Source organism: Dromiciops gliroides, chromosome 4 (genome assembly GCF_019393635.1).
Source record: "Dromiciops gliroides isolate mDroGli1 chromosome 4, mDroGli1.pri, whole genome shotgun sequence".
In the NCBI taxonomy this organism is placed as follows: domain Eukaryota; kingdom Metazoa; phylum Chordata; class Mammalia; order Microbiotheria; family Microbiotheriidae; genus Dromiciops; species Dromiciops gliroides.
This window is the reverse complement of record NC_057864.1, coordinates 256,519,835-256,591,923: the sequence shown is the minus strand read 5'-3', so window position 1 is coordinate 256,591,923 and position 72,089 is coordinate 256,519,835. Positions and strand designations below refer to the sequence as shown.

The following is a 72,089-nucleotide window of genomic DNA, read 5'->3' as shown; positions in this document are numbered from 1 at the left end:
CACTGTAGATAAAACACTAGCCCTGGATTCACAAGGACCTGAGTTCAAAACCGGATTCAGACACTTGAAACCAACTAGCTGTGTGACCCTGGCAAGTCACTTAATCCTCAATGCCCTGCCAAAAAAAAGAAAAGGAAAAGTGGTGCCTGAGCTGGGCCTTGGAGGGAGAGAGGATCCATGAGGCAGAGGGAAGGAAGGAGTGGAATCCAGGCATGGGGGGTGGCAGGGGCAAAGTCCAAGAGGTGGGAAATAGGGTGCAGGGTGTGAAGAAAGGGTCAGTTTGGGCAGATCCCAGAGTGCAAGAAGAGGAGGATTATCATACAATGAGATAGGGATGGAGCCAGGCTGTGAAGGAATAAACATAGGAAGTTATAATGTATCCCAGAAGCACTAGGGAGCCACTGCTGTTTCTTGAGGAGAGCAGTGACTCAGTCAGATTTGCCCTTAAGGAAAAGCACATGTTTATGGTATAAAAGATGGTCTGGAGGGAAGAGAGATGATCCGGGTCCATCATAGTAATCTGGGTGAGAGGGGAGAGGGTCTGCTCCTATGGAGGCCACATGAGCACAGAGAAGGGGGGGTGTGTGGAGGAGGAAATTGTGGGGATTAGTTCAGCAAGTGTTTAATTGTGGGGATTGAGGGAACCACACTGACTCCCTCTTGTGACTCAGTTCTGGAGCTGCCTCAGTTCCCTCTATTCAGTTATGGGTCTGGTCCAACTTCTGTCTTGTGAGAAAACTTTATTCAATTGTGGGAATTGGGAGCAAACCTTATTTCCTTTTTGGAACCTGGTCCTGCATGGCTGGGATGCTGGACAACCTCTCCCTGGGGCTGAGAGACCCTTAATTAGGGTCTGAGGTTCTGCTGGTCAGAAACCTGGGCTGATCCCAGGACTGAGGCAAGGAGTTTTCTCACACTTGTACATCCCCAGCAGCTCCCAGAGCCATTGAGGTTGGATCCTTGGTGACTTTGGGGAGAGCAGTCTCCATTGGCTAATGATGGGGGAAGCAGGACTGTCCAGGACTAAGGGTGAGGGAGAGAAGGAGAGGAAACTGTGTGTGTGCAGACACTGTTTGTGGGAGTCTGGCTGAGAAAGGGAGGAAAAGTGTGCAGGGCAATGGCTTGGGTGTAACGCCATCTGAGGTCTAGTGAAGTATCTTACAAAGCAGAGTCTGCTCATGTCTGGCTTTCTCTGTAGGAATTCTGCAAATGCCTCTTTTTATTGAGCATCCAAACTGTTACTAATGACAGCATCATCATCACCTAGTCCCCCAAGCTGGGGTTTGTCTTTTGTCTCTTTTTGCATCTTTTTTTTTTTTTGCATCATTTTTGTCTCTTTTGTACTTAGCACAGTGCCTGGCACACAGTAGGTGCTTAATAAATGTTTACTGACTGACTGACAGTCTGAATTGATGCAGGATGAAGTGAATGGAACCAGGAAAACACTTTATATGATAACAACAATATGGTAAAGATAAACAACTTTGAAAGACTTGGGAACTCTGATTACCACATGTGGTAAAAAATAAGTTTTTAACTAAAATTTAACAGTTGAACTCTTACTACTTACTACTGAAACGGTTTTTGAAGGACCACCCTTTCAGGGAGGAGACCGTGACAAACAGCCACGCGCCTGCTGCTGCCCGGGAGAGTGTGGCCAAGCATGCCACTTCCGGGGCACCAGCTTAAAAATGAGGAGAGAATGGAAGTGCGCTCTCTCTCTCGGCACACACACACTGGCTCAGGTTTGACAGCGTGTTCAGGTGATCGGCTCTGGTCCTCAGTGGCAGCCCGTGCTTGACTCTGGTTCTCAGCCCAAGAGGAAGTTTTGGGATTTGGTGAGTTTTATAAAAGAATATAGACTAAGTTTAGATCTAAGACCATTCATACTTTCCTATTTCCCTAATCAGTATCACCTATTTGTTGGCTAATTCATTTGCAAACAATAAAAGCTAATTTATCCCTCTCTAATCAAAGCTCAGAGGCTTCTTTCTCTTACTGGTCTGGGAGATATATAAGGGAAAGGTTAAAGGGGAGTTTAAGGCTCTTATATCCTATTTTAAATCTCACACACAATAACCAACCATGATTCCAGAGGACCAAGGGTGAGACAGGCTGCCCACTTCCTGACCAAGAGGACTCACAATACAGCACAGGAATTTGTTTTTCAAAATGGCCAATGTAGAGATTTGTTTTGCTTCCCTACAAGTGTTTGTAATGTGGGGTGGGGATTTTCTCTCAGTTTGTGAGGGAGAAGTATAGGTTTGGGAGGGAGAAAAGGTGAATGTTTGCAGATTGGAAATATATTTTTTAAAAGATAGGAAAAAATTGTAATTCAACCCAACAATGTCAGTGAACAATCCTTCATTGACCCAGAAATAGGAGTACGAGGCATATACTGCAAAGGAAGTCTAAGAGAGAAGACACACAGGTGAGATGCACAGACATCCATATTTGCACATATACACACACACATATATTAGATATAACATGTACACATAGGTGAGATATGTGTGTGTACACACCAGCAGCACTTTTTGCTATAGCAGTGTGTGCCTCCACCTGAGAAATGACTGAGCAAATTCTGTGCTAAGAGAGTGAAAGTGTGTCCTTGGGCTGTAAGCAGTGAAGAAAGGGATAGATCCAATGAATCCCAGAGAACATCGTCTGAACTAATGCAGAGGGAAGGGAGCAGAGCAAGGAGACTCCCACACTCCCACACTGACAACAATAACCTCAAGGAAAACACTCCTGAGAGACGTCAGACCTCAGCTCAGTGCAATGACCCGTCCAGGCTTCAGGACACACAGGCTGAAGTGCTTCCCATTTCTTGGCAAAGAGCTGATGGACCCGAGGTGGAGGATGATACAGACATTTCAGTCTCAGGCCAAAGACAGAGGGCTCCTAATTGAGGGGGTGGGGAAGGTGAGGTTTGCAGCTAGGAGATTGATGGGTAGTGATAGTGATGCAAAATGAGAAAGAAAAGAGCATCAGCGAAACATTTTTAAAATACAGAGAAAAGAGCAAAATTAATTTCAAAAAGGGCCAGAGAGAAGCAAGGCAATTTGGTCCTCTCACATTAAATTTAACACAAACTTTACAGAACCAAAAGCATGTAAGAGGAACTCATGAGGCAGCTAGGTGGCAAAGTGGATAAAACGCCAACTCTAGATTCAGGAGGACCTGGGTTCAAATTTGGTCTCAAAAAACTTGACACTTACCAGCTGTGTGACCCTGGGCAAGTCACTTAACCCTCCTTGCCCCACAAAAAAAAGGAGGAACTCAAAGTGCTATGTAGAGTTGATTTTTCCTGGGTTTGAAAGGTCTCTTGCAGGAAGTTATCACAGGCTGAGCCTTGAAGGGAAAATGAACTACTCAGAGAGAGAGAGAGAGAGAGAGAGAGAGAGAGAGAGAGAGAGAGAGAGAGAGAGAGAGAGAGAGAGAGCTGAGGCATTGGGGGGAGGTGTGTTTCTTGGTGGGAGACTGGGAAAACGCCCCAATTTTACAATACTCAGATTCTAGATGCAGAGCTGTTTTACAGATGAGGATGTTGAGTCCCAGAAGAGTGATGTGACTTGCCCAAGGTCACTGAACTAGTAAAGAAGGGATCAAGCCTTGAACCCAAGATTCCTGACCTCTTTTCCACTGGACCACACTGTCTCTGTAGGCAGAACCCAGGGCTTCCAATCCCAGCTATGCTGCTAACTCTCTCTGAGGCCTTGTACTAGTCACTTCTCTCTGAACCAATTTCTTCATCTGTAAAATGGAGTCAATAACAGGGGCAGCACCTGCTTCATAGACATGTGGTGAGGATCAGAGAGGACTGTATGGGAAGCACTTTGTAACAACAGAGCCTGTATCAGCATAAGTGGTTTGGATTCTCTCATGCATCTCTGACCTCCTCCCAGTGGGTCTTCCCTCTGTGAGCACAGAGCATAGCCTGTCCACACTGGCTCCTCTTGGGTGATTTTTCCATAGATCTTCTATAGAAGGCCCAGCCCCACATTTGGACATTCTGAGGTTACCAAGAGGACCCATTCATCTTTCTTTCCAATTAGGCATTTCCTCCATGATCTTTCTTACTATCACTTGTTAGAATGGGTTATAACAAGAATAAGGTTACAATTGATGAGTGCATAAAAAGCCTTGATGCTCCAGGGGCTGTATCTTCCAAGATCCTGAAGCAGAGAAAATATTTGAGCTAAAAAAGTATCTGAACTGGGATTTCCCAAAGGCAATCTAACCATTTCCATGGCTCCTTTTCAATTCTGGGCCCAATTAATTATCCACCTGCAGAGGATCCTCCAAATATGCACAGGGATGCATTAATTAGAATGTCATCATTTCAATAATGAGCATTTTTCATTCCTTTCAGACTTTCTTGTATTGATTGTAAGGCTGGTTTCTTTTCCATATAAGTGTAAATGATTAATATGACTATTAAACTTCTTCTGTGTCCCTGGATATTTATGATCAGCGCACCATTAAATAAGATTATTTCTGTTTTTTCTTTCTTTCAGAGAATTTTGAATGATTGTGGAATCAAAGATTTTCTTGTCATTAACAATCAATAAGAATGATGGGACTTTATATTCTGTAAATCTTTTATTTAATTTTGAAATAGTAAAGATATGGTCAGTCCATTGGTAAATTCCTCTTGTGAAAGCCTGCTTGTTCCCTACCAATACTCTGATCAAAGGAACTCAGTTCATACATGGATGACTCTCATAAAGATTTTTAATCAGTGAAAGAATGGGCAATAATTCAGTGGTTAGTGATATTCTCTCAGTCACTCTGCCTTTTGCTCTCAGTAAGGTCCAAGCATTTCCAGTCTCTTTCCCTCCTTCAGATCCCTTGAATACTGGTCCCTTCATACCCTCACACATGTCATTTCCAGCATAAATCTCTTCTACAAACACTCAGGAATCCGGCTGCTTTTCCTGTCTTTGTTCTCTTTGCAGTCATTTTTACCTCGATGTTGAGCACATCCAGGACTGCGTTATTAGGGTCCAAGTGCTGTGTGGTTGTTCTATCCTTGAGGGAGAAATCCCTGAACTGCCTAATTGCCATTGTGATGGAGGAGATCCAGCATAGAGTCCAGGCCAAAGAAGAATTCCCAATTGACAGGGAGGTTCCCTAGAAATTTTTCTTTGTGGATGACACTGTGTTGACTACAAGAAGACCTAGAACATTGGAGAACCTTCTAGAAGAGACCTGTAAGCACTCAGAGGAGTTTGGCCTATTCATGCACCTGGGAAAGACCAAGTGAATGAAGAGTCTTTGTTTCACAGATTTCAGCATCCACTTGGATGAACATTCATTCTATGGAGCTTGTCCATCAGTATGTCTGTCTGGGGTATTGGTGATGAGTTGGGCACAAAAGTGATCAGAAGGAGGAAAATGGTTTGGATTTCAGCCAGGAGGCTTTTCATGCAAGCAAAGACTCATCTTTTCAATACTAACATTCTCCTGATATTGTGATATGGCAGTATGTTGTGGATAACAACTGCCTCTGAAGAATTAAGCATCACACAAAAGGCACTGTCAAGGCATATAGTTGGTATAAGCAAGTTGGAATATATAAACATTCCAAATAGGGAAAGGGGGTCAAAGATATCATTGAGGAAATGTATGATAGGAAGACAAAGGGGCTGTAGGAATGGCAAGAAAAATGGATGATGGATGGACAAAGAGTGGGAGCCACAGACACCCTCCCAATGTTAGGAGAGAGTAAGGATGACTGCTATGAAATTGGGTGGACTCCATATGGAAATTTGTGGGAGAGTGTGGAAAAGAGTCACATAGAATGGGCAGGCATGGATGGGTTGAGATCTGCACCCGGAAAGGAACTTTGGAATCAATAAGGTCATAGATCCAGTTGAGTGGGACTGCTGAAATATACACAAGTATTCAATACATGGAACTGTCCTTCACTTGATTCTCCATCCCTCACTAGATTATATCCTATTACTCTATTTCCTTTTACAAACAAATCTCTCTAAGTAGTCATCTGGATCTAAAGTCCTCTTACTTAAAGCTCAGTAATGTAAGTTTATAATAATACTTTGGAATGAATGAATGAATGAATGAAAAAATGTTGACTAATTGTAAACTATGTGCTAAGCATTGGAAATACAAATACAAAAATAAAGAGAGACCCCTCATTAAAGGAGCAGGCATTCTAATGGGGGAAAGAATATTCATAGGGCAGTGGTATCCAGGGAGGGACAATTTGGGCTGAAGTTGGTGAGTGGGGCCACAGGGGAGTAGATGGACACAGCTCATCCAGGAACAATGGAAAAGTAGATTTTGTCACAGTTCTTGGATACAGATTGTTCTTTTGGGTGGGGGAAGAAGGAGCTGTGAGGAGAGGGGAGGTGCATCTCTGTGAAAAGGCTGGCAATGGGGTTGAGGAGTTGCTACAGAGAAGGGAATGAAGTGAAGTATGACAGGACTTTTCTGAAATAGTACTCGGGGTTGGGGGGCAGCCAGATGGTGCAGTGGAGAGAGCACGGGGCTTGGTTGGAATCAAGAAGACCTGAGTCCCAGGCAGCTAGGTGGTGCAGTGGATAAAGCACTGGCCCTGGATTCAGGATGACCTGAGTTCAAATCTGGCCTCAGACACTTGACACTTACTAGCTGTGTGAACCTGGGCAAGTCACTTAACCCTCATTGCCCTGTAAAAAAAGAAGACCTGAGTCCCAATCTGGCCTCACTCACTAGCTGTGTGACCCTGGTCAAGTCACTCACCTTGTTTGCCTCAACTTCATCACGTGTAAAATGAGCTACAGAAAAATAAACCAAACCATGCCAGTACCTTTCGTGAGAAAACCCCAAATAGAGTCATGAAGAATCTGACACAACTGAAATGTCTGAACAATAACATCACTGAGGGTTCAGTCACCAATTGAAAAAAGCAGGCCCTAGAGCAGAAGATCCTCCAGGGCATTATTTTTGGTGTGGGAAGCAAGATGACATTAAAGCTTCAGAGTGCCTCCATTTACCTCCCTCCACAAATTATAACAATTTTGCCTCCAAACTCATCCTTCTGTGCCTGTAGCCTTTGGCACTGATGATCACCTCCTTGAGATTCTCCCCTCCTTAGGCTTCTGTGACACCTCCCCATCCTCCCTTTTTTCTCACCTCCCCAAATACTGCTCCCTGCCTCCTGAGCTGATTCTTCTTCCTCTTCTCAATCACTAAAGAGATTCATGACCCAAGTCACCTCCCTCTGTCTCCTCTCTCTCTGCTCTCTCCCTCAGATGTCTCTGTCCCTGTCCCTTCATTTCTCCCTCTCTACAGACACCTCCTGAATCTGGACCTTGGCCCACCTTCCCTCATAGTCTCCCTTCCTACATCAGCTCCTGCCAAACATCACCCCTCCAAGCACCTCAAACTAAGCATGTAAAAGTCATCATCTTGTCCCTGAAACCAAATCCTCCTCCTGACTCCCTGACTTCTATTAATGGCACGTCCACTACCTCACACCAGCTCTGGGAAACCTGGAGCAACTGGGGACTCAGGTTTCTCTCTTTCCCTCACCTCCCACAGACAAGTCAGAAAACCTTCCTGATTCTTCCTCTCCAGTGTCTCCTCTCTGTCCAAGTTTTTACAGTTACACCATGAGCACCCAACTTAAAACCTTTTACTCCTCAAATATCCTCCCCTACACTAATATAAACCATTTTCCATACTAGTGTTTAGGGCTAAAATTCTAGCTAAACTGTCTAAAATATCTAATGAGTGGTCGCCAATAAATTATAAGCTTTAGCAAGAGTTAGACTTTTAAGCATTTATTAAAGAGAAAAAGAATTTGGTAAAGAGAGAGAAAGGCCTAGATTCCTATCTATTAAAGGGAGAGCATATTTCTAGCTCCACTCTCCACCAGAGTCCAAAGGAAAGAACGCGAGACTGAGTGCCAGTCTCTTTCTTCCTCCTCCCACTCGCCTGCATCACTTCCTTACGCCAAAGAAAAGACTCCTGGTCTTGCCCTCAAAGACCTTCGCTTCATGGGCGGAACTCTTCTACAGTAAGTCTCCAGCAGGTGGCGTCATTCCAATCGTTACACTAGCTACATTACCCTACTGATTACTGATGTCACCTTGGTTGAGTCACTAATTGGGGGGCCTCAGTTTCCTCATCTGTAAAATGAGAGAGTTGGTATGGGTGCTCTCTAAGGTGCAAATCCTGGGATTCTGTGCAGATAAGGAGATAGTTTGAGGGAATCACACAGGAAAAGCTCCTTCAGAAGAAAAAGGGATTGGGAGCAAGGGATAACCTTGACTTCTGACATTGGGGCTCAGAATGACACCAATGTGGCCACCAATCCAAGGGAGTGAGACTGGACTTGGACCCTTTGGAAGGACATCAAACACCTTCAGCATCCTGGTTTCTTAGACATTTCTTTTTGCTTTTGGCAACATCAGGATCTAAAGGTGGGAAAATGTGTTCTAACATTTCCCCCTTTTGGCTCCTGATGTTACCAAATTCCTGACATTGTGCTTCTGAATCCTGGACACATCTGGAGCCTCTGCACCCACCTTTGCTCCCCTGACACCCTGAGCTCTGCTGATAACCCCTGAGTCCATCCCCATACGTCTGACTGTTCTGCTCAGCTCAGTCCTCCCTACCAGGATCACAGCCTACAACATGGATTTCTGCCAAGCCCCAGAGGCCAGGCATGAGGGTTCAAGCTTCAGCATCTGCACTGGCCTCCTCACTGGTCTCTGTGCTTTACCATTTTCTCTTCCTCAAAGCCCCCAGCTTACCCCATGATGCTCCATTGCCATTAGATAAAGAACAACTCTGTTAGTCCAGAAACCAAGGCCTTCCCCACCTCTGCTCCATTGCCCTTTCTAGCCTTCTTTCCACTGTTGCCCCCATGACACCTCAGCCCAAGCCAAAGTCTACTGACAATACCTTAGTGCCTCCTTGTGCTTACCCTTTTCTGTGGTCATTCTCCCACAGATGTGGATTCTCTCCTATTACTGGTGAGGCACCACCACCCTCCCAGTCACCCAGGCTCACAGCCCCAGGGACATCCACACTCTCATCACCCACAATGAATCTGTTGCTGAAATTGGCAATTTTACCTCTGTAGCATCTTGAATAATCCCCCTTTTTTGCCCTGATGCTGCCATGGCCCTGATGTAGGCCCTCACCACCTTCTATGTGCACTATTGTAATAGCCTCCTGATGGGTCTGCCTGCCTCCAGTCTCTCCCCACTCAAGTGCATCCTCCATTCAGCTGTCAAATGCCTCTTCCTAAATACCATGTCACCCACCTGCTCAATAACCTCCTGTGGCTCCCTATCACCTCCAGTTTCAAATACAAAAATCCCTTTTGGCCTTCAAAGCTCCTCACAACCAGCCCCTCCTGCCTTTCCAGCCTTCTTACTCCTGACTGCCCCCTCCCACACCCGTGTACTCTGTGATGCAGAGACACTGACTCCCTGCTGTCCCTCCTACTAGACGCTCCATCTCCCAGCTCTGAGCAGTTTCCCTTGTTGTCCCCCATGTCTGGAACACTCTCCCTCCCCCTCCCTGCCTCCTGATTTCCTTTAGTTAAAATCTCTTCTTCTATAGGAAGACTTTCCCAGTCTCCCTTAACCCTAGTGCCTTCCCTCTGTGGGGTATTTCCAAATTGTCCTCAACATCACTTGTTTGTACACAGGTGTTTTCATGTTGTCCTCCCCAGGGGCTTTTACCTCCCTTTGTATCCCCCTCAGTTAACACAGTGCCTGGCCCATAGTAAGTGGTTTGATTATCTACTAGGTGGGAGGATACTTAAATATTAAGTAGTTTGCATTATTGTCCACAAGGGGGCATCCCCTGCTCAATGCTGCCATGGCTGATACCAGGTTGTTCCTGGAGTTGGCAGCTGGGTTAAGCAGCCAAAACCAGGCTAGGACTGGGAGATTCCACTGCCCTTGGGTTTCCCTTGCTCAGGCCCTGACAGACTGTCTCTAGAAGGCACTTCCTCCTCTCTTGCCCTACCCTGAAGAATGTGTGTGACACATGTCAGATTCTCCCCCCCCAGAGGCAGTGCTGGTGACAAAGCTCAAAAGTGGGTGAGATTCCTGGAGGATGGCTCCAGATCAGGTGAGGAGCCCAAAGAGGCTGTGACTGGCCATGCCAGGTGCCAGGCCAGGCTGCAGGAGAAATAACACAGACTGTGGCAGGGGGGACTTTTCTCTGCTCCCCGACAATACTCACACTCGCTGGAAGAGGCCTGTGGCCCATCCCAGGGGGCTCCCTCCCTGCCCAGGACAAAGGGTCTCCCACTCCTGCTGTGTCGTGGCAGAGGCCCCTTGATCCAGCCCGGGCTTCAGGGAGAGCAGCAGCAGTGTGGAGACCAGAGATGACACTGACAGATTAGGGGTGTAGGGTACAAGCCCAGAGTGCTCCAGGGCAGTGGGGATTGGGGAACATTGGGCTCCCACCTCTGTTTTCAGCCCATTAACAAGGATCAGGAAGATAGGAGAAGAGCCAGCCTGGCTCAATGCCCTTGGTCCCTCCAGCCCAGCATCTGCCTCTGACCTGCCTCCAAGGGATGGAGGGGGAGACCTTCCCCTACTCCACTGTGATGCTATCAGTGAAAACCATGGGGTCCCACATACTGCACTTCACTGATGGCCATGAAATCCTACCTGGGAAATTAATCCAGGAACGTCCACTCCTCCCTCCCCCAACAACAGCCAAACTGAAACCTCTCTAGCAGTTTGGGCAGACTCTGTGAAGATGCTTAATGGTACAGAAAAGTTTAGATGGGGGTGGGAGACCTTGGCAGCTCTGACACTGTCACCCCCTCCCCAATCAACTCCAGTGACTCCCCATCTCCTCCAGGCTCAAATATCAAAAACTGTGCTTGGCTTTCAAGGCCCTCCACAACCGACTCCCTTCCATCTCTCCAGCCTTCTTATACTTTACGTTCCCAGGCCCCCAGTCCCCTTCCATCCAGAGACACTGACCTTCCTGTTCTTCCTCACACAAATTTCTCCATCTCCCCACTCTGGGCACTCCCTGGCTGTTTCCCAGCCTTATAACACTCTCCCTCCTCACCTCTGCCTCCTGACTTCCCTGGCTGACTTCAAACATCAGCTCCAATCCCTCCTTCCACAGGAAGCCTTTCCTGATCCTCTTCATGCCAGTACCTTCCCTCTCCCGATTATGTCCAATTTACCCTGGATATGTCTTGGTTGTACAGAGGTGTCCACGTATTGTCTCTCCCTTTAGACTGTGAGCTCCTTGAGAGCAGGAAATGTCCTTTGCCTTTCTTTCTGTCCTTAGCAGTAATTAACACAGGGCCCAGTAGACATTAGGTACTTAATAATTGCTTATTGAAAAACTACCTGGAGCCCTCATCTCTCCAGGAGGCCTGCACAAAGTCCATGAACCCTGGGGAAAAGGAAACAAGGACCAAAGGAAGGGATAGGTGGAGGGAAGCCTGAAATCCAGTTTCACCTGCTGCCCATCTCTCTGAGGACCATCCTGTCCCATGACCCTCCTTTGGTCTGGGCCTAGAGAGGAGAGTGCTCCCCTTGGGCCCCCACCTGGGCTCTCTGCGGAGCTGCTGCTCTGTACTTACCTGGGACCTGTCTGCCTGCAGCCAACTGGGAATTCAGCATCAACAGGGTCACAGCCAGAACTTCTATCCAGATGCCCTTGGGGAAACAGACACACACCATCCTGGAGACAAGAGGAGGTTAAAGGAAAGAGGGAGATAACAGCCAGGATAGCCCTCACTTCATGGGAACTCCCCCCTGCATCTCCCAGACTAACAATTTGGAGACTCCGTTTTCTGCCCCATGGTTGGTCAGCTGAGAGATGAGAGAACCAATTAGCATTAGGGATGAAGTGCATCATTAGTTCCCAGGCAGAGGTTCCCTTTGTGGGGTCTGTTCTAATACCTAAACATATTTCTGGTGAAAAAAAAATTATCCCAGAAATACCAGAATGTCAGGGAAGCAAGGGGCCCCAGAGGTCATCTCTTGCCTGGACCATTCCAACAGCCTCCTGCCTGGTCTTCCTCCTCCCAGCCTCTTTCCTCTCATTCCCCACATCTGCCAAAGGAATCAGCCTAAATCACGGGGCTGATCATGTCACTGGAGGCTCCATTTTGGCTCTAGGACCAAAAACAAGCTCCCCTGTTTGGCATTTCAAGCCTTTCACAATTTGTCTTCAGTCTCTCTCTCCAGGTTCATTCTATATTAGGCCCTTCACATGCTACAAACCAATACAAGGTGTCTACTTTCTGTGTGTGACACACAGTATGACACTTCCTGTCTCCAGACCTTTGCAAAGGATATTCTCCAGGCCCAGAAGGTGCTTCCTTGTTCCCCCCAATTCCTAGAAACCCTGTCCTACTTCCAAACTCCCCCAGAGCACCAGCTCTTCCAGGAATCCCTTGCTGATCCCACCTGCTGCTATGGCTTCTCCTCTCCTCTTGTGACCTGGCATTCCCAATAGATTTTTGGCTCAAAACAAAAATGAATTTTGAATTTTCAGCAAAAGCAATTGTAAGATTCTCCTACATGTAGTTTTCCATTGAATATTTATATGAATAAGCATTTTGACTTTTCTTCTATTTTAAATCAAAATCCAGAAATAAACTTGATTTAAGACTGTATTTGTTTTGTGTTAAGCAAACTATTACAAAACTTTTGTCCAAATGAAAACCTTTATCATTGAACTTAAATTTATATATGACTATTATGTTCCAAAAACATCTTACATCTTGTAACTTGCTTAATTAAAATATTATTTGTATTCAACAAAATTTGAAAAATAAAAGAATTTACAATGAAATCTTGCAGATAACAGTAAGCATATGAGGTCTTAATGAATTATTCTGCTAATTCTTACAGAATGTGCCAAATGCAATAGGCATAATTATACTATAATTAGAAGTTGTTAATTTTATATCTAGTGTTCTTAGAATCATAGGCTATCAAAATTTTATATAAGTATATCATATAAATTTTAATATGGAGCTTTGGGGACAACAATTATCAATGTAGCTATCTTAGTCACTTAATGAATCTGAAAGAATTTTATTAGTATTGTGTAAAAGAAGCCCAGAAACACGCAACCCATTTTTCTGGTTTTTTTATTTGTTTGTTTTTTTGCAGGGCAATGAGGGTTAAGTGACTTGCCCAGGGTCACACAACTAGTGTCAAGTGTCTGAGACCAGATTTGAACTCAGGTCTTCCGAGTCCAGGGTGAGTGTTTTATCCACTGTGCCACCTAGCTGTCCCCCATTTTTCTACTGAAAGGGATTTGTGGACCAAAAAACACTGAAAATCGCTGCTGAATGTGTAAGAGTGTGTAAGGGCATAAAAGGGTAGAGAGGAGGTAGAGTTTGGAGGGTGATATTTGATGTTCTCTGATCAAATTAATGGTAAACAACAAAGTCAAAATGAGGTGTCATCTCTCAGGAAAAAGAAAACATATGAGAAGAACTTAGGAGGGAAAGGGAGGGATTGAAAAAGATGGAAAGAGAGGGGGAGATCATAACTCTGTGGAGAGGAGTAGAATTTCAGTGAAGAGTTCTGCATGGGGGAGAGATACATTCCATAACAAGTGATGTATCTAATCTACAGTGGGCTGGTTCATGGGAAAACTATTTCTCTGAGAGAATGGTCCACACCCTTCTTCAGGAGAATGGGCATCAGAGTTGTTGGGAGCTCCTGGAATCCAGAAGGGTGAAAAGCCAAGGACTCAAAGAGGACTGGCCATGGGAGATGGAGAAGAACATGATCGCAAGGAGGATGAGGAGTAAAATTGGACTGAATAATTGGGACATGAGTAAGTTTTACCTTGAGATAATGTTTCTGTAATCATCAGCTCTCCAGTGAATTGATACTTTAAGACACAATAGAAAAGAGGAATGAGGAGGCAAGACCTATATTGGAAATTAAAAAAATGTTTTGAGGAAGAAAAGGAAATTTGGCCTATTTGAAACTTTAATTTAATGAGGAACACAAAGACATTAACGAAGGAACAAATAGTTATACAGACCAAGAGTCAAGGGATAAAAGTGAAAAATGCTTTTTAAAGGAAGAAAATTAAAGTATAGAAAGAATAAGAAATTTTTTTACAGAAGGGAATACATATATATATATATATGTATATATATATATATATATATATAATTTTTTTTGGTAGGGCAATGTGTTAAGTGGTCACATAGCTAGTAAGTGTGAAGTGTCTGAGGCTGGATTTGAACTCAGGATCTCCTGAATCCAGGGCCAGTGCTTTATCCACTGTGCCCCCATGGAATATATTTTTTAAAGAATTTGGGAGGCTTATGGAAGGAGGATTTTTGAATTAACTGAATGAGAGGAGATAAATGAGAGAAGAAATGGATAATTAAATATAAGCATGAAAGACAATAAAATAAACAAGTTAAGTAAAGGGGAAGCTAGGTGGCACAGCAGATAAAGCACCAGCCATGGATTCAGGAGGACCTGAGTTCAAATCACACACACATCACTTCACATCCATAATCCCCTGCTTCTTCAAGAGAAGGGTGTTTACTCCTCACCTCTTCTCAGAGGCCCAATTTTGGTCATAAATAAATAGTATTCAGTTTTGGTGATTTATTCTTTCCATTAATATTTTTTACTTTTTTTTTCTTTTTTTTCAGGGCAATGAGGGTTAAGTGACTTGCCCAGGGTCACACAGCTAGTAAGTGTCAAGTGTCTGAGGCTGCATTTGAACTCAGGTCCTCCTGAATCCAGGGCCTGTCCTGTATCCACTGCATCACCTTGCTGCCCCTCTTTCCATTAATATTGTCATAATTACTATATATAATGTGTTCCTGCTTTTATTTCATTTCATAAGAGTTAACATCTTCCAATTCTTCTCAGAATTCTTCCTCTTCATGATATTTACATAAGACAATTTTTTGAGCCATTAAGGAATCAGTGAGCACTCATCTTGTTTCAACTTATTTGGTGACACCAAAGGTTTTGCCATAAATACTTTGACCTATATGTATGTACAACCTCTTTGTTGTATTTCCATATAAAAGTATATATCTAAAGCTGACAGGTAGCATTATTTACAAAGGGGTAATACAAGACATTTTTTCCAATAAATAAAGCCAGGGGGGCTTCCTTTCTCCACTGTTCTAGGCATGGTGCTACCCAGCATGAAGCAGTGTTGCACTGGAAACACTGCTGGCTCTGGAATCACAGAAGTTCAAGTCTAGCCTCTGACACCCACTACCAATATGACCTTGGGCTCTGTCCTAGACCCTCTTTTCTTCCATGTTATGTAGCCTGATGATCTCAGCAGCTCCCATGGAATCATATATCATCTCTAGACAGATGAGTCTCGTATCTATTTGTCTAAACTGTGAGAATCAGAGTGCCACTACCCTGCTGAGAAAGACTTTGTGAGAACCGGGAAGCTCCACCCTGAGGAGAAAGCATGTGACTGCCTGACACCCAGAAGTTACATCTATTCACAGACCACCTGTAAGTCATGTCAATCAATGGACCAGCCAACTAGCTTGGAACCGTGTTTTGAAACTGTCCTGCTTCCTGTTCCACAGAAAGAATGGCCCGAACTTGGGCAATTTAATCCCCAAACACTGAGGCATTTGCAAAGAATCCTATGCCATTGGCCACCTGAACATTCACTTTATTGGAAAATCTGGTTCAGAGCAAGCAGAGATTATGATACTGGGGACATAGGACAAGGAGGATCCAGGTCACAGCTTGAATCTCAGACTGTTTCTCAGACTGAAACACCAAATGACCCAACTCAATCCAAGCCTGAGTTTGAATGCAAGGCCTCTCAGACTGAAATGCCAAATGACTCAGCTCCTATTCCGTCTCCCTCTATTTCCTCCATGCCAACCAAACAAATAAAAAAGAAAGAATTCATCTGTAGAGGAGAGAGAGAAGATCAAAATTCTTCCCCCTCACAAGATCCTCACACATGGTCAAAAAGGTGCTGTACTAAAGCTCAGACAATACAAACCTTTTGGGCCCAAAGATTTGATTTCATGGAAACAAAATATTCCTAAATTTGATGAGGATCCCACAGCAGTTATCAGCCAGTTTAGGAAAATGTTTAGAGGATGTCACCCCACTTGGAATGATGTTACTGGTCTCATAGAAACAATATTATCCCCAGGGAAAAAAGCTTACATAATAGCCACAGCAAGCTCCTTAGAAACATCAGGAAAAGTTGCTATTGGATGGCCTTTAGAAGACCCTGTCTGGTCCCCCAATATTCCTGAGCATTTTGATATGTTGAAGGAAGCAAGAGAAACAGTGTTGAAGGCAACGGAATCCTGTGCTCAAAAGACTGATTAAGTAGCAAAAATTTATACATATGGGGCAGGTAGGTGGCACAGTGGATAGAGCATCGGCCCTGGAGTCAGGAGGACCTGAGTTCAAATCTGGGACGCCAACTTAAAACTGAGAGTGGAAAGGAAGTTCTCTTTCACTTTGGCTTCTCAGCTTAGTGGTGGCAGTGCACTGGTGGTCGGCTCTGGTTCTCGGCCTGGCAGGCAGTTTTGGGGTTCAGTGAGTTTTATAATGGAATATAGACTAAGCTTAGATTATTCATTTGTATTTCTACTTTCCTATTTCCCTAATTGGTATCACCCTTTTGTTATCTAATTAACTCCCAAACAATAAAAGCTAATCCCTCACTGATTAAAGCTCAGAGCCTTCTTTTTCTTGGTGGTCTGGGAGATATATAAGGAAAAAGTTAAAGGGGGGGTTTAATGCTCATATATCCAATTTTAAATCTCACATTCCCGCTTCAATTCTGTTGCAGCTGAGAGATGCTGGGAATCCAGATGTAAAGGTTCTGGAACAGAATTTTTGGTTAGAGCTATATGAGGCTTAGTAATTTCACCAAAAGAGGTCATCCATTGTCTGCAATACCCAGCTGCTCCCAGAATGGCCCTTAACTGTGTAAGGGGCTAAAATGCTAGCTAGTCTGTCTAAAATCTAGTGAGTGCTCACCAATAAATTATAAGCTCTAGCAAGAGTTTAGACTTTTAAGCATTTATTAAGGAGAATAAGAATTTGGTGAAAAGAGAAAGAGGCCTAGATTCGGCTGTCTATCTCAGGGAGCCAATGTCTCTTGCTCTGCTCTCCACAAGAGTCCTGATGAAAGAGAGAGCAAGCCTCGCCTCTTCTTCGTCCCACAAACCTCCTGTGAAAGTGGGAACATCCCATCCACAAGCACACACAGCTCCAAGCTAATTGGCTGATAGCTTTGATAGACAGTACCCACGAGCAAACGTCACTTCCTGATGCCAAGGAAAAGCTGCATGGCTTGCCCTCAGATGCCTTCTACTCATGGCGGAGCTTTCCTACAGTACCTCTCCAGCAGGTGGTGCCACTCCAATCATTACAGTCCCCCTTTGTTTCTTCAAGGAACATGCAGTGTTTCCTTGATGAAACAGTAAAAAATAACAATATATACTAGCTGTGTGACCCTGGGCAAGTCACTTAACCCCAATTGCCTCACTAAAAAAAAAAATAACAACATAATACCCTATGCTAACAAACAATATGTAAATAACAATATAGGAAAAGGAGAAAGGGGAAATTTTGTCCAGAGGGGCGGTCCCTCACGAACTGGTGCTTTGACATTGCCTGCAGAGAGAGGGCCTCTGCAGACAATACATATTAGAAATGGTGTACATAACAACAGAATGGAAAAAAATCAACAAAATAAAACTTTTCATTTAAATTCTTGGAAGTCTTTTCTCAGATGATTCTTGGGATGTCCTCTGGGTGTGGTCATGGAATGGAAGTCTTTTCAGGGGTTGAGGTGTGGATGTTGTTAATCAGCCAGGAAAATTTCCTACAAAATTGAGCTTAACAACTTTAAAATAGCTTTGTCAATAATCAAATCAAACAATGAGAGTTCTTAAAAACATGTCTAAGGAAATTCAGAATCTTAGTTGTCACACATGAAAGATATAATAAAACAAAAACTGAAACATTCTCTAAAAATTAATATTACTACAGTCCCCCCCCCCCCGTTGAGGGCAAATTGAGAAGACAACTGTGATATTAATTTAAAAACATAATTTTTATCTATTTTTCATCACTTTTTGCATTATCTGCCTAATTATCCTCATGCCATTATTAGAAATTTTAAAATCTAATATAATTGGTAACAGATGTCAAGGCAAAATCCAACACTGTATTTATCATGACACCTGAGATAATTTTGGGGGTTATTTTAAAAGAACAGAGAAATGATGGGATATGAGCATTCCCACAGTTGAGCAATATATACTGCCCATGCAGTATGTCAGGTTTAAAATAGGTGGATGGGATATACGTCCATGCCACAGAACATACTGGAGGAAACTGAGTCAAACTTAATCAGATGCATGGAATTGAGACATCCATGGCATCAGGCATATAGGAGGGGGGCATAGAAGCCAGGTGTAGAGATGGGTGGGATGAAAACTTTCAGCCATCTGTACAATATAGTGGGGAAAAATTAAACCAAGAGAAACCAACCGTAACATTTGTCAAAGCTGTTCCCTCAGCCGTACCTTGACTTCATGTATGTCTCCCCTCATATGACAGGTCAATGTCTGTTCTTGCATGTGTAAAGAATTAATTGTTATTTGAGGTTTTTATGCCTAGGTGTGCACTGGCCTGGGGTTCTGCAAACCGAATGGTGCTCCACCCACTGGTTGTAGCCATTGCCATGGTGCTGGCACCTCACGTCATCACCACTCGCCAATGCTTACATGGGCCTGGCAAAATTATAATGATTGGAAGCCTAGTGAGGGCAGTCATGTGACTGTCAGAGTGGCCAGACAATTGGTTGGGGGCTGTGTGGGGCTTCTGGGAATGGGGAGAAGTCACCATTCTAGCTGGGAGCTGGAAGTCGACAGGAGCTCTGCTGTGTATTCTCAGCTGATTCCTGGGTGGTGGTATTTTTCAGGTTGTATAATTTCCCTTTCCCCATTTTATTTCCTTTCCCTTGATCCTACTGATCCTGTTTGTGGTTTTTTTTTTAAGGTCGTTCTTGTTAAAATAAATCCTGTTCTGTTTTGAGGGAGGCTGCCCGTCTCCTTCCTTGCCCCAATATTGAGGCGAGCAACTTAGCTAACACTCCCCAATTAAAAATTGGTCCCCACACATGTATTCCTCTGATGATCAGATATCATCCTGGCCAAATGGCATCTGATAACTCAGAATGAAGGCAATTAATGTCTTAAATGACAAGTTCCCATAATCCAAGTCTCATATGGATTTAAAAAATGAGGATAATAATGATCGCAAAAAATGTGAATGTACCTTGACTCAGAATTATGCAATAATTTCAAATAATACCTTTTTTCTTACTAAGTATACAATTGCTTTTGTGAAAAATTGGAACATAATTAAATACTAGTTAAAACACAAGTTTTACAAATGGTCCCCTCTTTTTAAAAAAATATGCTTATCAAAAATAATACTTCTAGAATCAATTTACACTTGCCATGGCAACCAATTTGCCAGGGAAATTCTTTATAGAGTCTGCTCAAATAATCAGTTGGAAAACAAACAAACAATTTAGACTATGGGAGCAAAATACTCCTAGAATTAACATTGTATTATGAAACCAAAACCATCTTGCATAGTTTCAAAAATAGAGAAAAACGAATACAAGAAAATAAACATGGAAGAATGAAAGACAATGAGATTCTAACTGGGGAAACCTAAATGAATATGAGCTTAATATTAATAAGAGTAGTACAAAATAGAAATTTGATCACATGAATATAATTAGCTGTTACAAATATTCTCTTTTTTTAAAACTAAGTATAAAACACAATTTTAAAAGCATGAAAATCTCTTTGAAAATAAACCCATATCATTAATTTCAAAATGTAGATGTAATAGCATAGAAATCCTAGGTAACCTCTGAACTGACATTATTTCTCTGAGTGAATTTAGAATATTTTTGATTCCAATATCTAAAATCCCCAATACTCATTTTAATACCTTGCTGTTTGCTTCTACAATTCTGCAAAGTATGTACCCCTCTATGGCAAAAGAAGCAGAGTCTTGAACCATGATGATGAGGCTTGCCTTGTACATCTGTATTCAGCTCAAGTGTCTCTTGTTTATTTTCTCTATTGGTCTTTTCATAATACAAATGCTTTATAAGGTTACTAATTAAAAACAAAAGCAGATTAACAAAATTATGAACAAAATGAGCATATCTGGAATTTAAAGGCTTTTCTAAGGTTGGTTTGAGAGAACCATAGCAGGTCGAGTCAGAATCACAGCCTGGTTGGGAAAGGGCTGAGGCTGACTGCTTCAGCAACTGAGTAGAAGCTGCAAATGTAGGTAGAAAAAGCTGTGCATGCTCAAGCTCAGGACCCGAGGAGGGTGGATTAGATCTCTGGAATTCCCTGGCAGGAGGATCAAGGGGCTTGGTTATGGGAGGAGTAGGAGGTGGCGCCAGAGGAGGGGGAGGAGGTGGGGTCCCAAGAGTAGGGGAGGGACTAGGGCAATAGAATCAGGTTTGGTTTCAAACTCAGGCCTGATTTCCCCTTCTAGAGGCTGGGTGTTGCTTGTAGGCATGCAAAAGGAGAAAAAAGTGTTACAATTTGAAAAAAATTCAGGAGTCAGATGTTTCTCTGAAAAGTCATGGTTTGTAGAGGGGGGGATATTTATATTCCCTTAGGTGAGCACCTTGCTCGCTCTTCTAGCAAAAATAAAAAGAAAAATAGAAAATCCACAAAAACAAAGCATTAACAAGATCTTATCTCACATTTATCTGGTTAAACAGACTAAAATCAGAAACCAGGTACTTAGGGAGTTGAAAAAACCCATTAGAAAATTTAAATAGAAAACAGCCAGTACTTAGCAGTACTTTGGAGTTTAAAGGGACAGGGTAGGGGAGATTTCTTACCCAACTGAAAGATCAGAAGATAAGAGGTTCGGCTTTCTGCTTCATGGTCAGCCATCTGTAAGGAGCTAAAATCCTACCTAGTCTGTCTAAAATCTAATGAGTGGTCCCCCCAAAATTATAAGCTTTAGCAAGAGTTTAGACTTTTAAGCATTTGTTAAGGAGAATAAGAATTTGGTGAAGGGAGAGAGAAAGAGGCCTAGTCTCAGCTATCTCAGGAAGCCAATGTCTCCTGCTCCACTCTCCACAAGAGTCCTGACAAAAGAGAGAGAGAGAGAAAGCCTCGCTTCTTCTTCATTCCACAAGCCTCCTGTGAAACTGGGAACATCCACAAGCACACACAGCTCCAAGCTAATTAGCTGGTAGCTTTCATAGACAGTACCCACGAGCAAACATCACTTCCTGATGCCAAGGAGAAGCCACATGGCTTGTCCTCAGATGCCTTCTCCTCATGGCAGAGCTTTTCTACAGTAACTCTCCAGCAGGTGGCCTCCCTCCAATTGTTACAACTGCTTCTTAGGAGAGGTAGCAGAGAGTTGTTGAATAGCCTGGACTCCCTTAGGAGAGACAGAGCAAGTTCCAGCAGCCAGAATGAAGCCCAACTATTCTGCCTGAGGTAAGCACCATTGCACCTTCAATTTAGAGACCTTGTGGCCTCTCTTGTATAGTTCTAATAATAAATGGTGGCTGTCTTCCTGACAGGTGTCAGCATCAGGGGATGCTAAAAGTAAATCATCAACATAGTGCACTAAAGTAGCTCCTTTAAAAGTAATAAAGGCCAGGTCCTTTTGCCCCTCTCTCTTTATCCCCTTCCCCTCCTATTTTCCTGCAGGGTTAGAGAGATTACTCCACCCAATTGAGTGTGTACATTATTCCCTCCTGGAGCCAATTCTAATGAGATTGAGGTCTTTGAGTCTGATGAGTGTTAGGCTCATTTACTGCCCAGATTAAATAGATTACTCCACCACCCAATTGGGTGTTTATGTTAGTCCCTCCTTGAGGCAGCTCTGATGAGTTTAAGGTCTTTGAGCCTTTTCTGAAGAGTGTAAAATTCATTACTGCCCTGCTCCTCTCCCATCTCTTCCCCCACTCCATAAGCCTTTTCCTGTTTCTTTCATGTAGGATTTCACCTCTGCCTTTCCCCCTCCCCCACTGAATTCCCTTCTCCCCTTAATTTAACCCTAAAGATGTCATCACCTAGCTAAGTGACACAGTGGACAAAGCATCACCCCTGGACCCAGGGGGATCCCAGCCAAAACCCGGCCTCAGATACAAGACAGTTGCCCACTGTATGACCCCAGGTATGTTCCCCAGCTCCAATTTTATTATGTTTCTCTAGGGTCTTGTATTTGAAAGTCAAATTTGCCATTCAGTTCAGGTCTTTTCATCACAAATATCTGAAAGTCTTCTTTTTCATTAAAGTCCCATTTTTTCCACTGAAAGATTATGCTGAGTTTTGCTGGGTAGGTGAGTCTTGGTTGTAATCCCATTTCCTTTGCCCTTTGGAATATCATATTGCATACCCTCCGGTCCTTTAATGTAGAAGCTGCTAGATCTTGTGCTATCCTGACTGGGGCTCCACAGTCCTTGAATTCTTTCTTTTTGGCAGCTTGCAATATTTTCTCCTTGACCTGAGAGCTCTGGAATTTGGCTATAATATTCCTAGGAATTTTCCTTTTGGGATCTCTTTCTGGAGGTGATTGGTGGACTCTTTCAATTTCTATTTTAGCTTCTTCATCTAGAATTTCAGGGCAATTTTCCCTGAGAATATCTTGGAAGATGATGTCTAAGCTCTTTCCTTGATCATGGTTTTCAGGTAGACCAATCATTTTCAAATTATCTATCCTGGACCTATTTTCCAGGTCAGCAGTTTTTCCCAGAAGATATTTCACATTGCCCTCTATTTTTTTTTATTCATTTGGATTTGCTTTATTGTGTCTTGGTTTCTCCTAAAGTCACTGGCTTCCATTTATTCAATCCTCATTCCTAGGCAATTATTTTCATCAGAGAGCTTTTGTACCTCCTTTTCCATTTGACTTTTCAAGCTGTTGACTCTTTTCTCATGTCTTTCCTGGATCACCCTAATTTCTCTTTCCATTTTTTCCTCTACCTCTCTAATTTTATCTTCAAAGTCCTTTTTGAGCACCTCTGTGGCCTGAGACCAATTCATATTTTTCTTTGAAGCTTTAGATATAGGGGCCCTGATGTTGACATCTTCCTCTGAGGATGCACCTCGGTCTTCCTTGTTACTGAAGAAACTTTCTATGGTTCTCACCTTTCTCTATCTGCTCATCTTGCCTTTCTTTTACTTGACTTTTAGCTCCTTAAAGTGGAAGGGCAGAGTGGGGGAGGGGACAGACAGAAGCAAATCCCTTTTGAAGAGTGATAGGATGAAAGAAGATGGATAATAGAATAATTATCATAGGGAAGGGAATAGGATGGAAGGGAAACAGTTAACAATAGTAATAATGAAAAAGAGAAAAGGGGGGAAAGTTGTACAAAAAATATTTATAGCAACTCTTGATGAAGGCTAATAATTGAGAATCAAGGAAATGTCTATCAAGTGAGGAATGATGGGAAAAGCTGTGCTATATGATTGTAGTGGAATGGTCTTGTGCTACAGGAAATGACAAACAGGATGATCCCCGAAAACCTAGAAAGACTAATGAACATTGATGTATAGTGAAGTGAGCAGAGCTGGGAGGACATTGTGCATAGTGACAGCAGTATTGTTCAATGAGCAATTGTGAATGACTTAACTACTCTCAGCAGTGCAATGATCCAAGACAATCCCAAGGAACTAATGAGGAAGCTTACTATGCACCTCTATAGAAAGAACTGATAAAAAGAACACTTGTGGATTGTACATATATAACCTGGTTGTGATCTTGTGGAGGGGGGAGGAAAGGGAGGGAGGGAGGGAGGGAGAAAAATTTGGAACTCTAAATCTTATGAAAATGAATTTTGAAAACTACCCTTACATGTAACTAGAAAATAAATGTTTGTTGCTGAAAAAAAAAGTAATAGAGGCCAGGTCCTGTTTTAAAATTTGAGAAAATAATGTAGGACTGTCCATAAATCCCTGTGGGAGTCTAGTCCAAGTCCACTGTGTATTCTTCCAGGTAAAGGCAAATAAATACTGGAAGTCCTCATACACTGGTATAGAGAAAAAGGCAGAGCAGAAAAAGGCAGAGGTCTACCACTGTGAAGCATGTAGCCTCACATGGCATGAAAGAAACTATGGTGGTAGGACTGGGGACTATAGCATGTCAAGGTATAACATAATTGTTAATCGCTCTAAGATCCTGTACAAAATGATAAACAGGTTTGCCATCTGGCCCAGGCTTGGGTTTTTTAACTAGCAAAATGGGAGTATCACATGGAGATTGATGGCATGGAACAATAATATCCTGACTTTTCAGTGCCTCAATTATAGGGGTGATCCCTTCTATGGCTTCATTAGACAATGGATACTATAGAATGGATGGAGATGGTCCCCCTTTAACTTTAATAGTAACAGGCATAGCAGATTTAAGGAGCCCCACTTCAGTAGAGGATAAGGCCCATAAGGAATCGGGAATGTCAGAGGGGATTTTGGATGTATCCCCTACTCTTCCTTGAGCATCTGCAATCAAAATTGGTAATAAATGAACAGTATCCTCTGGCAACTGCAGAGAGACAGCCCCATCTGGAGAACAAGATATGGTTGCTCTAAGTTTACAAATGAGATCACAACCTAATCAATTTACAGGGGCATCAGGCATAAGTAAAAATGAATGTTCTACTGTTAAAGGCCCCATAGATACCATGCAAGGGGTTAATTCTGCCACTCTTTGGGCCTTACCTGAGACCCCTATCACATTTTTTTTTTGGTGAGGCAACTGGGGTTAAGTGACTTGCCTAGGGTCACACAGCTTGTAAGTGTTAAGTGTCTGAGGCGGGATTTGAACTCAGGTACTCCTGACTCCAGGGCCGGTGCTCTATCCACTGTGCCACTTAGCTGCCCCTTGCCACTTAGCTGCCCCTACCCCTATCACATTTAAAGATCAAATAGCATTGCATCCAGGGTCTGGTTTACTCACTAAGACTGATTTAGAGGTTCCTGTATCTAACAGACAATCATAAAACGTGTCCCCAACTTTGAGGGTCACATAGGGTTCGTTACTCTGGGGAGGTGAATGGATTAGTATAAGGGGGTTGATATATTCAGGCTGTGGAAAAATGAAATATTCGGTGTCTATTGTCCATTCCTCCCCTGTACACCGTCAGTCCTGTGTCTCCCTCTGAGAGATTCTAGAGTTACCCTGATTCTGATTCTGTTCTTCTGTACCTCCCTGATAGGGTCTACGATTATACTGATTATGGTTGTAATAAGGCCTGTAATTATATTGGTTGTTTCCTTTCTGGTAAAAGTTTCCATAATTATTCTGGTTTCTCCTGAAAAAATATTCAAGACCCTGAGTTATTGCCTGCTTCAGTTCTTGCTTTCTCTCAATGAGTGTCCTTGTTTTTCACAGTGCTGACACACCTTGGGGGTTTTGTACTGACCTTTAAATGCCTGACCTGAAAGTACTGGTGCCAGAATGCTTTGCTTAGCCGTATTTTCTTCATTTGTCTCAAAGATATAGGTGGCGATTTCTTTAAGCCTTTCTATAGCCATACCTTTCCAGCCTGGACACTGTGTTATAAAAAATTTATGGATTTCTGGCAAGGATTGGTAGACAAATGTATTACGTACAATTTAGGAGTCTTTTGAATCTAGTGGGTCCAGTCTTGTAAATTGGCTAGCAGCTTCACAAAGTCTACCATAAAATCTATTAGGTTGTTTAATAGGATCCTGAGTGAGTTTTAAAATTTTTTGCCGGTTTTCAGATTTCTTAGAACAGGATTCCATTCCTTTTAGTAGCATTTCTACCAATAGAGAGAATAAAAATTATAGCCATTTGAGCTATGATTATGCTAGTATAGTAAGATTCAAATTTAGTTATAATGCTTCCAGTAATATTAAACATATGCTCAGTGGGAAAGATAAGCTCTCTCATCCCATTGTTCCAAAGATTTTTTTACTGTGTTTGTGAGGAGGAAACCAGAAATGCTATGAATAAATATTTACTAGCTTAATAGTTTAAATAGGGACAATATGCTATTCTAAAAAATGCCAATTAGAATATACAAGGGGGTAACAAAATATTCAATCGTGGTGCAGGTTAAAATGGACCGGTTTTTCTCTGACCAGAAAGATAAAAGCTAAGGTTTTTTTAAGAGCAAGGGAGATTGCCTAAGGGAGGCTGTGGAGGAGGCTTAAAAAGGTCCCCCTGGTTAGTTGGCTCATGGCCAAATAAGGGTGGGGGTGGGGTGGGCTAAAGAAATTCACTGGGTTAGTAAACTGGCTGGATCCTCAACCTGTAGAGGCAAAATTTTAATTGGGGAGTGTTAGTGAGGCAGCACGCCACAATATTGGGACAAGGAGATTAACAGCCTCTTTCAAAAACAGAACAGGGTTTATTAACAAGAATGAACTTAAAAACACAAGTAAGGTTACTAGAATTAAGGGAAAGGAAAAATAAAGGAATGGGGGAAGGAAAACATTACGACCTGAATCACACCACAACCTAGGGCTCAGCAGAACACACAGTTGCATCCTGTCTCTTTCCAGCTCAACACCAGAATGACAAATCCCCTCCCTTCTCCTTACCAGCAACTTGCTCTCTCACAGGAAACAGGGCAGTCACACACACACACACACACACACACACACACACACACACACAGCCCCAAGCTAATTGGCTGGCAGCCCTGATTGACAGAATTAACAAGCCACTCTACCACTACCAGCTCCCCTTCAGTTTCCAGACATTTCTTCTGCTGGTCAAGAATGGTCACCCATAAACTTCATTAGGAAATGGGAAGTGCTGGGCAGGCCCACCCCTTGCATGGCAATGGACTGACCACAAGTATCACTCATTCAAAAAGCATTTCCTGCTAAGCAGTATGGGTAAATGGTATGGTAATTAAAAAAAATTAATTTCCTTCTATTTACCCCCAAAAAGCACCAATTCAGGGGGGATCTTAGATAAGGCTCAGTTACTGTCACTAATAAAAATCTAACAAACTGTTACCAAAGGCCCAGGAAATGGCTGGAAGTAGATTTCATAAATGTGGCCAAGGGGAGAAGTGTTACCTAATAATAATGGAGGGGCCTGGACAAGAGGCCATGTGGATGCAAAGGTGTGGATGGATCACAATCTTCAGGCCTTTCACATACAGAGAGGTTACACAAATCCCTCTGTTCCCCAACCTTGTCTCCATGTCACTAAGCACCAGGTGATTCTCACTCTTCTAATTATTAGGGTGAAGGCTCAGGAGACAAAAATGGATAAAACATGGGTACAGGAACATAGGAAGAGGAGGGGGGTCACTGAAGGCTCTATTGGGAAATGCCAAAGAGTCCAGACAGCCCAAGGCACAGGCAAGGAGCCACTCCAGGGAAGGGGGGTCAGCAGGGCTAAGATCCTGGGAGAGCTGGCACAAGCAGGGGCCTCCAAAACGTGGGGGGGGAGGCTGAAGGGGAGGCAGCAGCTCCAGGGGACACAGCCTCAGCGATCACCTCAGGAGCCCTACAGAGGACACAGAACAGCCATATGAAAGTCTACACCTGGGTCTGAAGCCAAAAGTAGAGCCACCTCTTCCCACTAAGGGCCCCAAGTCCCTGCTTAGCTTCAGGCCCCACTGGGCAGAGACTGTAGCTATGAGAACCCTGATCCCACCTGGGCAGAAGGATCTTACCTGCTGGCTGTGAAACCTGATTTCCTGGGAAAGGACGAGAAAGAAAGACATACAAGTACTTATAAATCCCAGAGTCACAGAAGCAAAGGACACCAAGGCTCTGAGCACTGAGGGACAGGGGGCTCCTAACAGTGCTTAGCCCAGTACCTGACCCCACAGAGGAAGCACTTCATCAATGCTCTATCCATCCACCTACAGCTGTGGGAGTGGGGGGGGGCAGGGCAGGGGAATGGGCAGGGGGAGGGGCTGAAGGGCTGGAGTCTGACACCCCTCCCAAGTGTGGAAATTTATTTTGATTTGGGGGACCCTACCTTTAGGCTGGGGATTAGAAAGCCTCAGGCTCTCAGGGTCTCTTCTGGTGGGAGGCGCTGGTGCCCCGCCCCCGCTGCTTCAGCTGAGCCCAAAAGCCCCATGGCTGTACCAGAAGCCAGGTCAGACAGTTGTGGGGGCGGGGGAAAGCCCCCAGCTCCCTCTGACCTGAGCAGAGGTATCGGAGAGATCCTGGGCTTGTCCAGGCTAGGCTCTTGCGTAGCACGGAGGCTTGCACACACCCCCACCCCCCACCAGCCGCAACCCTGGCTGGCAGATTAGCTTGGTGTATGTGTGTGCGAGAAGCCCCAAGAATTGAGTGGAGAGTAAGAAAAGGTATATATAGACCTGGGAGTTAGACTCAGAGGTTCAGACAACGAGACGGGGGGCTGAGAAGAGGACTGGAGGCTGGCTGGACAAGGTTGGAGGGACGAGAGGAGGCAGAGAAGAGGTCAAGAGGCGGCTGACAAGATTAGAAAGGTTGGAGCGCAGCAGATTAGAGATGGGGCTACAAGGACGCAGGAGAAGACGAGAAGGACTAGGAGGAGGGAAAAGAGATACTGAAGAGAAGACTGATGGAGCTGACAGATAGAAGGTTCGGTGAGAGAGAAACACAGGGGTTCAGCGGTGGCAGTAAGGAGAGGAAAGTTAGAAGCAAGGGGATTTAAAAAGTGAAAGGGGCTCAGATTAGAATAAAGGACCTGAGTGCCCTAAGGCCTCTTTCGGCTAAGCCCGTATTTATTAAAAAAGTTCAAAGCGCAGCAGGTGGGGAAAGAGACCGCAGGAAAGCAGTCAGGTTGTACATTTTATTTCCTTGTATTCTTAATTTTAAATAGTATCTCATAAATAAACTCTGCTTTGATTATTTAGTTAAGAGCCTTCTTAATATGTTGCTTATCAATTTGGGAGTGGAGCAGTGGTGGTGGAACTTTATAAATGGCCCATATTAAATTAAACGCAGTCAGATAGCCAAATAGTCAACAGTCCCCAGATTAAGTACCCCAGTCAGCACTAGCCCCCCAAATTAGCCCTAGTTAACAAAGATTTTCACATTTGAATGCGACCGCAGCAGGACTTATGGCCCAATTATAATTTTTCTAACTTATTGTTTTCATATAAAGTGATAATTATCATAAGTCCAAAATGATATAATTTTCCAGATTAGATATAGTTATTATCATTAATTTTTTTCAACAAGGCTGGTCTCTACTATGAATATGGGATTCCCTCAGACCCCTGAGCCCTGGATCTGGCCCCTTCACCACCTTGTGTAAGTTTCCAGGGTAGAAAGAGCTGAAGCCCAGAGCCAGCCCAGCCCTTCCTCCCTGACCTGGGGCCCAGATTTCTGGCACCATCCAACACCCTCTCCTCCCCTGGAAAATCATGGAGGGGGGAGGGGCCTCAGGGCCTCCCCAGAATATCTCACCTTCTGGCTCCTTCTGTGGACAACAAGGCCACCCCCAAAGAAGATCAGTCCCAGCACGAGGCCCCCGACTCCACTCAGCATCTTGCTCTGGGCAGATCCAGACTGTGCTTCTGGGGACAAGAGACACCAAGGATCAAAACTTTCCCTCCAGGAGCCAGCCCTGGGTGGCAGACGGGTCTGAGGGGAGCTGAGAAGGGGCTAAATCCTATCTAAGAAGGGAAGGGACAGACTGCAAAGGGCCTTCAGGACTCAGCCAGTGAAGGCTCATCAGGGGACACTGACATCAATGTGTCTCACAGCCAGCTCCCCCACCCCAGGGGAAGGGCCTATAGGCTGGTCCAGGGCAGGGGCCAGTGAGGAGCCTGACAAGGTTCTAGGTCTCCATAGCTCTTAGCTCAGCACAGCCATTGGGGGCCATGCTGGGGAAGGGGGGTAGCACCACATGGGGTTTGTATTAGTCTGGGGCAGAAGAAAAGAGGACACAGGACACACTCTGGGGGTCTCAGAGCTGGCTCCTTGTCCTGAGCAAGGAGAGAACTGGAGGCTGAGGGAGCTCTGGCTCACTCCAGTCCAAGGTGACAGGTCTCTGCAGGCTGGAGTGCTCCACGTGGCAGGTGTAGACATCCCCATGCCTGGGGGTCATCTCCAGCATCACCAGGACCTGGTAGGTCCAGTCTCCATTGCTGATCAGGCCTGTGGACACAACCCCAGCTGTCTCCTCCTGCCCATTCAGGAGCCACCTGACCTCAACGTCCCCAGGGTAGAAACCAGTGACAGAGCAGAGAAGCAGGTTGTGGTGTCCCAGGGGAGCCATCTTGGATGGATACACAGTCACCTCAGGCTCAACTGGAAGAAAGAAGAAGGATCCTGAGTGAGGGGGCCAGGGCAGGTCTTCCTAGTCCAGCCCCCACCTCTGTCACCTGATCCCTCACCAGGCTCAGGCCTCCTCTTCTCCCCAGGGCCTGAAATGGGCATCTTGGGGACATTTAAGCTCCCCCAAAACTAGAAATCTTAACTAGCAGGAAGCAGCCCCAGGAGCCCATGGGCAGAATGACCCCAGCCCCAGCTCAGCAGGATTCAGGGATGGGGGAAGAAATGAGCAGACAAGTTTTCTCATTAAAAGTGGATTCTTTTTTTTTTTTTTAGTGAGGCAATTGGGGTTAAGTGACTTGCCCAGGGTCACACAGGCAGTAAGTGTTAAGTGCCTGAGGCCGGACTTGAACTCAGGTACTCCTGACTCCAGGGCTGGTGCTCTATCCACTGCGCCACCTAGCTGCCCCACAAGTGGATTCTTTATAATGGATTCTTTCCAAAAGCAGGTCACAGGTGTAGATAAGAAACTGTTTTCAGAAAGACTTTTAGCCCAAACATTAAGGGATGCCATCCATCCACTGAAGGAATTTTGACTCAGGGGCTTGTGGGGAATTTCTAGGCCCAGGAGAAACCTGGGCAGCAGGACCCAGAGTCCAGGGGCCCTGGGAGAAGCAGAAAGATGTCTGGGTGCTTGGAGAAAGACAAGTTCAGTGATGAGGCCTCAATTGTAGGAGTTTGTGTCACCAGAGAAGACTGGGAGGGGGAGGGAGGGAGAAAATGGAGGAGATGGGAAGGAGCAGGGCATGGGAAGCCTCTGCTGAGCTTGGTTTCAGGGATAAAAAAGGGAAAGTTTTATTTAAGATTTTAAAAGGTTCATTGGGCAGTCAGGACCTGGGGGACTGAATTCTATGTTAACCATTTTGTTGTTGTTCAGTGCTTTTTCTGTCATGTCTGACTTTTTGTTTCTTGGCAAAGATACTGGAGAGGTTTGCCATTTCCTTCTCCATTCCATTTTACAGATGAGGAACTCAGGCAAACAGGGTCAAGTAACTTGCCCAGGGTCACACAGCTTGTATGTGTCAAATGTCTGAGGTCTCATTTGAACTCAGGAAGATGAGTCTTTTTTGTTGTTGTTGGGCAGGGCAATGAGGGTTAAGTGACTTGCCCAGGGTCACACAGCTAGTAAGTGTCAAGTGTCTGAGGTGGGATTTGAATTCAGGTCCTCCTGAATTCAGGGTTGGGACTTTATCCACCTAGCTGCCCCCAAGAAGATGAGTCTTGCTGACTTTAGGCCTGGCACTCTAACCTCTGTCCTACCTAGCTGCCCATTAACCATTGTAGCCCTGTATAAATGTGAGTTATTTGTTGGTGATGGGTTTTTGGCTTGTTCCCAGTGCAGTTTTTCCCCATTAGAATTGGAGGGGGTAAAAACATCCGAATTTGACTGAGGGAAAAGGACTCCAGGCCCCCAAATCCCAGCTAGTAGAAGAGCTTCCTCCCCCTCCCTCTCCAGCCCCCCTCCCCCCTCCCTCTGTCCCCACCCTCTTTCTCCCCCTTCATTTCCCCCTTTCTTCTCCTCTCTTCCCTCCCATGTCTCCATCCCTCATCTCCAGTGTTTCTGCCCCTAATTCCTCCCCATCATCTCTGCCTCCCTCCCTCTTCTCCTCCCTCTTCTCCTCATCCCTCCTTCTTCCTCCCTGCATCCCCATCCCCTTCCCCATTCTTCCTCTTTCCCCTTCATCCCCCTCTGGCCCCAATCTCTCCCCCTCCCCCATCTCTCTTCCCTCCACGTCCCCTCTTAGTCCCCTCCCTCCCTCCCTCCCCTCTCCCATCCATAATCTCCCCCTCCTTCCATTCCCCTCCCCCTTTGTCTCTCCCCTGCTCTGGGGGCCCCTGTCCCTGTCCCCCTCCCTCCTCTCCACCTGCCCCCTCCCATCACAGCCCTCTCCCCTCTGTCCCCTCTCTCTGCGCTCCCTTCCAGCCCTTTCTCTTCCCTCCCTGCTCAGCCGCCTCTGCCGCTCGCTCCTCTCTCTCCCTGGGTCCCTGCTGGGCTCCCCTAGTCCCTCCCTCCGCTGCAGGGGGCGCTCACTCACCGCGCCGGGGCACTAGGAAGCTCTCAGACAACTTGTAGTTGTGCCTGCAGAAAGTGTCCACAGCGGCCCGTCTCTGCTCCATGGAATCCTTCTGGCTGTTCCAAAGCTCAGCATCAGGCCGCCCCAGCTCCGTCACCGCCACGTACTCCCCGATGTCGCTGTCGAAGCGCACAGTCTCTACCCCGTTGCTGATGTGTCTCTCCACAAACCGCACGCGCTCAGTCCCGTTCTCAAAGTAACACTCAGATGTAGAATACTCTGTGAAGTGCCCTGAGGAAACAACCAGGGTCGTGTGGGTCCCGAGGAGCACCCCCAGCTTCCAATCACTGACCACAGGCTGGGCCTGACTGAGGAGAACATGGCCAACATCCGGCCTCCCTTCCTGCGCATGCTCATTCCCGCCCCTGTAAAGCCCAGAAAGAGCAAGCGACTTTTCCGAGGTCACACGGCAGATATGGGATGGAGGCAGGAGTAGAGCCCATTACTCAGACTTGTACTCTGCCGTGTCACAGGTGCAAACACTCCAGGAAATGTTACCCAACAACTACCCCAAGTCCTGCTCACCCAAATTCAACCCACTCTCTGATCATCATCCCTCCAGTGCATTTTTTATCCCCCTCCCCAGCCCCTCTGCTGAGACCCTGGTGGGGACAGACCACACCACATTCCCATGACCCTAGAGGCCACAACCCCCTTGGATCAGGGACAATGATCCAATCAGTGTCACCTTTGGGATCTGCTGGGCTCTGTCTGGCTCTGCTCAGGATCCCTGTGACTGCTGGTCCAGGGCTCCCTCCCCGGGTCACCCTCCTGGGCATGTCCTACATCCTCCTCCTCCTCCTCCTGGAATGGAAGCTCTTCCAGGGAAGGAAATTACTGATTTTATATGTAACCCAGTGCCCAGCACAGGGCCTGGCACAGAGTAAGCACTTAGGAGGCTTCCTGACTGATTGATATCATTCATCTCTCCAGTCCACAAATGACAAAAGAAAAGTCTAAGTCTGACCACTTAACTCACCTCCTCAAGAACCTGTAGTGGCTCCCTATGGACCCTTGGAGAATTTCCAAACCCTAACCTTGGCATTCAGAGCCTTCCCCAGTCTGACTCCTGCCTTCCTTTCCAAAATCTACTGTTATTCCCTCTTACACACAATTTATGTGACAGCCAAACTGGCCTCCTTGTGGCTCCCCAAACTCAGCCTTTCATCTCCCACCTCCACAGCTATGAACAGCCTCCAGACCTGGCCTGCCCTCTGCCCCATCCCCCACCCCCAGTTCTTAGATTCCTTGCTTTCTTTCTACTTAACTCTCTTTCCTTCTCTGTGCACTGCTGTGCTTCCCCAAAGGGTCAGTCAATCAACAAGCACTTAATGAGTGCTTACTGTGTACCAGGCCCCATGTCAGATGCTGGGAATACAAACATAAAGACTGCAACAGTCCCAGCCATACATTCAAATGGGAATGACAAGTACACACAAAAGTATAGGAAGCAAGAATATAAATGAGTAGAAGGGGGAGCATTGGCATGTGGGGGATCAGGAAAGGCTTCACCTAGAAAGTGGTGCTTGAGGGCAACAAGGTGGCGCAGTGGATAAAACACTAGCCCTGGATTCACAAGGACCTGAGTTCAAATCCGGATTCAGACACTTGAAACCAACTAGCTGTGTGACCCTGGCAAATCACTTAATCCTCAATGCCCTGCCAAAAAAAAGAAAAGTAAAAGTGGTGCTTGAGCTGGGCCTTGGAGGGAGAGAGGATCCATGAGGCAGAGGGAAGGAAGGAGTGGAATCCAGGCATGGGGGATGGCAGGGGCAAAGGCCAAGAGGTGGGAAATAGGGTGCAGGGTGTGAAGAAAGGGTCAGTTTGGGCAGATTCCAGAGTACAAGAAGAGGAGGGTTATCATACAATAAGATAGGGATGGAGCCAGGCTGTGAAGGAACAAACATAGGAAGTTATAATGTATCCCAGAAGCACCAGGGAGCCACTGCTGTTTTCTGAGGAGAGCAGTAACTCAGTCAGATTTGCCCTTAAGGAAAAGCACATGTTTAGGGTATAAAAGCTGGTCTGCAGGTAAGAGAGATGGTCAGGGTCCATGCTAGTAATCTGGGTGAGAGGGAAGAGGGTCTGCTCCTATGGAGGCCACATGAGCACAGAGAAGGGGTGTGTGTAGGAGGAAATTGTGGGGATTAGCTGAGCAAGTGTTTAATTGTGGGATTGAGGGAACCACACTGACTCCTTCTTGTGACTCAGTTCTGGAGCTGCCTCAGTTCCCTCTATTCAGTTATGGGTCTGGTCCAACTTCTGTCTTATGAGAAAACTTTAATCACTTATGGGAGTTGGGAGCAAACTTTATTTCTTTGTTTGAACCTGGCCCTGCATGGCTGGGGAGCTGGACCACCTCTCCCTGGGTTTAGAGACCCTTAATTAGGGTCTGAGGTTCTGCTGGTCAGAAACCTGGGCTGATCCCAGGACTGACACAAGGAGTTTTCTCACACATGTACATCCACAGCAGCCCCCAGGGCTTATCTGAAAACTGGCCCTGGACTGAGAAATGGGTTATGGTTTCCATATTCTTTTGGGGTCGATGGGGTTGGGGGGGAGACACCTCTTCTGATTTCAGGGAATTGCATCTGTTTGCTCTTCCCTCCCAACTTGGAAAGTCCCTAATCTTCCCTCCAATTAGAAATCAGATTACCTCATATTGGACAGTCTCCTTTTCATTCACTGGCCTTATTTGATTGTTTTTAAAGTATAAATGTCTGTCTCCTCCTGTATTCAGGGTCCAGCACTAAGCTGAGGAGGTCTGGTCCTGGATTGTGGGGTATTGGGCAGACATTGCTTCATAAATCGATGGGGTCAGAAGCGCCAACCTTTGTTTCCTGGGTCATTGCAACTTTTACTTGTCACATGGAAGGGATGTGATGGCTATGACCAGGGGATGGGGGGGCGGGGAGCAGAGGGAGGAGGTGGAGATAAATCCAAGGTCACGAACCATGAGACTGGAAGAATTGTATTAGGTTCATTAGGAATAGGAAAGTCTGAAACAGGCCTGGGTTTGGGGCAAAGCAGTGAGTCCAGTTTGGGACATGTTGTGTTTAAGGGAGCTTAGAGACTCAGGCCTGAAACATCCAGGAGGCAGCAGGGGATGCTGGACAGAGGCTGGGGCAGGAGTCACATGAACAGAGATGGGAATTCACTCTATGGGAGATGATGAGGTCACAGAGAGGAGACAAGAGGGCCCAGGGCAGAGCCTTAGCAAAAACCCCCGTTATGGGACAGGATGTGGATAATAAGCCTGACCAGGGGACTGAGAAAGAGGGATCAGACAGGGAAGGGGAGAACCAGAGAGAGCAGAGGCACAAACACCCAGAGGGGAGAGAATACCCAGGAGGAGGGAGGCTGGCAGTGTCCAGTTCAGCAGGAAGTTCAGGAAGGATGAAGCCTGGGAAAAGGCCATCAGCTTTGGCCATTGAGGCTGGATCCTTGGTGACTTTGGGGAGAGCAGTCTCCATTGGCTAATGATGGGGGAAGCAGGACTGTCCAGACTGAGGAGTGAGGGAGAGGAGGAGAGGAGACTGTGTGTACAGACACTGTTTGTGGGAGTCTGGCTGAGAAAGGAATGCAAAGTGTGGCTTGGGTGTAACACCATCTAGCTAAGGCCTAGTGAAGTATCTTACAAAGCAGAGTCTGCTCACGTCTGGCTTTCTCTGCAGGAATTCTGCAAATGCCTCTTTTTACTGAACATCCAAACTGTTCCTAATGACAGCATCACCATCACCCAGTCCCCCAGGTTGGGGTTTGTCTCCTGTCTCTTTTTATACTTAGCACAGTGCCTGGTACAGAGTAGGTGCCTAATAAATATTTACTGACTGATAGTGTGAACTGATGTAGAATGAAATGAATGGCATCAGGAAAACAATTTATATGATAACAACAATATGGTAAAGATAAACAACTTTGAAAGCCTTGGGAACTCTGATCACCACAATAACCAGGATTCCAGAGGACCAAGGGTGAGACAGGCTGCCCACTTCCTGACCAAGAGGACTCAGAATGCAGCATCAGAATTTGTTTTTCAAAATGGCCAATGTAGAGATTTGTTTTGTTTGACTACAAGTGTTTGTAATATGGGGTGGGGATTTACTCTCAGTTTGAGAGGGAGAAGTATAGGTTTTGGAGGTAGAAAAGGCAAATGCTTGCTGATATTTTTTTAAAAGATAGAAAAAACCCAACCCAACCCAACAATGTAAGTAAACAATCCTTCATTGACCCAGAAATAGGAGTACGAGGCATACACTGCAAAGGAAGTCTAAGAGAGAAGACACACAGGTGAGATGCACAGACATCCATATTTGCACATATACACACACATATATTAGATATAACATGTACACATAGGTGAGATATGTGTGTACACACCCAGCAGCACTTTTTGCTGTAGCAGAGACCTGGAGACAAAGTGTGTGCCTCCACTTGAGAAATGACTGAGCAAATTCTGTGCTAAGAGAGTAAAAGTGTGTCCTTGGGCTGTAAGCAGTGAAGAAAGGCATAGATCCATTGAATCCCAGAGAACATCATCTGAACTAAGGCAGAGGGAAGGGAGCAGAGCAAGGAGACTCCCACACTCCCACACTGACAACAATAACCTCAAGGAAAACACCCTTGACAGACTTCAGACCTCAGCTCAGTGCATTGACCCATCCAGGCTTCAGGACACACAGGCTAAAGTGCTTCCCATCTATGGACAAATTGCTGAATGACCCAAGGTGGGGGATGAAACAGACATTTCAGTCTCAGGCCAAAGACAGAGGGCTCCTAATTGAGGGGCTGGGGAAGGTTGGGTTTGGGGCTGGGTGACTGATGGGTGGTGATAGTGATGCAAAATGAGAAAGAAAAGAGCATCAGTGAAGCATTTTTAAAATACAGAGAAAAGAACAAAATAAATTGCAAAAAGGGCCAGAGACAAGCAAGGCAATTTGGGTCCTCTCATGTTAAATTTAACATGAACTTTAAAGAAACATAAGCTTGTAAGAGGAACTCACAGCACAGTCGATAAAGCGCTGCCCCTGAATTCAGGAGGACCTGAGTTCAAATCCAGCCTAGACACTTGACACCAGCTGTGTGACCCTGGGCAAGTCACTTAAAACTCCTTGCTCTACAAAAAAGGAGGAACTCACAGTGTTATCTCGAGTGGATTTTTGCTGGTTTTGAAAGGTCTTTTGCAGGAAGTGATCACAGGTTGAGCCTTGAAGGGAGAATGAGAACCTCAGAGAGAAAGAATTGAGGAGTTGGGGGAGGGGTTCGTTTCTTTGTGGGAAAGTGGGGAAAATCCATCAATTTTATAATACTCAGATTCTAGATGCAGAGCTGGAAGGGAAGGAAGCAGCCATCTAGCTCCACCTCCTTGTTTTACAGATGAGGATGCTGAGGCCCAGAAGAGTGATGTGACTTGCCCAAGGTCACTTAACTAGTAAAGAAGGGATCAAGCCTTGAACCCAAGACCCCTGACCTCTTTTCCACTGGACCACACTGTCTCTATAGGCAGAACCCAGGGCTTCCAATCCCAGCTGTGCTGCTGACTCTCTCTGAGGCCTTGTACTAGTCACTTCTCTCTGAACCAATTTCTTCATCTGTAAAATGGAGTCAATAACAGGGGCAGCACCTGCTTCATAGACTTGTGGTGAGGATCAGAGAGGACTGTGTATGGGAAGCACTTTGTAACAACAGAGCCTGTATCAGCATAAGTGACTTGGATTCTCTGATGCATCTCTGACCTCCTCCCAGTGGGTCTTCCCTCTGTCAGCACAGAGCATAGCCTGTCCACACTGGCTCCTCTTGGGTGATTTTTCCATAGATCCTGTATAGAAGGCCCAGCCCCCCATTTGGACATTCTGAGGTTACCAAGAGGATCCATCCATCTTTCTTTCCAATCAGGCATTTCCTCCATGATCTTTCTTACTATCACTCATAAGAATGGGTTATAACAGTGTAATGATTGGAATGATGCCACCTACTGGAGACTTGCTGTGGGAAAGCTCCACCATGAGGAAATGCCTCAGAGACATTGTGGCTTTTCCTTGGCGTCAGGAAATGACATTTGCTCATGGGTGCTGTCTATCAAGGCTACCAGCCAATCAACTTGAGGAGCCTCCTATGGTCTGGGAGGAGACAGGAAGGAGGAAAGGGAGCCTCAGCGGAGAGCTCTGGGGCTTTTTGGGTTCCTGACTTGATGGTGGTGGCGGCAGAGGACTTCACAGGAAATTTAAGGAAAGATAGGAATGCCAGGCTGTTGGAATTCTGTTCTCAATCTTTTTCTTTCTATTTTCCAATAAACCCTTAAAAACCTAAACTCGTTTTATCAGTGATTTTAGTCAGTTTCCCCCAAAACTGGGGGAACAGATTAGAATCCACATTTAGAATCTTAAATTACACAGTTTGGCTGACCACGAAGAGGAAAACCGAACGTTCATCTTCTGATCTTCTGACTGGGTAAGAATTCCCCTCCCCTGTCCCCTTAAATTGGAAAGAACTACCAAGTATAGGCTGTTTTAAATTTCAAATGGATCTTTGAAACATCCTAAGTACCCCTTTTCTAGCTTTACCTTCACTAATCAGAGATGTTGGCCAGTTTGAATTTGAATATATATTTTATTACTCTTTTTGGTTTTGTGGGGCTTTGTGGTGTGGTATGGAGAATTTGGCATGCCCTAGATAATATTAGAATAAAGATGATTCCCCGGGATTCCCCATTAGGAAAGCTACTTATGGATTGGAATGAGGGAGAACTTAGACCAAATAGAACCATGACCAGAGGAGAGCTTATCACACTGTGTTTTATGTGGCATGAGGAATTACAGGAAGAATGGCCCAAATATGGGTCATTTGATCCCCAAACATTGAGGCATTTGCAAAGAACCCTAAGTAGATGTCCACCTGAACATTTACGTTATTGGAAAATCTGGGCCAGAGCAAGCGAAAATTATCATACTGAAAATATAAAACGAAGAAAATCTAGGCCCCAGTTTACATCTGAGTCTGCCACCCAAACTGAAACGATAGACTGGCAGACAGACATGGCCTCCTAAACCGAAACGCCCAATAATACAACTCAATCCAAGGCCGTTCAGACTGAAATTCCAAATGACCCAACTCTTATTCCCTTGCCCTCTACTTCCTCCATGCCAAAGAAAGAAAGAAAGAAAGAAAGAAAGAAAGAAAGAAAGAAAGAAAGAAAGAAAGAAAGAAAGAAAGAAAGAAAGGAAGGAAGGAAGGAAGGAAGGAAGGAAGAAAGAAAGAAAGAAAGAAAGAAAGAAAGAAAGAAAGAAAGAAAGAAAGAAAGAAAGAAAGAAAGAAAGAAAGAAAGAAAGAAAGAAAGAAAGAAAGAAAGAAAGAAAGAAAGAAAGAAATGATTCCCCTGTAGAGGAGACAGAGAAAGTAAAAATTTTTCCTCTTCAAGAGATCCTCGCCCTTACTATACGTAAGCTCAGACAATACACACCTTTTACACCCAAGGATTTGGCTTTATGGGGACAAAGCACTCCTAAATTTGATGAAGATCCCACAGCAGTTATCAGGCAGTTTAGAGCAATTTTTAGAGCATATCAGCCCACTTGGAATGATGTTACTGACCTTATGGAAACAATATTGTCCCCAGGAGAAAGAGCAGATATAGTAGCTGCAGCAAACAGCCTGGAAGCCACGGTAAGGTTGATATTGGGTGGCCTATTCAAGACCCTGACTGGGACCCCAATAACCCTAAGCATTTTGATATGTTGAAAGATGCAAGGGAAACATTGCTGAAGGCTATAGAATCCTGTATTAGAAAGACTGATAACTGGCAAAAATTTATAGATACAGTTCAGGGACCTGATGAGAGACCTAATAGATTTTATGAAAGGCTATGTAAGTATGCCAGGCAATATGCTAGACTAGACCCATTAGACAGTAGAGACGCCCATATTATCTGCTCTCATTTTGTAAACAAGTCCTTACCAGAAATTCGGAAATATTTTAAAAAGCAATGTCCTGGGTGGAATAGTTTGAGTCCTGACAGACTTAAAGAAATAGCAACATATATTTACGAAGGAAATGAGAGAGAAGAAAGGAACAGACAGGACATTTTAGCTCCAGTACAGGAAACAACAGGGCAGAGAAACTGGAAAATTGAAAATCGTTATCAACCCCCTAAATTTTGTGAGTACTGCAAAAAACAAGGACACTTCTTGAGGGAATGTAGAACTAGAAAATAAGACCTTAAGAGGACAATGACCTAGAGCCTTGAGGAATTCTTTGGGGGAAATTGAAATAATTTTGGAAACTTTTATCAGAAAGGAAACAACCAGAGTAATTATAGGCCTTATTACAGGCAGAATCAAAATTGATATAAATCTTTTCAGGGGGACACAAAGAGACAGTATCAGAATAACCGTAGACCCTATCAGGGAGGAACAGAAGGACAGAACCAGAATCAGGGTAACCGTGGACTCCCTCAAAGGGGGGCACAGGATTGACAAGAGGAAGGGGAGGAATGGAACATAGATAATGAAAGCAACATATTCCCAGATCCGGATTTTTTGAATGCACTTGTGCCAGTCCATTCACCTCCCCAGAATAATGAACCTCATGTGACCCTCAAAGTAGGGGACACGTATTATGATTGTCTGCTAGACACAGGAGCCTCTAAATCAGTATTACTAAGCAAACCAGATGCTGGGTGTAGACCTGTAGGATTTTTGAATGTAGTAGGAGTCTCAGGAAAGAGCCAGAGAGTGGCAAAATTGAATCCTCGCATGGTATCTATGGGGCCCTTAACAGTAGAACATTCGTTCTTACTCATGTCTGATGCCCCTGTAAATTTATTAGGTCGTGATCTCTTTTGCAAGCTTAGAGAAACCATATCTTGTGCTCCATATGGGGCTGTCTCCCTACAATTGCCAAAGGATACTGTTCATTTATTACCAATTTTACTTACAGAAGCTCAAGGAACAGCAGGGGAGGTATCCAAAATCCCCTCTGACATTCCTGAGTCTTTATGGGCCTCATCCCCTAATGAGATGGGGCTCCTTAAGTCTGCCATGCCTGTTACCTTTAAAGTTAAGGGGGGACCACCCCCCTCCATTCCACAGTATCCATTGTCTAGGGAAGCAATAGAAGGGATCACACCTATAATTGAGGCTTTGAAAAGCCAGGGTATTATTATTCTATGTCATCACTCTCCATGTAATACTCCCATTTTGCCAGTTAAAAAACCCAAGCCTGGGCCAGATGGTAAACCTGTTTATCGTTTTGTGCAAGATCTTAGAGCAATTAATAATTATGTTATCCCTAGACATGCTATAGTGGCTTCCCCTTCTACCATAATTTCTTCCATTCCCTATGAATCTACATGTTTCACAGTGGTAGACCTCTGCTCTGCCTTTTTCTCCATACCAGTACACGAGGACTTCCAATATTTATTTGCTTTTACCTGGAAAAATAGACAGTGGACCTGGACTAGACTCCCACAGGGATTTGCAGACAGTCCCACACTATTTTCCCAAATTTTACAGCAGGATCTGGCCTCCATTACCTTTAAAGGCTCCACACTAGTACAATATGTTGATGACTTACTTTTAGCCTCCCCTAATGCTGAAATTTGTCAAGAAGATAGCCGTCACTTACTACTAGAGCTGCACAAGAGAGGCCACAAAGTGTCCAGGTCAAAGGTACAATGGTGTTTGCCCCAGGTGGAATATTTAGGATTTATTCTGGCTGCTGGAACTCACTCTGTCTCTTCTAAGCAAGTCCAGGCCATTCAACAACTTTCTGCCCCCATCTACTAAGAAGCAATTAAGAGCCATTCTGGGAGCAGCCGGGTACTGTAGACAATGGATACCCTCTTTTGGTGAAATTACTAAACCTCTCATAGCTCTAACAAAAAGTTCTGTCCCAGACATTTTACAATTGGATCCCCAGCATCTCTCAGCCATAAAGGAATTAAAACGGGCCTTGTTATCAGCACCTGCCCTAGGACTACCAGATTATAGTAAGCCTTTCACTCTCTTTGTGCATGAACAAAGGGGGGTGGCTTCTGGAGTTCTGACTCAATCACTGGGGCCTAACCAATGCCCTACAGCCTACTATTCAACTCAGCTGGACCCTGTAGCGGCTGGAGCACCACCTTGCCTTAGAGCAGTGGCGGCCACAGCCCTTTTGGTAGAAAAAGCCTCTGATTTGGTCCCAGGTAACCCTCTAACTGTGCAATGCCCTCACGAAGTGGAGGCTCTCTTACTACATCACATGACACAAGCCTTTTCAGATCAAAGGCTGGCTAAGTATGAAATAATCCTGTTAGGTAATGAGAATATCACTTTAAAACGCTGCACAGTTCTTAATCCAGCAACACTACTCCCTAACTTACCATTCTCGGGGGAACCATTGCATGACTGTGCTTCTTTAGTTGATGTGGCTGAAAAACCCCGTGATGATCTTTTTGATACACCTTTAGAAAATCCTGATCTTGTCCTCTATACAGATGGTTCCTCATTTATGAGAGAGGGAACCCGTTTTACTGGAGCTGCCATAGTTTCTGATTATGACACCCTCTGGGCAGCTTCTCTGCCTTCCCATTTTAGTGCACAGACTGCTGAACTTGTGGCTCTCACACAGGCCTGTAATATAGCCAAAGGTAAGACTGCCACTATTTTTAATGACTCGAAATATGGCTTTGGCATATGCCACTTTATTGGCATGATTTGGCGTCAACGAGGCTTCCTAACATCCTCGGGCAAGGCTATTGCCAATGGGGACCTTATCAAGGACCTCTTAGATGTCCTGAAACTGCCTTCTTCCCTAGCCGTTGTACGTTGCCCTGCCCACGCAGGGAATAGTGATCCTGTTTCAAAGGGAAATGCACAAGCTGATTCTGCAGCCAAGCTTGCTGCATTAGAAGCTCCTGAACATATATTTAACCTTTCACCTTCTGAGGATATTCCTTCCAACCTAACCTATGACGATTCTGAAGTAGAAAAGTGGAAAAAGAAATTTAAGGCGAAACAGATCAATGGCATCTGGGTGTCTCCGGAAGGTAAGCTACTTCTTCCCCGGAAATTCTACCACCAGGTATGCCTCTCTGTTCACAGAAAAGGTCATTTTGGTACGCAAGGCATTGTAGACTCTATTAAGAGAACCTGGATAGCACCAGGTGTGACTAATACAGCATCTTGAATCTGCTCGGGCTGCTCCACATGTCAATCTTATAATCAGTATGCTCTTAAGGCCAAAGCTTATGGAGGGTGTCCTCTAGCATATACACCTTTTGAGCACTTACAAATTGATTATATTACTATGCCAAAAGCAGGACATTATAAATTTTGCCTTGTTATAGTTGATCAGCTCACTCGGTGGATGGAGGCCTTTCCCAGCCCCCGAGCCACAGCTGCTTTTGTTGCCAAAATTCTTCTTAAAGAGATAGTACTTCGTTTTGGCCCACCAGCCCGCATCTATTCTGACAAAGGCACACATTTCACTGATTCGATTTTATCCCAAATCTACTCTTTCTTGGGAGTGACTCCAAAATTCCACACGCCCTACCATCTACAAAGTTCAGGCCAAGTCGAACGTATGAATAAAGAGCTTAAGAGTATGATTGGCAAATTATGTACTGAAACCCATTTGAAATGGCCTGATGTTCTACCATTGGCATTATTCTATCTACGAAGTAGACCAAGAGGAGAACTTCATATATCTCCTTATGAAATGCTTTTTGGTCACCCTCCTATCCAAGCTAAAACTCTTTCCCCAGTTTATACATCACTGGTGGGAGGTGATACTTCTGTTGCCTCCTATATACAGGAATTACAAACCAGGCTACGTGAACTCCATGAGGCAGGAGCTGTGGTCCAGGCAGGATCATTAGACTTTTCATTGCATAACTTCAACCCAGGAGATAAAATATATGTAAAGAATTTTCAGAGAACCAGTGGAACCCAACCTGCCTGGGAAGGACCTTTTCAGGTATTATTGACAACTCCTACTGCCATTAAAATTGGTGAAAAAAACTCATGGATTCATTGCTCTCATGTAAAGCCTGCACCATTCATAGGTGAAGAGATTTCAGATAGACCTGAGGTAGACGCTAAAGAGCTAAAAACCCTAACAATAGCAACTGTTAAAGAGCAAAGAGAGTTCAGAGGAAATAGGCAGTTCCCATTTGATAATCCCACTGATCAGTTAAATGCTTTGGGACTCAGTCTTCGTAAAGTATCAGGAGACGGAAATTGCCTTTTTAGGGCTTTAGCAGACCAGCTAGAAGGTCACTGTAGAAATCATCTCAGACACAGACAAGAAGCTGCTTCTTATGTGATTAACCATAGACAAGAGTTTGAGTCTTTTAGAGTAAATGACTCCCCTTTTGAAGAATATGTTGACGAATACAAGAAATTTGGAAAGTGGGGAGGAAATGATACAATTGTAGCATTTGCTAAACAGCATCAGCTGAATGTGGTAGTTCATCAGTTAAATCAGCCCTTATTGAAAATCAGTGGTGGGGGCAGCTAGGTGGCGCAGTGGATAAAGCACTGGTCCTGGATTCAGGAGTACCTGAGTTCAAATACAGCCTCAGACACTTGACACTTACTAGCTGTGTGACCCTGGGCAAGTCACTTAACCCCCATGGCCCTGCAAAAAAAAAAAAAAAGAAAAAAAAAGAAAATCAGTGACACAGACAAAACTGATCCTAGAGAACTCCACATTTTCTACCATAAAGAACATTATGACAGCATTAGAAAGATCAATGACAATTCAGAAACCCCTGCCACTTTGGCATGCAGAGAATTGGGGAACCAGTTAAAACAATGTGCCATACCCCAAACTCTAGCAGCTTAAATACCTTAAAATTTAACAAGCATTTCCTTCTACAGGCAAAGCACTGAAGCACATGGCCTAGTTTTCTGGCCCACCTCAATTTCCCCCACCCTTTCCCTACCCTATACCTATTTTTTTTTAATCCTTTTTTGTTTTTTGTTTTGACTTTTGAAAGTCACTGAAAAGACCTGGAATTCATCACACCTTTAAGTTCTTTAAGAGCACAAAAGGGTGCTTAGCAAATCTTTTGCTTTTGGTTTTTGGTTTTTGGTTTTGCTTTGTTTTTTGACTTTTGTTTCTTTTGCTTTTCTTTAAAACTAAATTTTGTAAACTAAGTGACTTTTCAAAGACATTTTAAGTATGTGCTGTGGGTGAGGCCATCGGGCCTCAGAAACTACCAGAATTCTTTTTTTTACTCTCTTTTTTTGAGAGAACCATGAGTTCTAATGAGTTTTTTTTTCTCCTTTCTCTTTTATGTTGTTCTGTTTAACTAAAAAAGACCAGAAAGGGTTATTGAACCCTATTGCTTGATACCTCACTGAAAACATTGAATATTGAATCTTGCTAATTGAAGTCTTATTTCTTTTTGATAAATTAATCACCACTTTAAGTATCTGCTACTGTTATACTAGAGAATTCATGTATAAGATGATGTGGTTTACTTGCTAAAAGAAGATTACATAATAATGTCTAATATAATCAGCTATTTACATTCATTTATTATTTATATGTCATTATACTCTGGGTATGGTTTGGAATTATTGTATATATCACTAATATATTCTCAGTTATGCAGCATGGCACGCATTTTTACCATCATACTGTCTTTGGTGAAATTAATGAGATTTCGGAAGTATGAAAACTTATCATTTCAGAGACTAACTTGCTGTGAACTCTGATGCAGGCCCTGGAGAGAATATATGTGCAACAAAAGGAGAGACAGGTATACATAAGTCCATGGTTTGCTTATGATGGTGACTATGTAGAGCACAATTACTAGGCACAGTCCAGTATTCATCCTCTCTCCCTCCTAATTTAACCTAATTTAACTGAACTTATTTATCTTTTTATCTCACTCAGTTGAACTCATCTGTGGCCTAGCACAATCACTGGCTGTCTCGGAACCATGAGATATGTTATGATAACCTTTCCATAACATTTTCAGGTGTCATGAACACATACTAAATTTGGCTTTGATCCAGACACATGGTGGTAAAAAGTATTACAGATTGCATAACTACCTCAACCCTCTATTAGAAGTCTAAGGATATAAAGGAGGGAATATAATGGAATTTATTAATTTGATCATTGACAATGCTATGCTAAGGTTTAGTAAAAATACAGCAATTCAAACAGTTAAAGAAGATAATCCAGCTTTCCAGACCAGAGTCCAGAATCCAGAATCCAGACCAGAGTCCAGAATCCAGTTTTCCAGACCAGAATCCAGTTTCCTCCTGATGACATCTTACCACTTCAAGAAGACAAGAGAACTCAGAGACTTTATATGAACTGTTTTGTTTTGTTAGTTTTTACTATGTCCTTTCTGTTATAATATACATCATCTGTAACATGTACCCTCTGCAGAGGCTCTCCCTTTGCAAGACTAATGTCAAAGCGTCGGTTCATGAGGACAAAAAAAAAAAAAAAAATCGCCCCTCTGGACAAAACTTTCCTCTCTTCCTTTTCTATATTGTTGTTCACATATTATTAGTTAGCAATAGTTATTATATTCTTTTTACTGTTCCGTCAAGGAAACATTTTGTTTCTTGAGGAACAAAAGGGGGGACTGTAATGATTGGAATGATGCCACCTACTGGAGACTTGCTGTGGGAAAGCTCCACCATGAGGAAAATGCCTCAGAGGCATTGTGGCTTTTCCTTGGTGTCAGGAAATAACATTTGCTCATGGGTGCTGTCTATCAAGGCTACCAGCCAATCAACTTGAGGAGCCTCCTATGGTCTGGGAGGAGACAGGAAGGAGGAAAGGGAGCCTGCGCGGAGAGCTCTGGGGCTTTTTGGGTTCCTGACTTGATGGTGGTGGCGGCAGAGGACTTCACAGGAAATTTGAGGAAAGATAGGAATGCCAGGCTGTTGGAATTCTGTTCTCAATCTTTGTTTTTTTTCTATTTTCCAATAAACCCTTAAAAACCTAAACTCGTTTTATCAGTGATTTTAGTCAGTTTCCCCCAAAACTGGGGGAACAGATTAGAATCCACATTTAGAATCTTAAATTACACAACAGTAATAAAGTTACAATTGATGAGTACATATACAACCTTGATGCCCAGGGGCTGTATCTTCCAAGATTCTGAAGCAGAGAAAACATTTGGGCTAAAAAGTTATCTGAACTGGGATTTCCCAAAGGCAATCTAACCAGTTCCATGGCTCCTTTTCAATTCTGGGCCCAATTAATTATCCACCTGCAGAGCCTCCTCCAAATACGCCCAGGGATACATTAATTAGAATGTCATCATTTTAACAATGGGCGTTGTTCACTCCTTTCAGACTTTCTTGTATTGATTGTAAGGCTGGTCTCTTTTTCATATACGTGTAAATTATTTATATGACTATTAAACCTATTCTGAGTTCTCCTGGGTGTTTATGATCAGAGCAGCATTAATAAGGTTATTTCTGTTTTTTCTATCTTTCAGGGAATTTTGAATGATTATGGAATCAAAGATTTTCTTATCATTAACAATCAATAAGAATGAAGGGACCTTATATTCTATAAAACTTTTATTTTTAAATGATAAAGATGTGGTCCATTGTTGAATGCCTCTTGTGAAAGCCTGTTTGTTCTCTACCAATACTCTGATCAAAGAAACTCAGTTCATACATAGATGACTCTCATATTTTTAATAGGTGAAAGAATGGGCATTAAGTCAGTAGTTAGTGATATTCTCTGTCACCTTTCTTTTTGCTCTCAGTAAGGTCCAAGCATTTCCAGTCTCTTTCCCTCCTTCAGATCCCTTGAATACTGGTCCCTTAATACCCTCACACTTGTGTCATTTCTAGCATAAATCTCTTCTACAAACACTCGGGAATCTGGCTGCTTTTCCTGTCTTTGTTCTCTTTGCAGTCATTTTTACCTCCATGTTGAGCACATCCAGGACTGTGTTGTTGGGGTCCAAGTTCTGTGTGGTTCCACTATTCTTGAGAGAGAAATCCCTGAACTGCCTATTTGCCAAAGATATTGTTCATTGTGATGGAATAGATCCAGCATAGAGTTTAGGCCAAAGAAGAATTCACAATGGACAGAGAGGTTGCCCAGATATTTCTCCTTGTAAATAACACTATGCTGACTCCAAGAAGACCTAGAACATAGGAGAACCTTCTGGAAAAGACCTGTAAGCACGCAGAGGAGTTTGGCCTATTCATGCACCTGGGAAAGACCAAGTGAATGAAGAGTCTCTATTTCACAGATTTCAGCATCTACTTGGATGGACATTCTATAGACTTTGTCCATCAGTATGTCTACCTGGGGTATTGGTGATGAGTTGGGGACAAAGTTGATCAGGAGAAGAATGGTTTGGATTTCTGCCAGGAGGCTTTTTATGAAAGCAAAGACTCATCTTTTCAATACTAACATTCTCCTGATATTGTGATAGGTCAGTATGATGTGGATTACAACTGCCTCTGAAGAATTAAGCTTCACACAAAAGGCACTGTCAAGGCATATGGTGGGTGTAAGCAAGTTGAAATATATAAACATTCCAAAGAAGAAAAGGGGGTCAAAGATATCATTGAGGAAAAGCATGGTTGAACAACAAAGGGGCTCCATGCATACAAAGAAAAATGGATGACGGATGGAAAAAAACTGGGAGTCACTTATACCCTCCCAATATCAGGAGACGGTAAGGATGACTGCCTCCCTGCCTCCTTGGTTTTTTTTTGTTTGTTTGTTTTTTGTCTTTTTCTTTTTGTTTTTTGTTTTTTTCAGGGCAATGAGGGTTTAGTGACTTGCCCAGGGTCACACAGCTAGCAATTGTCAAGTGTCTGAATCCAGATTTGAACTCAGGTCCTCCAGAATCCAGGGTTGGTGCTTTATCCACTGCACCACCTAGCTTCCCCCATGCCTCTCTGCCTCCTGAGCTGACTCCTTTTCCTCTTCTCAATCACTAAACAGATTCATTACCAAAGTCACCTCCCTCTGTCTCCTCTCTCTCTGCTCTCTCCCTCAGATGTTTCTATCCCTTCATTTCTCCCTCTCTACACACACCTCCTGAATCTGGACCTTGGCCACCCTCCCTCATAGGCTCCCTTCCTACATTTTCAACTCCTTCTAATCATCTCCTCCTCTAAGCACCTCAAACTAAGCATGTAAAAGTCACTATCTTGTCCCTGAAAACAAATCCTCCTCCTGACTCCCTGATTTCTATTAATGGCACCTCCACTGCCTCACATCAGCTCTGGGAAACCTGGAGCAACTGGGGACTCGGGTCTCTCTCTTTCCCTCACCTCCCACAGACAAGTCAGAAAACCTTCCTGATTCTTCCTCTCCAGTGTCTCCTCTCTGTCCAAGTTTTTACAGTTGCACCATAACCACCCAACTTAAAACCTTTTACTCCTCAAATATCCTCCCCCACACTAATATAGCCATTTTCCATACCAGCTACTTTACTCTGCTGATTACTGGTGTCACCTTGGTTGAGTCACTAATTGGGGGGGCCTCAGTTTCCTCATCTGTAAAATGAGAGAGGTGGTATGGGTGCTCTCTAAGGTGCAAATCCTGGGATTCCGTACAGATAAGGAGATAGTTTGAGGGAATCACCCACAGGCAAAGCTCCTTCAGAAGAAAAAGGGATTGGGAGCAAGGGATAACCTTGACTTCTGACAGTGGGGCTCAGAATGACACCAATGTGGCCACCAATCCAAGGGAGTCAGACTGAAACTGGACCCTTTGGAAAGACATCAAATACTTCAGCCTCCTGGTTTCTTAGATATTTCTCTTTGCTTTTGGCAACATCAGGATCTAAAGGTGGGAAAATGTGTTCTAACATTTCCCCCTTTTAGCCCCTGATGTTACCAAATTCCTGACATTGTGCTTCTGAATCCTGGACACATCTGGAGCCTCTGCACCCACCTTTGCTCCCCTGACAGCCTGAGTTCTGCTGATAACCCCTGAGTCCGTCCCCATACGTTTGACTGTCCTGCTCAGCTCAGTCCTCCCTACCAGGATCACAGCCTACAACATGGCTCCCTTCCAAGCCCCAGAGGCCAGGCATGAGGGTTCAAGCTTCAGCATCTGCACTGGCCTCCTCACTGGTCTCTGTGCTTTAAAATCTTCTCCTCTCCACAGCCCCCAGCTCACCCCATGATGCTCCACTGCCATTAGATAAAGAACAACTCTGTTAGCCCAGAAACCAAGGCCTTCCCCACCTCTGCTCCATTGCCCTTTCTAGCCTTCTTTCCACTGTTGCCCCCATGACACCTCAGCCCAAGCCAAAGTCTGATGACAATCCCTTAGTGCCTCCCTGTGCTTGCCCTTGTCTGTGGTCATTCTCCTACAGATGTGTATTCTCTCCTGTTACTGGTGAGGCACCACCATCCTCCCAGTCACCCAGGCTCACAGACCCAGGGACATCCGCACTCTCCTCACCCACATTGAATCTGTTGATGAAATTGGCAATTTTACCTCTGTAGCATCTTGAATAATCCCCCTTTTCTGTCCTGATGCTGCCACGGCCCTGATGCAGGCCCTGGTACCTTCTGTCTGCACTATTGTAACAGCCTCCTGGTGGGTCTCCTGCCTCCAGTCTCTCCCACTCTAGTCCATCCTCCATTCAGCTGTCAAATGCCTCTTCCTAAATACCATGTCACCCACCTGCTCAATAACCTCCTGTGGCTCCCTATCACCTACAGCATCAAATACAAAAATCTCTTTTGGCCTTCAGAGCCCTTCACAACCAGCCCCTCCTACTTTTCCAGCCTTCTTACCCCTGATTGCCCCTCCTCCACCCATATACTCTGTGATGCAGAGACACTGGCTCCCTGCTGTCCCTCCTACTAGATGCTCCATCTCCCAGCTCTGAGCAGTTTCCCTTGTTGTCCCCCATGTCTGGAACACTCTCCCTCCCCCTCCCTGCCTCCTGATTTCCTTTAGTTAAAATCTCTTCTTCTATAGGAAGACTTTCCCAGTCTCCCTTAAACCTAGTGTCTTCCCTCTGGGGGTTATTTCCAAATTATCCTCAATATCACTTGTTTGTACACAGGTGTTTTCATGTTGCCTTCTGCGGGGGCTTTTACCTCCCTTTGTATCCCCCTCAGTTAACACAGTGCCTTGCCCATAGTAAGTGGTTTGACTATCTACAGGCTGGGAGGCTCCTTCAATATTGTGTAGTTTGCATTATTGTCCACATGGGGACATCCCCTGCTCAATACACCCATGGCTGATACCAGGGTGTTCCTGGAGATGTCAGCTGGGTTAAGCAGCTATCACCCTGCTAGGAGTGGCAGATCCCACTGCCCTTGGGTTTCCCTTACTCAGGCCCCGACAGACTATCTCTAGAAGGCCCCTCCTCTCTTGCCCTACCGTGGAGAATGGGTGTTACACATGGCAGACTCTCCCCCAGAGGCAGTGCAGGTGACAAAGCTCAAAAGTGGGTGAGATTCCTGGAGGATGGCTCCAGATCAGGTGAGGAGCCCAAAGAGGCTGTGACTGGCCATGCCAGGTGCCAGGCCAGGCTGCAGGGGAAATAACACAGACTGTGCCAAAAGGGCTTTTCTCTGCTCCCCTACAATTCTTACACTGGCTGGGAGAGGCCTGTGGCCCATCCCAGGGGGCTCCCTCCCTGCCCAGGACAAAGGGTCTCCCACTCATGCTGTGTCATGGCAGAGGCCCCTTGATCCAGCCTGGGGCTTCAGAGAGAGCAGCAGCAGTGTGGAGGCCAGAGACGACACTGAAAGACTGGGAGTAAAGGGTGCAAGTCCTGCCTGCTCCAGGGCAGTGGGGATTGGGGAACATGGGGCTCCCACCTCTGTTTTCAGCCCATTAACAAGGATCAGGAAGGTAGGAGAAGAGCCAGCCTGGGTCAATGCCCTTGGTCTCTCCAGCCCAGGATCTGCCTCTGACCTGCCTCCAAGGGATGGAGGGGTAGACCTTCCCCTACTCCACCAGGATGTCATTAGTGAAAACCATGAGGTCCCACACACTGCGGCTTCACTTATGGCCATGAAATCCTACCTGGGAAATTAATCCAGGAACGTCCACCCCTCCCTCCCCCAACAATGGCCAAACTGAAACCTCTCCAGCAGCTTGGGCAGACTCTGTGAAGATGCTTAATGGCACAGAAAAGTTTAGATGGGGGTGGGAGACCTTGGCAGCTCTGACACTGTCACCCCCTCCCCAATCAACTCCAGTGACTCCCCATCACCTCCAGGCTCAAATATCAAAAACTGTGCTTGGCTTTCAAGGCCCTCCACAACCAACCCCTCCCATCTCTCCAACCTTCTTATACTTTATGTTCCCAGGCCCCCAGTCCTCTTCCATCCAGTGACACTGACCTTCCTCTTCTTCCTCCCACAAATTTCTCCATCTCCCCACTCTGGGCACTCCCTGGCTGTCCCCCAGCCTTATAACACTCTCCCTCTTCACCTCTGCCTCCTGACTTCCCTGGCTGACTTCAAGCATCAGCTCCAATCCCTTCTTCCACAGGAAGTCTTTCCTGATCCTCTTCGTGCCAGCGCCTTCCCTCTCCCGATTATGTCCAATTTATCCTGGATATGTCTTGTTTGTACAGAAGTGTCTGCATATTGTCTCCCCCTTTAGACTGGGAGCTCTTTGAGAGCAGGAACTGTCCTTTGCCTTTCTTTCTGTCCATAGCATTAATTAGCCCAGGGCCCAGTAGACAGTAGGTGCTTAATAACTGCTTATTGAAAAACTACCAGGGCAGCTAGGTGGCGAAGTGGATAGAGCACCGGCCCTGGAGTCAGGAGTACTTGAGTTCAAATGCAGCCTCAGACACTTGACACTTACTAGCTGTGTGACCCTGGGCAAGTCACTTAACCCTAATTGCCACACTAAAAAAAAAAAGAAAAGAAAAGAAAAGAAAAACTACCTAGAGCCCTCACCTCTTGCAGGGGGCCTGCACAAACTCCCTGAACCCAAGGGAAAAAGAAACAAAGACCAAAAGAAAGGATAGGTGTGAGGGGAGCCTGAAATCCAGTTTTACCTGCTGCCTATCTCTCTGAGGACCATCCTGTCCCAAGCCCCTCCTTTGTCTGGGCCTAGAGAGAAGAGTGCTCCCCTTGGGCCTCCACCTGGCCTCTCTGGGGAGCTGCTGCTCTGTACTTACCTGGGACCTGTCTGCCTGCAACCACCTGGGAAACCAGCACCAGCAGGGGCACAGCCAGAACTCCTATCCAGATGCCCTTGGGGAGCCAGACACACACCATCCTGGAGACAAGAGGAGGTTAAAGGAAAGAGGGAGATAACAGCCAGGATAGCCCTCACTTCATGGGAACTCCCCCCTGCATCTCCCAGACTAAGAATTTAGAGACTCCCTTTTCTGCCCCATGGTTGGTCAGCTGAGAGATGAGAGAGCCAATTAGCATTAGGGAGGAAGTGCATCATTAGTTCCCAGGCAGAGGTTCCTTTTGCAGGGTCTTTTCTAATACTTAAACATTTTTCTGGTGAAAAAAAAATGATCCCAGAAATACTAGAATGTCAGGGAAGCAAGGGGCCCCAGAGGTCATCTCTTGCTGGACCATTCCAACAGCCTCCTGCCTGGTCTTCCTCCTCCCAGCCTCTTTCCTCTCATTCCCCACAACTGCCAAAGGAATCAGCCTAAATCACGGGGCTGATCATGTCACTGGAGGCTCTATTTTGGCTCTAGGATCAAAAACAAGCTCCCCTGTTTGGCATTTCAAGCCTTTCACAATTTGTCTTCAATCTTTCTCCCCAGGTTCATTCTATATTAGTCTTTTCACACACTACAAACCAACCCACGGTACCTACTTGCTGTTTGTGACACACAGTATGACACTTCCTGTCTCCACACCTTTACAAAGGATGTTCCTCAGGCCCAGAAGGTGCTTCCTCATTCCCCCCAACTCCTAGAAACCCTGCCCTTCTGCCAAACTCTCCCACAGCTCCAGGTCTTCTAGGAATCCTTTGCTGATCCCCACCTGCTGCTATGGCTTCTCCTCTCCCTGTGACCTGGCATTCATTTTATATGTACGTGGTATACATTGTTGTGGACGTGGTATCTATGCTGACAGAATGTGAGCTCCTTGAGGACAGGGACTACTGAGTTTTGTCTTTGGTGAGTCAGTCAATAAACATCTAATAAGCATGTACTATGTGCCAGGCCCTGTGCAAAGCTCTGGGGTACAAAATGAGGCAAAAGACAGTCCTAGTTGGTCCTCAATTCATCAACAAGTCTTTCTTGAAGAACTCCTCTGTCCTCAGGACCAAATTCCATCCCAGCCATTCCCTACTCCTACTCATCATGGTCACTCTGCTCTATGACTCTGCCACTTCCATGAACTTAGAACCCAAGGCATGAAACCCACTGTGAAAGACAATTGAGTCTACTAACTTTGCCCTGAGCCTGGCTGTGGACCTAGTGAATACAGAGTGATACTACCTCAGTCACCCTACCTCCTAGCATAATTTCTGTCTTTTTTTTTTTAGTGAGGCAATTAGGGTTAAGTGACTTGCCCAGGGTCACACAGCTGGTAAGTGTTAAGTGTCTGAGGTGGCATTTGAACTCAGGTACTCCTGACTCTAGGGCCGGTGCTCTATCCACTGTGCCAGCTAGCTGCCCCCCATAATTTCTGTTGATACTTCCTTAATCAGAACTTTTGTTTTTGTCTGATTTCTTTCACAAACTGTCTAATGCGGAGATGCATGACTACTCACATATCACTTATATAGAAATGCTTGAGTTCTTGTGGGGTGTGGTCGGGAGGGGGGAAGAAGAGAAGTTGGAACACGAAGTTTTTAAAAATTGATGTCAAAATTTGTTTTGTATGTAATTTGGAAAAAAATTCTAGGCATGGGGTCTAGTGACATAGTGCTGTATGCAGGAACACCAAGGAGGCCAGTGATGCTGGAATGTAGCATATGTGGAGTGAAGTCAAAGTTTAGAAGATATAGGAAAGAGGGCAGCTAAGTGGTACAATGGATAGCACACCAGCCCTGAGGTCACAAGGAGCTTAGTTCTAATACTTACTAGCTGGATGACCCTGGGCAAGTCACTTAAATCTGATTGCCTCAAAAAGAAAAGACAGTAAGAAACCATGTTGTGAAAGGCTTTAAAAGCCAAATAGGATTTTCTGTTTGATCCTGGAGTTAATAGGGAGGTACCTGAATTGATTGGAAGGCAGGAGTATGACACGGTCAGACTTGTGCATAAGGAAGATCACCCTGGTAGCTGAGTGGAGGATGTCCTGGAGTGGGGAGAGACTTGAGGCAGGAAGACCAACCACCAGGCTCTTACAGCAGTCCTCGTGTGAGGGGAAGGGGCATATAGGAAGAAAGGAAATGTAGACGTGGGACATATTAGAGAGTCTATGAAGGCAATAGTGTGAATCCCTGATCCTTCTCCCAGAGACAGGGCAGGTATCTCTCTCCCTCAGAGTTCTAGAGGATAATAAGCCTGAGAGGTTATTGTTCTTTCTCTTCTCTAATTCCATCAGTTCAAACCCCAACTAGCTGTGCCTCACCATTATAAAGGTCCTATTAGTAGCACCCTGGTTCCATTGGACTCCTTAACATTAATTTCTTACAAAGTAATATTTACCTCAAAGATATATCAAGGGAGCTGTGAACTAATCCAACTGTTTTGGAGAATAATTTAGAATTATGCCTAAAGGTTAATATAACTGTGTGTGTCCTTTCTCTAGCAATACTGCTAGTAAATCTATGCCCAAAAAAGATAAAAGAAAAAGGGTAAAATAATGACTTTTTTTGATATTTTGAATTTTAGATATCTATGTGGGATTTAGTTAGAGGCAGCAGGTGATGCAGAAGTGGAGGTCAGGGCCTGCATAAGTAGACCTCACAATCATTTGCACAGTAATGATCATTGCATCCCTGGGAGCTGAGAATTATGAAGAAGTGTGGCTCCAAAGAAGTGACATGAGACTCCTCTTGCCCCCACTACTTTACTGAGGTAGGAGTTCCACAGGTGTGGAACATTGCTTCTATTTTCAGATTTTGGCAATGTATTGAGTGGTTTTGCTTTTTTCCTGCTTGTCTTCCTTTTTTTGTTCTTAAAAATTCTTTGTTATATGGGATGACTTTCTAGAAGGGAGAGGCAAAGGAGAAATTTTGGTAGCAAAAGACAAAAGTATTCTTTCAATAAAAAATTATTTTTTAAAACAAGTAAACAGGCAGTTAATTAAGGAGCACCAGGCACTGTGTTTTGGGTGTGGAATATAAAGTTTCTTTCTTGTACAAGAGAGGAAGAGAAATCTTGGTTTCCCCCCTTTCCTGCTCACTACTCTAATGTTGGAAGAACCTAGAGAACAGAGGACACCTAAGAAGCCTGCCCCTTTAGGGCATAAAACAATGGAAACCATGAAGTAGAAATAGAAGAAAAGTAAGGAGATGCTCAGAAAGGAGCTAAAGATATTCAGTTCAGCTCAGCATGAGTAGAAGAAACCAAATGTTAGGGCACTGAAGCTGAGGTACCAGGGGAGATCATTAAAAGTCTTCACTACTATCGTGGGTCTTACAGAACTGGAGAAGGACAAATGTTCCAATGTTTTTAAAAGGGAAGATGGACGAGTCTGTAATCTATGGCTTGATGAATTTTAATTGTGACTCCCCGAAAGATTTAAAAACCCATTATGAAGGATAGGGTTGTGAGAATTTTGAAAGAGAAAAGTGATCATATAAAGGCCATCAAAGCCTCATCAAGAACAGGTCATTCTGAATGGACCTTCCTGTTTTCACAGTATAACAGAACCGAGAGATCAGGGCAATGCTGTAGATGTATTAAACCTAGATTCCAGCAAAGAATCTGACAGAGTATCCAGTGCTACCCTTGGGGAGAAGATGGACAGATATGGAGAATGTGAGAGTGTTGCTAGCTGGATTTGGAAATGACTGAATGGCTGCGGCCCAAAGATTGGTCCTTAATGAGTGAATGTCAGACTGAAGGAAGTTCTCCAGGAGAGTATACCAGGGATCTGTCCTTGGTCCTGTTCTAGTTAACTTTATTTATTTATTTATTTTTGCCATGCCTTGGCTGAAGACATGGAAGGCCTGCAAAATGTATTTTGAGATGACTGGAAACTGGGAAACATAGCTAACATATTGGATGACAGGGTCAGGATCCAAAAAGTTGTTGACAGGTCACAGTGATGGGAAAATTGAATGGAATGAGATTTAAATATAATAGGGATAAATGGAAAGTTTTATACTTTGGGTTTCAAAAAATCCACTTTTTTTCTGTTGACTTTATTTGATGAGGAGACTTCATAATAACAACATGTGTAGCTTTATCCACTGTGCCACCTAGGTGCCCCTGTACTTTTTAATAAAAGAGAGGGATCATTTTCTTGCTGAGAAGAGCTCAGTCATTCATAGTTGATCATCCTTACAATAATGATGTTACTATGTACAATGTTCTCCTTGTTCTGCTCATTTCACTTTGCATAAGTTCATATAAGTCTTTCCAGGTTTTTCTAAAATCTGCCTTCTCATAATTTCTTATAGACAAGTGGTATTCCATTACACATGCATGTATGTATGTATGTGTGTATGTATGTATGTATATACCACAACTTATTCAGCTATTCCCCATTTGATCGACATCCATCTCCTCAGGTTCCAATTCTTCCCTGCCACAAAAAGAGCTGATATAACTATTTTTGTAGATGTAGGTCCTTTCCCCTTTTTATGATCTATTTGTATTACAGACTTGGTAAGTGTTATTGCTGGGTCAAAAGACAGTTTGGTTGTCTTTTGGGCATAGTTCCATTTGCTCTCCAGAATGGCTAGATCAGTCCACAACTGCACCAATAGGACATTAGTGTCCTCATTTTCCCACATCCTCCAACATTTCTCATTTTCCATTTTTTTTTCATATTAGCCAATCTTACAGGTGTTAGGTGGTACCTCAGAGTTGTTTTAGTTTGCATTTCTTTAATAAATACTGACTTAGAGCAGTTTTCCAAATGCTATCTACCCACAGAGGAAGAACTGATGCAGCAAAAGAATCTGAATGGAGATTGAAGCATACTGTTTTCACTTAATTTTTTATGTTTTTGTCCTATTGGCTGATTTCTTCTTTTACAACATAACTAATATGGAAATATGTTTTACATGATTGCACATATATAGCCTATATCAAATTGCTTACTCTCATATGGAAGGTGGAGGTAAGGGAGGGAGAAAATTTGGAACACAAAATTTTAAAAATAAGGATTGTTAAGGGGCAGCTAGTTAGTGTAATGGATTGAGCACCTGCCTTGGAGTAAGTAGTTCAAATCCAGCCTCAGACACTTACTAGCTGTGTGATGCTTGGCAAGTCACTGATTGCCTCAAAAAATAAGTTTGAAAAGTGTCTATACATGTAATTGGGAAAAATAAAATTAAATATTGTTTTAAAAATAATCAATGGGAAAAAAGAAGGAAAAGAGGGAGAATGACCTAGAATCAAGAGGATAATCACCACCAGGATCTGGATTGAGTGATTTATTTGTATGGAGTGAATCTTAAAGAGATATTTCTCAGTAATGGCAGTACAGAGACCATGTAGAAGTGGCAATGGGGAAAAGGTTCTAAAAAGAGAGCTTTTGTCTTACTTTGTCTGGAGCTGAGCCTACAGGTCACTTTCTGGCCATGTCTAGACCATGCAGCAGTCAATATTACACCACCTCCTCTTTTTTTTTGGTGTGTGTGTGTGGGGCAACGAGGGTTAAGTGACTTGCCCAGGGTCACACAGCTAGTGTCAAGTGTTGTACGCCAGAATCAAACTCAGGTCCTCCTGAATTTAGGGCTGGTGCTTTATCCACTGTGCCACGTAGCTGCCCCCACACTGCCTCCTCTTGCTCCAGCTCCCCTGTGTGTCTTGTATCTCTGTATGAAAATGTAAACTCTTGAGGGCAGAGGCTGAGATGCATGTGTATTTGTACCCCTAAAGTTTAGCACAGCAACCCAACACATAGCACTTAATAAAGGCTTTTTCCATTTATTCATTCATTCATTCATGGGACTTCCCTTCCAAGTACTGATATGGCAAGGAGGGGCACAGGGGCCAGCATAGTGTAGGGACCAATTTTTAATTGGGGAGTGTTAGCTAAGTGGCTCGCCGCAATATTGGGGCAAAGAAGGAGATGGAAAGCCTTCCTCAAAACACAGCAGGATTTATTTAACAGGAATGAACTTAAAACACACACACACACAAACACGATCAGTACGATTAAGGGAAAGGAAATAAAATGGGGAAAGGGAAATTATACAACCTGAACACCACCACCATCCAGGAATTAGCTGAGAACACACAGCGACATACTGTTGCCTTCCAGCTTCCAGCTAGAATAGCGATGACCACACACAGCCCCCAGCCAATTAGCTGGCCGCTCTGACAGTCACATGACTGCCCTCACTGGGCTTCCAATCATTATAATTTTGCCAGGCCCACGTAGGCGTTGGCGAGTGGTGATGATGTGGGGTGCCAGCGCAATGGCGACGACTACAACCAGTAGGTGGAGCACTGTGCAGTTTGTGGAACCCCAGGCCAGTGTGCGCACCAAAGTTTTTTTTTAATTCTAGCCAAAAGATAGGGTCATAAAAACCTCAAATAACAATTAATTCTTTACAATAGTGAACCTGCATCAAAGAAGTTGTTGTGATGTACATACAAAGCAGAACTGCAATAACTCAAAAGACATGTAAGATGCACAGATTTAGAGGCATCTCTACTCTAAATGTTTGTATGGACTCTTTGTAGCTGAGCTGTGTAGAGCCTTCTGAGCTCCTATTGGTCTGATCAGCCACAGCATACCTTCACTACAACAGAGTGATGCCATTTTGGTCCTCTGAGAATGAAGGACAACCACCAACCAGCACCTAAGAAAGTGTCAAGTCTTGGTCCACAGTTAGTGAAGAAAGCAAATGACTTCTCACAAATACTTTCTTTTCTTTTCTTTTTTTTCTTTTGGTGAGGCAATTGAGGTTAAATGACTTGGCCAGGGTCACACAGCTAGTGAGTGTTGTGTCTGAGGTCAGATTTGAACTCAGGTACTCCTGAATCCAGGGCCAGTGCTCTATCCACTGTGCCATCTAGCTGCACCGCAAATGACTTCTCAACCCAAAATGTTTTACTCACTTTTCTGGAGCATCATAGAATTGACTCAATGGATTCTCCCTTCAGAGCCATTTCAAGGACTATAGATACTGACACTTAAGTGTAAGGGTGAGAGGTAGATGAGAAACACAATGGTGAGAAGTCCAGTAGAGGATGTGATTTTGAGGTGAGCTTTGAAGGAAGCTACAGATGCTGAGATGCAAAGATAAAGAAAAAGTACATGCCAGACATGCAAAAACACTTTCTCCAAAGGCCAAATGTATGGGGGGGGGGTAGGAGCTGGGATGTCAAATATGGGCAGCAGCTAGCAGCAGGTCAGTTTGGCTGAAACAGAACGTTCCTGAAAGTGAGTCATAAGATGTAAGACAGACACAGTAGATGGGAATTATAGGATCCTAGATTTGGAACTGGAAGGGACCTTAGAGGCTATGGAATAATCTCTCTCTCATTTGGCAGAAATTATATAATCTGGTCTGAGATCACCACAGATCACAGATTTTGACTTGGAAGTGTTTGTGACAATTTCCCTCAATTTACTCAAATAATTTGAGGAGACCACCAAGTCAAGCAGAGACAGTTTTATTTCATTCTCATAGGAATGGGCGACCCCATGCAAGAGATGAGGAGCGTGCTAATGAGCTCATGAGTTGGGTTTTTATGGAAGTTTTTTTTGGGGGGGGTCCCATTGTGCACAGGGTGAGCTCATGATCTAACATCCAATAGTGTCTCACCCAGGATGCATGTTGAGCTAGTGATCATGGTATGGATGCATGCTCAGCTCTGTCTGACAGCTGGGGGAAGGGGAGGGGGAAAGGGGGAAACCAATACACCCATGCAAGGTTGGGGCAAAGGGGGAGAAGGGAGGAGATGGTAGACAGATTTATTTGAGCTGGGGCTTAGGAATGCAAGAGGGGAGAGGTAGTGTCAGGGTAAGTCTGCACTAACAGGAGACAGCTCTCCTGCTGGGTCATAAAACAAGGCGGGACAAGAGGGTAGCAATGGAATGGCTAACAGGAGACACTAAGTTCAGCAAAGCAAGATATATGATTTGGCAATGGGACTAAACATAGACAGAATCATCTGATAATAAGTCTCAGAGTCGGGGCAGCTAGGTGGCACAGTGGATACAGCACCAGCCCTGGAGCCAGGAGTACCTGAGTTCAAATCTGGCCTCAGACACAACATTTACTAGCTCTGTGACCCTGGGAAAGTCACTTAACCCCAATTGCCTCACTAATAAAAAAAAAATAAGTCTCAGAGTCTAAAGTGACTCAAGTCCACCCTATCCCACTCAGAAGGGACCTAGAGTTCATCTAGTCTAATCTCCTCATTCTATTTTATTTAACATGTTTCATTTGAGGCTTCCTTCTTTTAAATTGTTGTCATTTCCCAACAATCCTCCTCCCCTTCCCCACCCCCAATGAACTTTATTCATAAGCAAACTGTAATCTAGATGAGATCACCACTGCCACTGAGATGTCATAAAAATGTTCTAGGCTGGGATATGTGTATGAAGGCAGTTACTCTAAGTTACTCAAGCCTTCTGGGTTATGGGTCTTGAGGTGAACTTCCACCCAGAGACCACAGAATAGAAACCAAGAAGGACTGGGTGTTGCTCTGGTCTTCCTAGTTCCCCTTCTGGGTACATCAGGGAGCATGGGATGGGAACTGACCTTGTCATTTCAAGCAGGGTAATTTTGGGAGAACTGAAACTTCTCTGAAGATGATAAATGAACCAGGAAACAGGAAAAATTGGAGAAGAGCTTATAGTTTGGGAAACAGGCTAGAAAGAGCTTTGGGGTAGAATGCCAGTCAGCCAAACCAGCAGCCCTGTTTGGTGAGTTGGGTGAAGCCCAGGTCTTCACCTCCTCTTTCCCCAGAGGGCAGAACTAGGCAAATTTCCACCCAGGGTTTAAGGCTCAGTCTGTACCTTCACCAGCCTCTCAGACCATCTGTGAGGGTGGCAGGAAGAAAGGACAAAAATTGCACCCTCTCAGCCATTTTACTGGGTGCCATCATTGTTTCAATATCTATATGCTGTTTCCAATGGTCTGCGATCTTGAAGTACATGGACATTCACTCAGATTTTCCTAATCCTCTAAGTCTGGGTGCAAGTATATGAGAAAGAAAGCCAGACCAAGGAGAAAGATAGAAGCTAGAGGCTTAAAGTCAACTATATATAGAGAGAGTGATGGGGGTGGGGTTGAGGAATTGACAATGAATAAATACAAAAACTTGATATATCAGTGAATTTTGGACTGGAAACATCATTCAGAAATTATAGCCCAATCGATTTTTGGCTAAAAACAAAAACGAATTTTCAATTTTCATCAAAAGCAATTGTAAGATTCTCCTACAGTTTTCCATTGAATATTTATATGAATAAGCATTTTGACTTTTCTTCTATTTTAAATCAAAATCCAGAAATAAACTTGATGCAGAACCAAACTTAAGATTGTATTTGTTTGGTGTTAAGCAAACTATTGCAAACTTTTGTCCAAATGAAAACCTTTATCATTGTAATTAAATTTATATATGACTATTATGTTCCAAAAACATCTTACATCTTGTAACTTGTTTAATTAAAATATTATTTGTATTCAACAAAATTTGAAAAATAAAAGAATTTAAAATGAAATCTTGCAGATAACAGTAAGCAGAATTATTCTTCTAATTCTTACAGAATGTGCCAAATGCAATAGGCATAATTATACTATAATTAGAAGTTGTTAATTTTATATCTAGTGTTCTTAAAAACATAGGCTATCAAAATTTTATATTTTATAAGTATATAATATAAATTTTAATATGGAGTTTTGGGGATAACAGTTATCAATGTAGCTATCTTAGTCACTTAATGAATCTGAAAGAATTTTATTAGTGTCGTGTAAAAGAAGCCCAGAAACACACAACCCATTTTTCTGTTTGTTTCTTGCAGGGCAAGGAGGGTTAAGTGACTTGCCCAGGGTCACACAACTAGGGTCAAGTGTCTGAGACTGGATTTGAACTCAGGTCCTCCTGAATCCAGGGTGAGTGTTTTATCCACTGTGCCACCTAGTTGCCCCCTTTCTACTGAAAGGGATTTGTGTACCAAAAAACAATGAAAAGCCCTGCTACAGACTAAACTCCATATCCTACTGTATGGGTGCATAAAGATCTCTTTCAAGACTACATTTCAGAATGTGAAAGGTCATGAAAGGGTAGAGGGGAGATAGAGTTTGGAGGGTGATATTTTATGTTCTCTGATCAAATCAATGGGAAACAACAAAGTCAAAATGAGGTGTCATCTCTCAGGAAAAAGAAAATGTATGAGAAGAAGTTAGGAGGGAAAGGGATGGATTGAAAAAGGAGGAAAGAGAGGGGGAGATCATAACTCTGTAGAGAGGAGTGGCATTTCAATGAAGAGTACTGCATGGGGAAGAGATACATTCCATAACAATTGATGTATCTAATCTACAGTGGGCTGGTTCATGGGGACACCATGAACCATGGGAAAACTATTTCTCTGAGAGAATGGTCCACACCCTTCTTCAGGAGAATGGGCATCAGAGTTGTTGGGAACTCCTGGAACCCAGAAGGGTGAGAAGCCAAGGACTCAAAGAGGACTTGCCATGGGAGATGGAGAACATGATCCCAAGGAGGATGAGGAGTAGAATCAGACTGAGTATTTGGGATGTGCGTAAATTTTACTTTGAGATAATGTTTCTGTAATCATCAGCTCCTCAGTGAATTGATACTTTAAGACTGAGGCACAATAGAAAAGAGGAATGAGGAGGCAAGACATATATTGGAAATTAAAAAAAAATGTTTTGAGGAAGAAAAGGGAACTTGGCCTTTTTGAAGCTTTAATTTAATGAGGAACACAAAGACATTAATGAAGGAACAAATAGTTATACAGATCAAGAGTCAAGGGATAAAAGTGGAAAATGCTTTTAAAAGGAAGAAAATTAAAGTATAGAAAAAATAAGAAATTCTTTCTACAGAAGGGAATATGTGTGTGTATGTGTATATATATATACATACATACATATATATACATACATATATATATATACATACATATACATATATACATATATATATATATATATATATTTGGTAGGGAAATGAGGGTTAAGTGACTTGCCCAGGGTCACACAGTTAGTAAAGTGTGAAGTGTCTGAGGCTGATTTGAACTCAGGTCCTCCTAAATCCAGACCAGTGCTTTATCCACTGTGCTACCTAGCTGTCCCCCTGAGAATATCAAATTTTTCCCCTTCACAAGATCCTCACACATGTCACAAAGGTGCTGTACTAAGCTCAGACAATACAAACCTTTTTGGGCCCAAAGATTTGATTTCATGGAAACAAAATATTCCTAAATTTGAGAGGATCCCACAGCAGTTATCAGCCAGTTGAGGGAAATTTTTAGAGGATATCAACCCACTTGAATGATTTCCTGATCTCATAGAAACAATATTATCCCCAGGGGAAGGAGCTGATATAATAGCTACAGCAAACTCCTAAAACATTCAGGAAAAGTTGGTATTGGATGGCCTTTAGAAGACCCTGTCTGTGACACATATCCCTGAGCATTTTGATATGTTGAAGGAAGCAAGAGAAACTTTGTTAAGGCAATGAGTCCTTCTAGAAAGACTGATAAGTGCATAATTTATCATATGGGGCAGGTAGGTGGCACAGTGGATAGAGCACCAGCCCTGGAGTCAGGAGGACCTGAGTTAAAATCTGGCCTCAGACACATAACACTTACTAGCTGTGTGACCCTAGGCAAGTCACTTAACCCAATTTGCCTCACCAAAAAAAAAATTATAGAAACAGTTCAGAACCTAATGAAAGACCTAATAGATTCTATGACAGACTATGTAAGCATGCCAGACAATATGCTAGACTAGACCCATTCAACGCTAGAGATGCTCATGTTATCTGTCCTCATTTTATATACCAGTCCTTACCAGAAATACAGAAATATTTTGAAAGGCAGTGTCCAGGTTGGAATTCCTTACCTGACAGATTTAAAGAGAATAGCAACATATATTTATAAGAAGAAATGAGAGGGAAAAAGGAACAGACAGGGCATTTTAGCTCCAGTACATGAAACAACAAGACAGTGAGGCTGGGCAGTTGAGAATCACAATCAACCCAGTACCACTATAACCCCCCAGGATTTTGCTATTACTGCAAGAGACTGGGGCACATAATGGGACTGTAGGACTATGCAAAGGGAACTGATCTAAACAGATAAATTTCTCTCAAGAAGCACTTACTGCCATTTTGATCTTAGATACTCAGGAAAAAGTAGGGGATACATTTGAAATCCCTTCTGATACTCCTGATCCCTATGGGCTTCCTCCTCTACTGATGTAGGTCTCCTAAATCTGCTGTGCCTGTTACCAATGAAGACCAAAGATGGCCCAGTGGCCATGCATTTTACACTATCCTTATCTAGAGAAGCCATTGAGGGGATTTCTCCTTTAATTGAGGCTTGGACAAACCCAGGCATAATTATCCCATGCCCTTATTCCCCATGCAATAAGCCCATTTTGCCTGTTGAAAAGCCAAAGTCTGGCCAGATGGCAAGCCTGTTTACCATTTTATACAAAATCGGGTGAGCAATTAATTCCTGTATGGGGCCAAATTTTAATTGGGGGAGTGTTAGTTAGGTGCTTGCCACAATATTAGGGCAGGAAGGAGATTAACAGCCCTTTCAGAAACAGAACAGGGTTTATTAACAAGTAAGAACTTAAAAACACAAGTAAGATTAGTAGAATTAAGGGAAAGGGGAAAAATAAGGAATGGGGAAGGATAACAATACGACCAGAATCACATCACCGCCCAGGGCTCAGTAAACAAATGGTTGTGTCCCTGTCTCTTTCCAGTCAATCCAGAAAGGCAATCCCTTCCTTTCTCCTTACCAGCAACCCCCTCTCTCACAGCAATGGGGCACACACACAGCCCCAAGCTAATTGGCCTGCAGCCCTGATTGACAGAATTAACAAGCCGCTCTACAACTGCCAGCCCCCCTTCAGCTTCCAGACACTAGAGGTCACCTGACTGCCCTCAACTGGCTTTCAGTCATGGTGGGGGCTGCCCTCTTGCTAATTGGCCAGCCCAGTGCAGGCACGTGGTGCACGCTGCAGTGAGCCCAGGGCACATGGGTGCACACCAGGAGGGTCAGGGAGCACGGGGTTTTCTAATTTTAGGCAAAGATGGGGCATAGAACCTTCAATCACAATTAATTATTTACACTCCCCCCTTTGTTTCGTCAAGAAACATGGGTGTTTCCTTGATGAAACAGTAAAAAATAAACAGAATATCATAACCTATGCTAACAAACAATATACTAATAACAATATAGGAAAGGAGAAAGGGAAAATTTTGTCCAGAGGGGCAGTCCCTCATGACTTGCGCTTTGACAATGTCCACAGAGGGAAGGCCTCTGCAGAAAAATACATATTATAGGTGGTTTATATAGAGTCACAGAAGGAAAAAACCAAAAATGTTCATTTAAAGGTCCTTGAAGTGTTGTCCTTTGTTGAGTGTTAAGATGCCATCAGGGGGACTGGATTATGTTCCAGATTCTGGATATATTTTACTTCTTTAGGCTGTGAAACTGCTGATTTCCACTTTAGTATAGCATTGTCAATGATCAAATTAAACAGTGAATGTTCTTCAAAATATATCTCATATAAAAAAAATTTTAACTTGATACATACAGCATATTACAGTCCCCCCTTTGGAGGATACTTATACCCATATGTACTACAGAGTTGAGGCAATTACAACACCAATAACACTTTTTACCACCATATGTCTGGATCAAGGACAAATTTGGTAATGTGTCCGTGATGACACCTGAAAATGTTATGGGAAGGTTACTATACCACATCTTGTGGTTCTGTAGACATCCAGTAATTGTGCTAGGCCTCAGGTGGATGGATTCTGACCATGCCACCAGATTGAGTGAAAAAGCCAAGTTAAATTAAACTAGGTGCATGCATTAGGGCTAACATGACACTAGGCCATATTTGGAGGGAGAGGAAAAACAGGACTATGTCCAGCAATTGTGCTCTACATAGCCACTATCATAAGGAAACTATGGACTTCCTAAATGTATTTGGCTGTTCTCTCAGCCTCCATCACGGCATCTTATGTGTACCTTTCTCTCCTCCTGTTATACATATATTCTCTCCAGGGCCAGCATTGTGGAGTTGAACCATTTCCGCCAAGCTCAGTTAAGAGCAATTAGTCTCTGAAATGGTAAGTTTCCATAATTCATAAGTCTCATATCAATTTCACCAAAGACATATGATGGTAAAATGCTGCTACACTGCATAACTTAGGATATACTTGAAATATATATATAAAAAATCCCAAAACCATACCCAGAATATACATAGTCACAATGACATATAAAGTATAATCAATGTAAAATGGCTGATAATATTAAACATTATTACAGAATCTTCATTAAGCAAGTAAACCACATCATCTTGGCCATGAATTCCCTACTAGTACAATGACAGTAACAGATATTTGAAGTGATAGACAATTTATCAAAAGGAAATAAAACATCATTGAGACTCAATATATTCATTACTTGTCTTATAAATCAAACAATAAGGTTCAATGACCCTTTCTAGAAGACAGAGCCATGGCTCTTGGGTGGAGAAGTTCTTCACCTGTAGAAGGAAAAGCTTGTTCAAGGTAGGAGCTTATATTGCTAGAATATGGGGTACACCGCATTTTTTAAACTGTTTCCCCAATTCTCTCCATGCCACGGGTGGCAGGGTTTCTGAATCATCATTGATTCTTCTAATGCTGTCATAAAGACTGTTATGGTAGAAAATATGGTGTTCTTTAGTTTTGCTTTGTCTGTGCCACAAATTTGCCATAGAGGTTTATTCAACTGGTGAATGATTACATTCGGTTGCTTATGTTTGGCAAAGGCTACAATCGCATCCCTGTCAGCCCACATACCAGCTTTTTTCAAATCAGCAACATATTCTTCAAAGGGAATATCCGTTCTATAAAAGATCCAAAGTCTTCTTTATGAATGAACATGTAATTAGCAGTTTCTTGTCTGTGTTTGAGATGGTTTCTTGAATGACCTTCTGACTGGTCCTCTGAGGGCTCGGAAAAGACAATTTCCATCTCCTGATACTTTACAGAGTTTGAGTCCCAGGGTTTGCAATTGAGTGAGAATGCTTGCAAATTGGAACTGTCTATACCCTGTGCTCTGTTCGTTTCTCTGCTCTTTAGCAGCTGTTTGAGTTTTATTTATCAAATTACTTACCTACAAATGGTGCAGCCTTCATGTGGGAACAATGAATCCAAGATTCTTTTCCTCCAATTTAATAGCAGTAGGAGTTGTGAATAATACCTGAAAAGGTCCCTCCCTTTGGCTATGTTACAGCTTGTGTAAAAGCCACAAGTTCAGGCAGCTTGTGCACTAAATAGAAGGCAGAGAAGCTGCCCAGTAGTATCACATAATCAGAAACTACAGCGGGCCAGTGAAATGGGTCCCATCTTTCATAACGAAGAACCATCCATATAGAGGACAATAACAGGGTTCTATAAAGGTGTATCCAAAGAGATCATCACAGAGTTTTCACAGCCTATCAACTGAAGAGGCGCAGTCATGCAATGGCTCCTCCGAGAGTGATAAGTTAGGAAACAGTGTTGCTGCGTTAAGGACTATACAGCGTTTTAAAGTGATACTCTCATGACATAACAGGGTTACTTCATACTTAGCCAGCCTTTGATCTGAAAAGGCTTCTGTTCTATGACATAGTAAGAGGGCCTCTACTTCGTGGGGACATTGTATTGTAAGAGGATTATCAGAGGCTTTTTCTACAAAAAGGGCTATAGCCGCCACTGCCCTGAGGCAGGGTGGCACCCCAGAGGCCACAGAATCTAGTTGGCTGGAATAATAAGCTACTGGGTGCTGAACAGGTCCTAATGATTGAGTCAGGACCCCAGAAGCCACTCCCTTCTAGTCATGTACAAAAAGAGTAAAAGACTTACTGTAGTCTGGGGGTCCTACTGCAGGTGCTGATAATGATGCCCGCTTTCAATTCTGTTACAGCTGAGAGATGCTGGGAATCCAGCTGTAAAGGTTCTGGAATAGAATTTTTGGTTAGAGCTATATGAAGTTTAGTAATTTCACCAAAAGAGGGTATCCATTGCCTGCAATACTCAGCTGCTCCTAGAATGGCCTTAACTGTGTAAGGAGCTAAAATACTAGCTAGTCTGTCTAAAATCTAATGAGTGGTCCCCCCAAAATTATAAGCTTTAGCAAGAGTTTAGACTTTTAAGCATTTATTAAGGAGAATAAGAATTTGGTGAAGGAGAGAGAGAAGAACCTAACTCAGCACTCTATCTCAGGGAGCCAATGTCTCCTGCTCTGCTCTCCACAAGAGTCCCGATGAACATGAGAGAGAGAGAGCGAGAGCAAGCCTCGCCTTTCTTTGTCCCACAACCTCCTATGAAACGGTAACATCCCATCACAATCACAAACAGCTCCAAGCTAATTGGCTGTTAGCTTTGATAGACAGTACCCACGAGCAAACGTCACTTCCTGACGCCAAGGAAAAGCTTGCATGGCTTGCCCTCAGATGCCTTCTACTCATGCGGAGCTTCCTACAGTAACTCTCCAGCAGGTGGCAGTCACTCAAATCATTACAGTCCTCCCTTTGTTTCTTCAAGGAACATGCAGTATTTCCTTGATGAACAGTAAAAAAATAACAATATAATACCCAATGTTAACAAACAATATGTAAATAACAATATAGGAAAAGGAGAAAGGGTGCGCGCTGGTGCGCACCAGGGTCAGGGATCAAGGGGTTTCTAATTTTAGGGCAAAGATGGGGTCATAGAAACCTCAATCACAATTAATTCTTTACATTCCCCCCTTTGTTTCATCAAGAACATTGGGGGTTTTCCTTGATGAAATAGTAAAAAATAAACAGAATATCATAACCTATGCTAACAAACAATATACTAATAATAATATAGGAAAGGGAGAAAGGGGAAATTTGTCCAGAGGGGCGGTCCCTCATGAACCGGCGCTTTGACAGTGCCTGCAGAGGGAAGACCTCTGCAGAGAATTCATATTACAAATGGTGTACTTAACAACAGAAGGGAAAAAAATCAACAAAACAAAACTTTTCATTTAAATTCTTTGAAAGTCTTTTCTCAGATGATTCTTGGGATGTCCTCTGGGTGTGGTCATGGAATGGAAGTCTTTCAGGGGTTGATGTGTGAATGTTATTAATCAGCCAGGAAAATTTCCTACAAAATTGAGCTTAACACAACTTTAAAATAGCTTTGTCAATAATCAAATCAAACAATGAGAGTTCTTAAAAACATGTCTAAGGGAATTCAGAATCTTAGATGTTACACATGAAACATATAATAAAACAAAACTGAAACACTCTCCAAAACTTAATATTACTATAGTCCCCCCTGTTGAGGGCAAATTGAGAAGACAACTGTGATATTAATTTAAAACATAATTTTTATCTGTTTTTTCACCACTTTTTACATTATCTGCCTACTTATCCTCATGTCATTATTAGAAATTTTAAAATCTAATATAATTGGTAACAGATGTCAAGGCCAAATCCAACACTGTATTTATCATACACCTGAGATAATTATGGGGGTTACCATAAAAGAAAAAAGAAATGATGGAATATGAGCATTCCACACTTGAGCAATATATACTGCCTATGCAGTATGCCAGGTTTAAAATAGGTGGATGGGATATATGTCCATGCCACAGAACATACTGGAGGAAACTGAGTCAGACTTAATCAGATGCATGGAAATGAGACGTCCAGGGCATCAGGCATAATAGGAGGGGCATAGAAGGCCGGGTGTAGAATAGTTGGGGTGGATGAAAACTTCCAGCCATCTGTACAATATAGTGGGGAAAAATTAAACCAAGAGAAACCAACCTCAACATTTGTCAAAGCTGTTCCCTCAGCCGTACCTTGACATCATGTATGTCTCCCTCATATGACAGGTCAATATTTGCTCTTACATGTATTCCTCTTGTGATCAGATGCATCCTAGCCAACTGCCATCTGATAACTCAGAATGAAGGCAATTAATGTCTTAAATGATAAGTTCCCATAATCCAAGCCTCATATGGACTTAAAAATTTAGGATAATAATGATTGCAAAAAATGTGAATGTACCTTGACTCAGAATATAATACACAATTATGGAATAATTTCAAATAATACTTTTTTTTTTTACTAAATATACAATTGCTTTTGAGAAATATTGGAACATATTTAAATACTAGTTAAAACACAAGTTTTACAAATGGTCCCCTCTTTTAAAAAAATATGCTTATCAAAAATAAAACTTCTAGAATCAATTTACACTTGCCATGGCAACCAATTTGCCAGGGAAATTCTTTATAGAGCCTGCTCAAATAATCAGTTGGAAAAACAAACAAACAATTTAGAATATGGGAGCACAATACTCCTAGAAGTTAATATTGTATTTATGAAACCAAAACTATCTTGCATAGTTTCAAAAATAGAGATAAATGAATACAAGAAAATAAACATGGAAGAATGAAAGACAATGAAATTCTAACTGGGGAAACCTAAATGAATATGAGCTTAATATTAATAAGAGTAGT

General features: G+C 43.7%; 2 protein-coding genes across 2 annotated transcripts in view; both read right to left on the bottom strand.

Moving 5' to 3' along the window:
* The window catches only part of LOC122725864 (H-2 class II histocompatibility antigen, E-S beta chain-like), a 17,358-nt gene extending 5,646 nt beyond the window's left edge, over positions 1-11,712 (bottom strand). The window contains exon 1 of the mRNA XM_043963214.1: positions 11,588-11,712. Coding sequence (XP_043819149.1) covers positions 11,588-11,687 — 100 coding nt within the window. The 5' untranslated portion in view covers positions 11,688-11,712. The remainder of the gene's footprint in view (positions 1-11,587) is intronic.
* A 14,890-nt stretch (positions 11,713-26,602) lies between these two features.
* Positions 26,603-53,635, bottom strand: LOC122725716 (H-2 class II histocompatibility antigen, E-S beta chain-like). Its single transcript, XM_043962966.1, has 6 exons — positions 53,465-53,635; positions 32,329-32,598; positions 29,987-30,268; positions 29,424-29,532; positions 27,688-27,713; positions 26,603-27,518 (listed from the first exon to the last, which is right to left on the bottom strand). The coding sequence occupies exons 1-6, from the start codon at positions 53,562-53,564 to the stop codon at positions 27,505-27,507; spliced, it is 801 nt and encodes a 266-aa protein (XP_043818901.1). The 5' UTR covers positions 53,565-53,635; the 3' UTR covers positions 26,603-27,504.
* Between the last annotated feature and the right edge of the window lie 18,454 nt (positions 53,636-72,089).

Coding starts and splice junctions, on each gene's coding strand:
- LOC122725716 (XM_043962966.1), bottom strand. CDS start 53,564: ATGGTGTGTGTCTGGCTCCCCAAGGGCATCTGGATAGGAGTTCTGGCT. Junction 29,533..29,986: donor ACCTGTCACCTTGGACTGGA/GTGAGCCAGAGC, acceptor TCTTGTCCCCAG/AAGCACAGTCTGGATCTGCC. Junction 27,714..29,423: donor GTCCACAGAAGGAGCCAGAA/GGTGAGATATTC, acceptor TCGTCCTTTCCC/AGGAAATCAGGTTTCACAGC.